Here is a 72,089-nt window from a genome sequence, read left to right as displayed (position 1 = left end):
TGTTGACCTCCCGCATCTACCCCAATCCAACTGCCCAAAAGAAACATCCCACACAGATCTGGGATTCAGAGCATTCTGAACTCAGTGACCCTCTAATAACCACTGCTCCTCCGTTTCTGCATGACCTTGAAAAACCTGAGGTGCTGGTACTAGTTAATAAACCCTCAGTGGATTACTGTTTTCTTTGCTGTTTGTGTTCTACTGTACACAACTTAACAGAGGGATCTGCATCAAATATGCATTGACTATTTACAGATGTGTGTTTTTTTAAACATCAGTATAGTTGCTGTACTGTTTTTATTGTTTTTGTACCTTTTGCCTATATGAAGCAGGAAGGGAGAGTTAAAAAGGATGAAAATAAATTATGTTCAATGTGTTAGTCATTATCTTGTATACCATTTCATAAAATACTTTAGCCAAATAAGTCAGGTACTAGAAAAGCAAAGACTGCTCATCTCTGAAGGCCCACCTAAAGTTCTAAGTGATATTTTTAGGATCATATTGTGGTTGCAATAACCATATAATTTCTAAAACTGGAAATACATTCACATTAGCAGAGTTGCTAAAGCAATTCCAAAATAAACAACTAAGTCATTATTGCTTCTTTTAACTTTCCAGAACTGATTCTTAAAGCTTATGAAGAGCCATGGTGTACCAATTCCCCACTCAATCAGATGATGTTTATGGAGAGTGTAAAAATTTTATGAATTCTATGCAAATTTGTAAATAATTGTTGTGGATAACCTTTGTGGGTTTTCAGATGAGAGAGAATAAGAAATGGCCAGTAAGTGGCTTGAACAACTAATATTTTCTCTTGCTGATTTATATTTTCATGAAAGACTTGAATCACAAGGCTTTGTTGTTGCTGTTCTTCTTGTATGTTAGCAAAGCAGGTAATGTTTAACTAAGCCCTCTGCAGCCTTTATTCCCACGGAGTGCTAAATCCATGTTACATACAAAATGGGACTGCTACCAAAACTGTCATTCAAGTGCCACATTCCTTCCCTCCCTAGTATAGGATGTTTGCCCCTTAGGGATGTTTTCTCAATTGGAACAGAGGAGTCGGGCATCTGAATCTCATCACATCAAATAATTCCCCTATTCCCCTATTATTCCCCTATTTAAAATTCATATTGGCACCTAAACATCACCCTATTGTTTCCAGTAATGAACTTGGATTAATATTCAAATGTACAAAACAGTCAACTAACTTTAGACAACACAGTAAGGAATATTTCCACATCTCTGTGTATCTATTTTAATGCACACTTTCCCAACACAGCCAGGTTAGAATATGGTTATTTCATACAGTACAATTGCCACTGCTTTCTGCTAAACAGCACAGGGGAGTTTTATAATGTGCACTTCAGTAGCCTGAAAACATGAGAAAGCAGATGTCAAGTAAACCTTTGACTTTTGAGATCTGGAAAGCCAATATTTTATTAGTTTTCTTTTGTTTTTGCAGCTTAGGTGATGCATGAATAATTAGAACACTCTTTGTACCCACAGAAATAAAGCAGGGATGTTTTAAAAATATGATTCTCTTGAACCATAGAATTAGCAGCCTCACATGCAAACCACCACAAGATCTGTGGTGAAGGATGTAACTACTGGCAGCAGTGGTGCTTGACAACTATTCCACTGCAGGTTCAGAAATCATCTTAAACGCAGTGGTCCACCTCATGCAACATCAAGGTGACCACACCTTGGCTGTGGGGCTGTGTGTGTGTGTAAATTCTTTCTTGCTCATATTTGTAAGTCTACAGTATCTTAGACAATACACATTTGGGAATTAAATGTTGCAGGTACAAAGGACAATATTATGTATTTATAATCTGTAATCATCTAATCAACTTCTTTGTCTATGTTTATGATATGAAATGTTTTGTAAGTGGTTCCTACAACCAAACAGTGTGATCCAGTAAACAGTGTTATATTTAGGTCAAAACACCAGAGTTCAAAACCACAATAAAATATCTGTTTGGAAATGCTACACAATCTATAAATGCTTTGATTGATATTGATGGACTAAATAAATAAAACAATCCCGATAATGGGCCTCAGCAAAACCACTTCCTGTCTATCTCACCTACTACACCAAGTTTCTGTAACTAGGAAACATGATATTCCTAAGAACAGAACCTTGGGTTTCTTTTGCTTCCATTCTGTGTGCATCTTTGCCTTATCCAAAGTAGAACTTTAACAGATTGCACATACTGGGAGACATGGAACGCCCAGTGTAGAGACAACTTCCTTACTTTCCCCACTGGAAAAGATGCACAAGTTCTAATGTATTCAAGATGGAGGTCTGGTCTGTTAGTTCTATTACCTCCTGAAAATTGCCTCCATTCATGTGGTCTTCCCATCAACAATGATACCAAATGCTGAGGAACGAAGAAATGGATATTATTGTTTTACATTAGGGTGGCTAGAGATTCAGTCAACAAACAGAAGCCATTTTAAGGCAGTTCTGAACATCATAAAAATAGCATGTAAACTACCCTGGAGAAATGGAAAAACATTGAAGCAGATTGCAAGATGATAGCTTTCCTTCACAACCAAAGCTGTTATAATAAAATTTGTCATTTTCTAAATTTTGCACCATTATTCACCCCTTCTTTTAGAAATAAGAAAAATCCAACAATTTAAGTCAGTATCAAAAATATCCTGTTTAAGTCCTTGGTTCCAAATACACTGTCTTAGAAAACCAGGTCTCCTGAAATCAATTGGACTTACTGCTAAATTAATGTGATTAGGGATAAAAAAAGAAAATTAAGCTTCTTCCTTGCTAATTCTATTATATATGCACCTCCACTTCACTGTCTACTGATTATGGGTAAAGGATAAACAATTTTTGTTTGTAGTAATAGTGAGGGACATTCCACTACACTCTCTTGATGGGCTCCACTGCAGCAATTTACAAATCTACATTACTGTCAGTGCAGAATGCAGGAGTACAATATGGTACATCAAGCTTACAAATAATGAACTAGCTCTGTGCAGCCTCTGATAAAACCAGACAGAGTATAATTATTTGTTTTTCCTTTCAGAGTACAGTTCGCTGCTTCTCTCGCTGTATCATGTCTACGAAAAGGAACAATGACCTTAGCAGAAGGCCCATTAGCAGTGTTTGTCCTACACCCCAATCTAAACGTACAGAGAGATACATACCTTCAAACTGCTGTTTCTTTTTCAGGGATACAATACACTGATTTGACACATATAAGTATATATATATTCCTAGCCCATGGAAGCTCTTCACAGATTTCTTAATGCTTTGAGTGGGAAACAATGGGAATGGAACAGAAATTACAAGTACAGTGCAGGTGGTATATTTTTACCTCCTGATCTCATGTGTTGTTCCCATTCATTTTCAATAGCGCTCCAAAAGGAGAACTTCCTAGGGGATTGCAATGTATTTAATTTGCTTTCATCATGAATTTAGAAGCAAAAACCACTTGCAGAAAATTTATGAGAGACTATCAAGTGGATAGTATTCTCTTCCTACAGTTCTTCCAAAGATAATTGATTACTTTAGGTTGCAATGTCTGTCTTTTGGAGGAGGTACTTTTATTACATTCTGATTTTTTAAAAGATCTGGTTTTAGGTTGAAGTACACTTTAAAAAAAAACCTTTTAAATTAGCCTATACACCAAGGATTGTCTGATTCACTTGTGAATCTTGCACAGAAAAATGGACACATTCTTGTAATTCTGTACTGATCAGCATGTGTACACAGGCTTGATAATTCTTCCAGTATAAAGTTCTGTTAAATGTCCAGAGTTTTTGAAAAGCAGAAAACATCCATATCTTTCCTAGTTAAAAACAGCATATGAAGAACACAATCCTAGGCAAATTTAGAAAGAAAAAAGTCCTACATCTCCTAGCATTTCCCTACCTATTTTAAATCTATGCTGGTTTGATTTGCCTAGCAATTTTGGAAGCAAGGGAGTACTGCTGAGTTGATGATGACCTGGCTCCTTTCTTAGCTCTCAGGTGGCTTACTAAGCATTTAGTGCTCACTAACCAGCTCCACACTTGCCATCTAAATGTAACAGCAAAATATTCAGAACACAACGATTGTTTGTATGATTAGAGCTGCTCCTTAGCACCGTGAGACAAGACTGCATCAGAATTTATTTTAATTTCACATTTATAGGCCATTGAATAGCCCTCTAAGGACTTTCTAGAAGCTAATAACATTAAAAACAGGCCAACAGTACAATTAGAAGTACAGGGGGAAGGAGCAGGGAAAGCCTGTTGGTAGCAGAGTGAGCTTTTACTATCAGGTGTTAAAGTCAGGTTTAAAAATATCTTTGAAAGAAGACAGTTTCACCTGGTGCCTAAATGAAAGTAGTGATGGCACCAGGCAAACACAGAGAAGACCCTTCCTCTAATTTCTGTCCCTTGAAGGATGGCCCTTTCAGAAGGACTTTATTCCCAGATCTCAATGGTCAGGTAGGAGTATATGGCAGGAGCATATGGGAAAAGATGGTCCCTCAAGTTACCGAATCCAGAACAAGCACTTTAAATTAGGCCTGGGCTTCAACTGGCAACCAGTGTAATTTTTATTTATTTATTTTAAACTTTTATATCCCATTCTATACATAGAAGTCTCAGGATGGTCCAACAGCAAAAGCACAACATTACATCTTTAAATAAAAACCCAATTAAAATAGAAATTAGGTCTTTAAAAATGGGAAAATAAAGAGGGGTTATACAGAATAGGTGCTATGTGGGCATGTGAACTGATACATGACACCAGATGCACAGCCCTATTTTGGACCAGTTGAAGTCTCTGGACAGTCTTCAAAGGCAGCCCTTTGTAGAGTGCATTACAGTAATCCAGTTGGGATTTTACCAGCACATGAGTAAGCATGATCAGGCTATGTCTATCTAGAAAAGGCCGTAGTTGTTGACTTTGCAGCACTGGAAAAAAAAAACTCCTAGCCACTGAGTCCACTTGAGACTCCAATGAGTTTCCAATGACTGAAAGTTTCAGGTTCAGGAATGCTCCCAATTTGTGGGCTCTGTCCTTTAGGGGAAGCGCAAGTTCATTCAAGACAAGATAGTGACTATCTTATCTGTCAGACAGATCATAAACCAACAACACTTCTATCTTGCCTGGACTGTGTTTCAGTTTATTGGCCCTCATCCAGTCCATTAGTGAACTCAAGACACTGGTTCAGCAGGGAGATCTCCTCAAATTCCTTTTCCAATGGAATTTTGCAGAAGAACATCTTGGGCCTTTTGTGTGTGTGTGTGCCAGTTTGGTGATAGCTCATCCCAAGATGGCTTCTAGGAGATTTTTAATGTTCAGGAACCCGGACAAGTTGGTAACCATGGTTTTGTTCAGTGATGGCATTTGACTTACAAATGAGCTCAGCCAGGTCATTTGCACTGAAATAACTGCATCAGGTAACCTGGACTTTTGCTTCAGCACAGACTTGCAACTGATTGCAAAAAGTGTGTGTGGGGGGGAGGGGGTCTTTTGGACCTGGTATGGTACAGTCAGTTAAGGTCTGGCTGAGTGGGCCATTTCAGGCCAGCCATAACACAAGAACAGTGTTGGGGGAAACAATTTGATTTGTCCACTGGTAAGCTACAGGGGAAAGTGCTTGCTGACAGCTTAAATTTCACAATGTATTATCATGTAAAATAAAGCTTTCTGCATTTTTTGTAGACTTCTGTTAGTAAGTTTTTGTTTTGCTTTTTGGTTTGAGTCTCAGTTGTACCTCCCCTCTTTTTCATGAAGTTCAGGCTACACAAGCTATTTATACCATGCTCTGCCCACATCATACAAAAAGCAGTTGTTTCAGAAATGGAAATATAAAGGAACACCTTGTTGAGGCAAACCCAAATTAATCTGTTCTAGTATACTGTTCCCAAAAGAAGCCAGTCCGGCGAATGATGATGCTGTCCCACCTCAGTTTTTCATCAGCCTAGAGTTTCAGTTTAGCTATTATGCCTAATGGTTGTTGACCATGCATTTCTTTCCTCCTTTTTTCAATAGCTATACTTCCTGTTTAGGTCAGCTGACTCCATACATTCATATGCTTACCAAGGCGCACAGGCAAAATAGTAATTGTGAACAAGAGGAAGACGTAGCCAACAACTGGGAAACTGGGAAGTCACAGGCCATAGTGGGTTCATACAGCAACACCCATCATGGGTTGTTAACCGTGCTAGGTTGTCATATTGTGTGAAACCAGATCAATTCCTTCAGTTTTCAACTAGCTTTGACTTCTCTCACCCTTTTCCTCCTCCTCCTCCTCTTCTTCTTCTTCTTCTTTGACAGCCATTAAATGCTTTTTCAAAGTGCCCCAGTGATACCTTGAAGAGGCTTTAAATGACTGACTGACCAATTTCTTTTAATAGCTGACACAATGTGTGCTAATAGGTTCATCCTCTCTTTCAAAAATAGCCCCACTTGTGCAACTTTAGAAGTTTGCAGCTGTGTGAGTGTGGAAATTTGAAGCCTCAGCTGGGGCAGCTGCAGATGATGCTTAAATAAACTAGGTAATACAGAGAATGTGTATAAAGAGAGGTCGCTAACTAAAGGCTTACAATCTAAGGTCTGAGTTTCACAAACAGCAAACCCTGTTTTATGGGCTTAAGCCCAAACTGTCAGAGCAAATGTGGAGCTAGAACCCTTCCTCTTGTTATCTAGATTTCCATGTGGATGACCTTTAAAAACAGAGGCAAAATCAGTGCCCGCCTTAGTCTGAAATGGCGGTGTAGACCAGGCCACATATTTACAGTCTATTCCTCTGTTTGTGAGCAGTTAACAACCAGACTTATCAGTGTGAGAGGGTAGAGAGAACAAAGAGGTAGATATTTAGAGCACTGCTTCAAAAAAGTGGGCAATCATTCTTATAAACTGATGAAAAGTTTCCTTCTTGGAGTGTATATTAATAAGGATGAACAAGAAAGTTCAAAAGAAAAAACAGAGGGGAGCAACAAGGAAAAAACTATCTATTTCAACTGTTGAATTAAGAACAAGAGAAGGGTCCTTGACTAATATCCAATGTCTGATGAAAAGGTCTTACATCCCTGCTTATTAATTTGAGCCTGGTTTCTAGTGTATGTGTGTACTGTCCTCTGCAAAACGTTACATTTCCGCTTCACTTCCCTTTTGATAAAACTGCTAGTACTTGCTCTATGCATATTAAAATGCCCTCAATTTGGACTGAAGTGCAAAAGCAATTCCTCTTATTCCAGATTAAACCCATTGATTCCAATAAGATTATTCAGAATAAGCAGGCTTCACTTTCTGGCTTCAGTAACAATATTCTCAGGTAAATAATTTGAGGTGTATGGCCTACCACTATCCATATTTCATAAATGACTTCAGGTGAAATCCTGACCTTGTTAGACTCAGTAAAAACTTTATGACTGCACATTTTTTTCTTTTGATATGTAGAACAGAATGCTATTCAAATCCTTAACAAGATTTTGTTAAAAATGAAATGCCAAGCAGTTTTTCCCTTGGCCCAAAAATTTCTAAATATTTTTACCTCAGAACACTTCCCCTTTCACACCAATATCTTCAGAAACAACCACAATAAAACATGTCTCTATGCTTTAAAAATAGTCTTTTTTTTAAACCTCTTTATTTTTCTCCCCCTTCCCATTCTCTCTCATGCCACCCATTTGCCCCCACTCTTTCTAGTAGCATTTTTCCTCTGCTAGAAAAGGTCATGACATTTCAAGGTGTTCACGTCCTTGAGAACTATTATGAAACCTGAGAACACTTGAAATAATGAGTTGTGCCTGTCCTGTCAATGAACTCTGCCATGAATAAAAACAATGATAGCAAAAGCAAGACCAAGAACATTTGCCCATTGTCTGTCACAGTCCTGTGGTTATTGGACTTTCAAAAATTGTTATGATGCATTTTGCAAAGGGCAGGAAAACATGATGACACACCTGCTCTTGTAATTTTTAAACCTCTTCATGTGTGTTTTCATCTATGTGGTACAAAGTGATTCAAACTATAGGTAGAAAAATCCTTCTAGGTTTCCTTAAAAAGAAAAGTATCACATTGTTCTTTGTTTATCTGTTGTTTTTTAGACCTTTTATGCCAACTTTAACAACACAGATTTTTGGTGTTTTGTTTTTTTGCAAAGGTGGTTAGAGCTTATTTCTGAACATGATTTGTAAGCACACCTAATACACTTCCTCTTTGACACCAGGTGAGAATTAGTTTAAATGTGCCATACTGTTGTGGACCTGAAAAAGTTTGAATCCCCGATTTAACTTTCTCTGCAATAGCACGTGTAGATGGGAATGCCACATTGCAGCTTTTATTGGTAGCTAGAAAGCCCCTTCAAATGCTGTTGGAAATGTGAGGGTTCCACTAAGAAAATGGAGTAAGTTTATGAACCAATTTGGTAAGATGGTGCAGGTCAGGCTTATAAATATCCATTCGTTTTGTCACTTATGGTGAGTACTAATCATATCTAGATGGCCAGGCTTACTCAGACTTGAGGGTAAGTTAGTATTTTCGTTCAGGCTATCTACAGATACCAAAAATAACTAACTTAGGTAGGTGTGGCCAGATAGGATATTAAAACTTATATAGGGCTGTTCCTTTGGGAAACATTTGCAGGCCTGCAGTTGGCCCAAGAAGAGATTGGTAAACTATCTTAATAAAAAGACTTGGGAAAGTAGGAGTGTCTCTATTATCTTTTTATCAGAAGGAACCTGCTGCTGTCCCTTGCAGATCTTTCTTTTATGTACAAGTAGCTTTATGTGGTTGTGTAACTGAGAATAGATAGATAGATCTCAACGGTACTTGTCAATTTTTGGACTTGTAGGACTGAAAAGCGAGACATCTGTGATGAGATGGTATAGAAAAGTTTTGAATAAATAAATAAAAGCTGGGATTTACTTGGTAAGAATATCCATGACAGTGATGGGCTTACCTAGCTGATGCCTGTGGATGATGCAGTGGAGGCAGACAGAAATTACTGCTGTTTAGTTGAATCAGATATATCATTCAAATGATATCTAGATCACTTTGGAAACAGCAGGACAGGTAAATTGAGTATTTGGCTTAGATCATACCTTTCAGAAAGGAAAAATAATAATAATTTATTATTGGTTCCCCTCTTTCACGTACTGCAGCATCAGGAGAAGCACTGAGCCAAGTATAGAATCACCAGTGCTGGGAAGCAATATTCCCTACTAAATGCAACTCCCACTAAATTTAACAGTGCAATGTTTTTTGCAATCACAACAGCTACCAAGCCAATAAATCATTTTTCGATAACTTGTCTGTGTGTAAAATTAATGAAGAATGCTGCAGGGAAGAGAACTGAAGCATCCCATGGTATAAATGGGGCAAGAAAGGCTTATGGTCTGTGACTGATTCTTCAGGCTGTCAGCTTCAGAATACTTCTGTATTTCCATGTTAAAAAGCTAAAGTGGAGGGGCAGTCATTGGTACATTTTGGGGAGACAAAGCCAATCAAGTGAAAGATTTTTTTAAAAAATTCTAGAGGAAAAACCTTAAGGACTCTCTCCAGAACTAGTATAACGCAGTAGTTATGTCCGTGAACTACAAACAGCATGTGACTAGAGAAGGAATATATCTAAGTAACGGAGCCTATGCTTACACATAGCTGGCCTTTTGCACATTTCAGTTCCTGCCAACTCTAGTTTAAAAGATCAGGGAGACAGTGATGTGAAAGTTCTTTGCTAGAGATCTTAGACACCAGCAAGCTGGAAAAGTATACAATGCTGAACTAGCCAGATATTCAACCATTTGACCTGGTATAAGCGCTGAAATACCAGGGTCCAATTTTAGTTCAACAAATGTTATTGAGCAAAACATTATCTTCACATCTCAAATACAATTAACATTATTTTGTATGTGGAAGGCAGAATATGAAGCTGCTTTGGGGGTGAGAAGAGGCAATGAGCTTTTGCAGAACCACTTGAAGGGCAATTTCTCTTAGCTGTAGAAGTGTTCTGATGGAAGCTTATTGGTATGCGTATTTTAAGAATGATTATGTGAAGAAATTGCACTGTGTCCACATGATATCATTGTTATGGTCTACTCCAGCCTTCCTCCTTTCACTGTCTGAAGAGGCACTATAAGCAATAGTGACAAGAATGTAGCTATCCCTAAAGGGCTGAATTATATCTTTTTTACAGCTTATTGTAGAACTCCTATAAGTACTTTGCACTATGATAGTTAAAAGGGGGGGGGGCTCAAAGGCATTCAAATATATTTTTACTTCCACTTTTCTTGCCTGTTCCCAATTTAATTTTTAGGTCTTGATGAATGACAGTTTCACACCTCATGCAGCAAAAAATCTGCATTTGCCACCAACTATATATTCAACAGGGGGCTGAAGTCATTTCTAAGTTTCCAATAAGTGTACCGGTCTGATACATATATTCTTAAATATGTTTTACACTTTATAATTTTTTTAATACTGCTAAAAACACAAAGTTTGATAAGGCTATTATATGTCTATTATATCAGTGCTTATATATATCCCAGCTACAACAGACAGAATATAAATATTCAAAAGAAGTTGATAGTATACAAGGCAATCCAAAAGTGGAAATACCATTTTAATAAGGTTGTGCTTTATCCCTGCAAGGTCTGCAAATTAATTTCATGAAGTAATTAAACAAGGCCAGATGAACAGCACAGACCCCTTATCCAGCCATTCATAGTTTGTGTATTAAAAATATGAGAAATTAACTTGTAACTTCTGGAGGAAACTGGATCTCAAATTTGAGGAGAGAGATTCTGAACAGACTAAAACAAAGAAGGATAACTGCAACATCCTAGGCATGTCTACTCAGAAATAAATCCCACTGAAATACAGTGGAGCTTACTTCTAGGTAAATATCCATAGGATTGATAGAATAGCAACCTAAAAAATGAACAGCATACAGGAGTGTTCTGGAATCTAATGATAAAAATTTTAAAGGCAGACCTGTAGAAATGTTAACTGAGATGAAGTGTTGGACATGCACTGAAAAGAAGTACAAGAACTGATGTAAGTCTAATATTGGTGTCAGGAGAGATGAGGAAATGAAATTCAGCAACAGTGTCAGGACACAGTATGAGCTTTACTTGGCCATAAACCACACTGTAGCTTTCACATATCGATAAATGTACTATATACATGAAGCAAATTTACACAAGACGGTAGACAAAGATTTACACATTTTTTGTTGAAAAATAAGCCTGGATTCTTGAGTGAATCAACCATAAGAAGGGAGAAGCAGACTAGAAACACTACATTACCTTGACACTGAGTCAATTTCTTAAAATATTTGTCTTCCTAGCTGTACTTTCTCTTTATCTTGCCTTTCTTGCTTCCATTGGTGTAGCATTGCTTTTGTATTGTTTCAGTTATTCCAAAATGATTCCTAAAGCAAGAAGACATGTTGCTGTATTAAAATGCAGCAAGCTTCAGCATAAAAGACAAATATGTCCTTTACCAGCTTTATATAAAAGCAAGTAAATACAACAGAAAGATATAAACTAGTAAATTGGGTTTACTTCCCAAAATGCATTAGATCAAAAAGGAGAAATGCATGTCATTTGGAAACTTACCATATTTCTATGCAAAACTTTGTTATAGTGGCTTTAAATTGTTAGTTGAGCTTTCTTACTTGGCATCTGCCCTAGTAAAGCATAGCCTGTAGGCAAGACAGGTGAATGCAAGCCCAGCAAGCAGCCTTAGGCAGAACACGAGGACATGAGGACAAACGCAGGATTTGGTTAAGAACAGGTTCCTAAAAACAAACAAACACACACACACACACACACACACACACACACACACACACACACACACACGAGCACTTTTAGGACCCTGGACAGAGCCCAGGAAGCACGCAACTTGTAACAAGGGCCTGTTTTTGCTCTCTGGGGTTTACTACACCACTTACAGTGCAATCAAAAGTCCCCAATCTGTCGGCATCTTTCTGCTAGCCATGGCTTTGCACGATTCTCCCCCCAGTCTAAACATTCATAGGATTTTTCTGTGTAAACATGCAGGAGGAGAGAGGGCAGTTCCTCTTCCCTACAGGCAATTTACACACACAGCAGAAGTATATAAATAGCCTGCTGGGAGATCTGCCTCATTACTCTCCAAGTCTTTAAGCATGTACAGGATTACTTCCTTTGAGTTCCCTGTCATATCTGAAAAAAATCTTACAAGAAGCAGCCTTTTGGAGGCAAGTATGCTGGCCCCTCAACAGAATTGAATTTATGGGTGGTGGTGGGAAAGATCACATTTTTAATGTTCCTCTATAAGAAAGAAATCCTGTAAGGTTTTTTAAAACCCCAAACAGAGAGGAAGGGAAGCCTGCGTAAAACAGTTCTAATGGAGGAGGTTTTATGTATTTATTATTGAAAAGGGCTTTTACACGGGGAACTGCGTAAACAATTAGAAGCAAAACAAAGGCAGTCATGTCAGCCACTTCAAATTGGATCCATAATTATGTATTATACTCATATCCCATCTTTTTCCCTACAAGGAATCAAGGCAGTTACACAAACCTCCTCCTGGTTATTTTACCCTCACCAGAACCCTGAATGGTAGTCTGAGAGTCAACGACTAGCCCCAAATCACCTAGTAAGTGGGAAGTAGAACCCGGATGTCCCTCAAGCACTCTTAATTACTACACCACAATTCCATATGTCCAGTTATCTTTATGAGGCCAACTCAGGGTTCACCAAAAAAAAGTGCATGCCCCCCTGCAACTCTAAGAGCTAATGCCCCTTCCGTCAACTCATTCTGCTGAAGCATGTAGATCAGCCTGGAGAGTTGCCAGTCAGCACAAATCAGATGAAGGCAGCCAGCTCTTTCCCAGTCTCCACAAAGATGCACTCGCTTTTGGAGAGGACCTCACAGGCCGCCCGCTGCTTCCACCACGTGCGGCTCAAAAGACCGCTTGGCAAAATGGCCACTCTCCCCTTGCACAAGCCGTTGCGCGGCTATTATCGCGTGGGTGTCGGAGATCCTTCTTCCGAGCCACCGGCAAAGGGCACACATGGCGGTGCCGCGACGGCAGAGGGCGGGAAAGCCTCCGGCCGAGTGGGAGTGACGTAGCCTCCCTGAGTCAGGCTGCCGCCCCCGCCTCCCTCATGTCCGGGAGATTTAAAAGCGCGCGAGCAGCCCTGGCCGGCGACCTCCAAGCGCGGGCAGGTCGGCGGGGAAAGCGCGCGCGCGAACGCTGAGCGAAAGAAACGCCGCCGCGCAAAAGGGCCATGCCGAGGGCAAGCGCTAGACAGAGGCAACAGAGCAAGCCTGCTGCTTGGCACCCGGAGAATAGCCGCGGCGGCATCTGGCAGCCCTGCCTGAGGAAGCTGCAGCCTGGATCGGGAGCCCCCTGGAGTTTGCTCCTTTTTCTCCTCGCCTTGTGGGTGAGCGCGTGCAAAGGTCAGTGCGTGCTGCGGGGCTCCGTTGCCCCCTCGTGGGCTCCCCTTCCGCCTCCGCGCGTGCTTTACCTACCCGAGCACTCGCTTCTGCAAAGCCCGCTCGCTCCTGAGGGCTGCAGATTCTCCGTTCTCTATTACTTTCCTTGCCTTGTCCTCTCTGTAAGTCTGGGAAACTTAAAATGCTGGTGTCATTCACTGAATTTCTCAAATTTCTAGCTTCCTTCCCGCAAAACGTACAGGCATCTCCTGGTCTCTGCGTTGCTTTCTTTTTAAAAGGAGGGAACTCCAGTTTCCAATGTTTCCAGATTTATGTATTAGGGGCTATTAGCAAGCAGACGTTTTCACTGGCTTGTTGCAACTTGCTCCGCTGGACAGACAAGGGTGCTTTTAACGACCGCAGGATTTGCAGGCATCCCCGTGCATAACTTTGCCTACCGTGGCGATGCTAATCAGGTGAAGGGTGCAAAACTTTTATAGTTGAAAAAAAGTGTGGTTGATTCAGCTTGATATTTAAGCCTGTTTTCTACGTAGCTGACACATTCTTATGCGAACATTTCTTGACTGAAATTTTCTTACAGTTATGCAATATGAGTTTTGTTGAAGTCAAAAAGCTTGCCTAATTGGATACCAACCAAATTTGTCTTGCAAAAGAGAGCCTGTTTTCCACGTTGTGTTGCCTATTTTGTATTTTTAAAATTCATGTCTTGAATTTTGAAATGAGCTAAGTCAGGTTACCTGTAGGCTAAGTCAAATGTGGCAGGTGCTGTCTACTAATTTAGTGTTAAGCAAATGCAGAACAAGCTTTTAAATCCTGCTTCATTCCAGTTTTCTTCCATCCACCAAATACCACCTCAGATACAGCAGTTTTATTCCCTACCAAAAGATAGTTGGAGGTGGGCTGAATATCTCTAAAACACTGAATGGAGTGTAGAAAACTCATGTGTTTATAATTATATGAAATATTTTATCCTATTTTTCAAACAACATTGGTTCTCAAAGTGGCTTACATTAATCCAGTATTCAGTACAGTGTGAGTGGCGGGCACTGAAGAAAAATAAAAAAGAAATCCATGGTGCCTGCGATTTTAGTTTAAATAATGTAAGAAAGTTACTATGATGTGGTATCACTCCTATAACTACAAATTTGTTGTTACACAGGTAGAAAGTGGCTTGTACCAAGCAGATTTATTACTGCTGTTTACTACTACTGACATTTTAATTTAAATTTTAAATGAAAACCTCTAATTTAAATGGACAGAGTCAGTCATCCCAGAGAAAATGGACTTGTGTTTCCTTGGTGCAGCTCAACTCTATGATCCTAGCAAGGGTTAAAGAAGGACAAAGATGTTCTGTACCAAACAGACTTACAGATACTGCTGCTGGTGTTGAGGTTCAAGTGGATTTGTGTTCATTAAAGTTAGCAACGGAAAATATTTCATTGAGCTTTGAAAAATAGTATGGTAATATTGATAAAATTGATATATAACAGCTGTTTATATATCATATTGATCTGAATGATATTTCAGTTGGCTGTGTGTGCCTATGACAGTACTAATTCATGAAAAGTACAATCATATGGAAGCCTTATATTTAGCATAGGATAACTCCATTACTTGTTACATTCTCCAAAAATCAATATCCGTACTTAAAACTACAATATCTGAATAAACTCGGTGAAGGAGCAAAAAAGTAATTGCAGTGTAATATTTGTAAACAAATACAGTCAGTAAGAGTTACTACCATACACAGTATAAATTGCTTGTCAACAAAATCTAAATATGTTTTTATGTTTGTGTTAGGACTAGAGTGAACACTGCAAGGTTAAATGCAACTAAGACTCTAAGCCTATACTACTTACCTGGGGAAAAGCCCCTTGACTTCAGTATATATTGGCTTCATATATATATAGCCCCCTGGCTATATATATTTGTTTATATATAAACAATATTGTGTGTATATATATTGTATATATTGTATATATTTTATATATTAGCCTGATATTATGGAAAAGTGTTAAAACACTTTATTCTTTTATAGCCAGAGAGCTGTTGTACTTAGAAAACAATTTCAGAATGCATAGTTCTTGGATTTATATTCCTAGATAGCAAGTGGGCAGAACCTGTGGCTTTTAAGATGTTGTCAATTCTGTGTTTTCCTGGTAATACTGTCTTTTTTTTTTTTTTTTTTTACCCCAACTTTTTTTTCCTGACTTTTTTTTTTTTTTTTTTTTTTTTTTTTTTTTGCCCCATTTTTTTTTTCATATTTTTTTTTTTTTTTTTTTTTTGCCTAATATGGCTCCAAACCTGGTTGGAAAAAAACTGCCCAGATTGTGTGTGTGGGGAGGGTGACATAGCAGGGAGAACTAGCTATGGAGGACTTGATACTGCCTTTCTCCTACCTCTAATTCTATTCCATAGGTATCCCCATGCCTGGCATTTTAATTATCCCAGCAACAGAGCTTTGGAAACATTTAACTGAGGCAATGTACTGGTTGCATAACTAAACTGCCCACTTTGGCTTATTTACTCCACAGTGGATTGCAGCAAGCTCAGAGAGCCATTTAGAATATTAAGACTGTGGCTTGTCATGTCATCTGAACCCAGGGACCATGGATTATGTGATTATCAAACAACCTTCACAGAACCCTAAATAGGTTGTGTTTTTCCTTTGTTGTGTAACTGGGTTCATACAACACCATAAGCAATGGTGGTTATAAGCCAGGGGTAATTTGTCATGCTGCCTGAACCCAGCTTTTGCACAGTTAACAAGCCAAGCTGCTTGGGTTCAGCCAATATGACAAGCCACTTCTGGATTATAAACCAACATGGCTTATTGTGGTGCCTGAACCCAAGCATTGGGTGGGTTTGCACAATTGTGGAAGAACAGTATGACACTGGCATATTTTCCTACCCTGTACATGCTAGTCATATGCCAGAAAATTGCCATAATCATCCTTGATGAGTACACTTTGTCATATTGTCCAAACTTAGTGGAGATGGGAGAAGTTTACAAACTGCCTCACAGCTCTAGAACAAGCCACATTTAAATGCAGCCATGCCCACTTTTCCTATACTTTTAGAAAATTTCCTTACTAGATTTCCCCCACCCGACTTCTGTATCGAATTCTCATATCAGAGGTACTATATATTTACTATTCTTTCCCCCCTTAAGTTTAGTTAATTATATACTGCTGCACCCAACCAAAAAGGAATACCAAAGCAATTTACCAAAAAGGCAGGCCAGCTTCACAGTTTGAAAGCGATATTAGGTAAGGTTGAAGTCTGGCATACATTGTGTTTAGGGGGAAACTGGACGATAATATATTAAGGTTCTTGCATTCTTTATGTAGCTGTAAAGCTGACCATAAGGGCCATGAAATAAAAATTGTTGCACCAAGTGTCATTTGTTCTATCTGTGAATGGTGTTGTTTGGACAATAAACAGTTCTGTTTTGCCATTTCCATTCACAAGGGAAATACAGTCTGTGATTCAAATAAGCAAAAAATTAGCTATCCCTTCTGTTAGCTAGCTAACAAAAATTTCTGCTTTGAAATTATGTGCCAAAGTGTGTGTGTGTTGGAGGGGGGATACTAATTACTTAGTTTTAGACATACAGTGTTTCTGATCATAAAAATAGTTCTGAGCGTTAGAATAGTTGGTAATACTTGAATACATGTAATTCAGAAAAGGATAAGATAAAGCACTGACCTATTTAGAAGAAAAAATATCTACCACCAAATACATCTAGCTAAAGCTTAGTTCTGAGGCAAAAATATTGGACTGATTAATGCAGTCAAGCAGAATATAACCATGATAAGAATAGAGGTTAAAATATTAGTGCAACTTCTAAGCAGGAGGACTACAAAGCAGCAGAGTTAGGAATGTTTAAGCTCCATTGATTTCAGGGAACTGAGGCTATAATCCTGCACAAGCTTATCTGGGAGTAAGTCTAACTCAACTCATTGGGGCTTACTTCTGAATAGGTATGTACAGGATAGCAGTGTGTGGTACACATACTGATTGTGAGTCATTTTAACGTTCTTTGCATAACTCCACTGAAATGAATATGTACTTGTGCAAGAAAACTCGTATGGTAGATGTACTACCATAAATTTATGCTGGGTGGGCTCTGAGGTCTCCAGTAGACTGCAGTGGGAGACCTATATTATATTCTGCTTCTGCTGCTTTTGGCGCTAATGTGCTAACAGTGTTTTATTGTTTGCTATATTCATTTATTCTCACTGACCTGATCAGAAAGACACATCTCTGTATAATGAATAATATAGTATGGCTATAAAAACAAGGAATTCCTTTTTATTTCCAGGTGCACCGATGGCATCCCATGTTCTACAAGGAGAACAAATTCTGCAGTTGTGGAATGAGGTAGCGAGCAATATCCCCATGTTGTGTGCTTTTTAGTTATAACATTGGTGTGACAGTGCCATGTATATATATGGAGGGGGGAGGGGTGCAGGGCCAGGATGTAGACAGTCAAACAGAGGCACCAGGACCAGGGCAACCGAACTTCAGGTAAGACAGAATCTGAAAATCAAGGTTTAATGACAAGTTCAGGTTGTAGTAACCAATCAGGACCAGATCAGGAACCAGATATACATATCAGGCAGAACAAGGACATCATCAGGAAGAAGCTCAGGGTCAAGAACCAGGAAGTCACACAGAGGTGCAGGTATCTTGGACAGGATAACAGAGCTGGATACATGCAAAGCATCATGCAGGTACTTGAAGCGGGGTACATAGCAAGGCAAGATACAGGGGACAACAGGAACCAAATACAGCAAAGACCAGGCATGATGCAGGAGCTGAAACACAGTAGGAAAACTTGCATTGCTGAGGCAACACAAGAAAGGGTACACAGCAAGGTAGGATATAGGTCATGCATAAGGCAGGCACAACATCAAAGCAACATGGCAAGGCACATACAATATTTATTTATTTAAAACTTCTGTATGCCGTCCTTTATGCATGGCATCTCAGGATGGCTTACAATCATTAAAACAACCACAATAAAACAGCAATAAATAATTAACCAAAAATACAAATTAAATAAGTTAAATAAAAGTGACTGTTAAACATTAAAATTTAAATTAGTTTTTAAAATAACAGTTAAATAAAAAGGCTTTTTTAACCTGGCGTCGAAAAGAATATAAACTTAGCTCCAGACAAACCTCTCTGGGAAGCGCATTCCATACAAAGCAAGATGTAAGCATACATATTGTATGCATAGAATACACAGCAAGATGTAGGATATACAGCAGGAACTATCAGGCAAGGTGCAAACATTGCAGCTACTGAGGGACATGCATTGCTGAAGCCACATAGCAAGGGTCAGAACATGGGGCAAGGGTCAGGATACAAACCTCAAGGCAGGATACAGGTTAGGCAAGAAGCAATCAGAACCACAATCAACATTGCAGGGCAGGAACCAGCAGGAAAGGTGCAAGCACTGCAGCTAACAAAGAACCTGTGTTGCTGAGGCTGGTTCTGAAGGGAAGAGCTGAAATAGCTCTTCTCCCAGGATTCCCAGCTGGCACTCAACAGTAGACGGAGCTCCAGTAGGGCCTGGGAGCAATCCTGCAAGTGGGGTGGTTGCTGCTTTGGTTCTGGCCTGATCATGGCAGTGCATAAAATAGGATTCATAATTAAAGATTTTAGAATATAAAGAGTTTATTTGGCACTCTCCATATGGACCATAAGTCATTACTAACAACCCAGGAAACTTGTATTTATGTTTATGTTATTTATGTAGAACTTTTCCAGTTTGTCAATATATCTATTCACATATTTGAAAATAGGTGGGCAGTAGCCATTAAATGATCAAAAGTGAAGGAGCAAACAAAAAGAAGTCAAAATAAGTTGTTTTTCTGTATTAAAGAATAAATCAGGGGATGCCATTTGTAGAGACAGAGCCTATTACCCTTATGTGTTGATAAACCTTTTAAGAGCAGCTTAGCCTCACCATGTTGTGAAAGCAAGTTTACAGTGTTTCAAGAGTGCTAATAAAAATAAGGACATGAATAGGCAACAGTTACAGGAACTAGAGCTAGAAATTTAGAGAGTATGGGTGAAATGCCTTCATGCTAGCAAGAGCAGGAACAGATGAACCACCTAAGGCCTTAGGATAAAGTTACACCGCAGAAGAAAAATTTTCTCTCCATTCATGAATAGTAAAGACACTTGTGGCAGTTTAAATGTTAACAAATGTATCATAGAATAACCCGTGGGTCCCCATTATAGTACTAACCAGTATGTGAATGGGTCTTCAATGTGATGCCTGCAAGAATCTGATTTTTATTTTTTTTCTATATATATGATTTTGTATGAAATGCTTATGACTTTCTAGCAATCATGCATAGGTTTCAACAAAAGTGGACTAAATATCCAAATAAATGTCAATTTAAAGTTGGCATATATGGCATTCCATATACTGAATGCATTGTAAGGTTCTCCATCCAATGCATTACAGGAATTGAGTTTTATTCTTCTGAATCTGTAATATTAGTCTTTTATCTCTTAACTTATCTTTTAATTTCTACAAAGCAGGTTAATTTCTATAAAGCAGATAAATAATTTAAAACAGCATATACATGAGTGACTATCAAAAGGTGTCCTAGTACAAAATTTATCTGTGTAATAACCTATTCCCAAAAAGAAGCAGCTACTAGTCATTGCCTAAACATTTGGTTTAGCTACATAGCACAGCAGGGAATTGGTGAAATTAGAAATCTCTTATTAAAGAGACATTGTGGTGTCCAGCAGACACAAAACAAATGTGTCTCTTCGGTGGAATAAAATGCAGCCTAAGAGTCACAGGCATGACAGGTAGACATCAAAGAATTAATCTGCTGGTGTTGCATACAGCAGTTTCTCAAATTCCCAAAAATGCCCATGGGTCCAACAAGATCGAACACTGCTTGTATACAACTTTTTAATAGTTCAGGACCAAAATTCACATGTGTATTAAGTGACTTCTTAAGTTAACAGGTGTGTGTGATAGAGAGAGTGTGTAGGTGGGTATAGAGAGTACAAAATTAGCTGTGAGCTCAGAGGGATATGAAATGCAAGACTTGGTGATAAGTACTTAAAGCAGGGTGCAGAACCTCAAGCCAAAATTACGATTATGAACAAGTTGCCCTCCTGAGAAAACGGAAATTGGTCTTTAAGTCAAATTTGTATGTAAGTTGGATCATGTGTGGTCGGTTCTCCGCATTCACAGTGGTTAGGGACACAGGACCCCCATGAAGTAGAAAAACTATGAATATCTTTAGCCCCCACCTCCCCACCAGGGCCACTTTTTTGCAGCAAGGAAATGCCGGAAAGATTCCCCTTTCCAGACAGGTGGGGCAGAAGGACCTGCTTTGGGGGCTGCCCTCTCTACCCTGTCACTTCATCTCTCTCTATGGTGATGCTTTGGAAGCCCTTCCTTGTTCCCCTTCTGTTTCCTTTCTATGGTGATGACAATTTCCTGCAATAATTTTAAAAAATTAATAGGCTTTGTGGCAGTTCATTCATAGGTATGGGTTGTTCCTAACTTGGATGTCATAACTTGGGGACTGCCTGTACTTGAATGTGGCCCTGTGAAAGCTTCTCTGAAATAGAATTGGACTTAGCACTCATATTAAAATTCTCTCTCTCTGTGTTCAACTATAGATACTATTCGCAAAATAGTATTGGTATATCTTCTTGTTACATGCTGTCAGTGCTTTTTTTGTCATAGAGCGCACCAGAACGGAGTTCTGGCACCTTTTTTCCACCAATTTTCCAAGTTTTAAAAGTAACTTTTGAAAATTTGATGTTTGGTCCACGTGGATTTGAATCACCCTGTTGAGCATAGCAGGTCGGCGGCAAAATCATTAAAACGGTGCATGCGGGCTGCTTGTGTGTTGAGTCCGATGTGTGCGTAGTTCGTCCGCGCTGGTTGTGATGGCGCTGCTCGGCTTGTGGCACTGCTCGGCTTGTGATTGGTTGTGTGGTTGCGTGCTGAGCGCTTACTGCAGGCGGTGACCGTTAATGTTCCGTTACACAACTGACGTGTGTGGATGTGTGTACAGTGATTGACTACGTGCGAAAGGTAAATAATTTCATGAGTTCCGGCATCTTTTTTCTTACAAAAAAAGCACTGCATGCTGTTGTAATGGTTTGATGCAACTTTATTCTACCTTCCAGATGAAAGCATACGTCCATTGGACAAGGTTCTGTTTGAGTAACTCACTTTCAGTACAGGAAAGGGAGAAAGGATTATCACCAGGCAAAAAACTTCCAACCCTGTCCAGAATGCAAGAGCCAAACTAAACATTCTTCATTATTTCAGTGCAATTTACTTCACACTGGGCCTATGGCCCTTTGGGGAAGTTCTTTAAAGCATTTACTCTTTCCATTATTATCCTGAAATTCCACACACAGCCTCGAGCTGGTTAGAAAATGAACATTCATCCCCTTTAGAATCAACAGAGATGCTTTTCTTTTTCTATTAAAAAAACTTAACAATCCTCTCCACACAGGAATGGTGAAATGTCAGAACAAAAACAGGACCAGGAAAACCTTAAATTCCCCTTCACAGAATGCCATGATCTTGATCCACATCAGGGCATATCTGCTAATACTGAAATAAACAAACCAGTTATACTTAGATCTGTCATGTGTGATTTGAAGAACATTTAGTTTGGTCCTGAAATTCTAACAGAGTAGTGGGGAAACTTTGGCCCCCTGAAAGGTTGGATTCTAAATCCTAAAATCCCTGACCAAACCAGATATGGTTGATGGGAACTGAAGTAGAACAGCACCTGGGGAGCCACATGTTCCTCTCTCTGGTAAGCAAACCTATGCAGTCATTGTCTTAGTAGGGAAGATTAAAAGACACAGGTGTGGAGGAAAGGGAGTGGGCCATAAGGCCCCCAAAACAATAGTTTCCATATGGGATTGGAAAAATCCCTTTTAGGATCTGATGGTGAGTTTACTGATGAGTGTTATCTAGCACTTTTATAGCAAGTGTCTTGACATTACTTACACAGACAGTAACATGGTAATGAAAAAGCATCAGTCATTATGAACAGCTTACAGCTATTCCAACAAGATGTTACATGTCATGCGGGAAAAACATTATGGCTTCCAGAATGCTTCTAGGAAATTATTCACTTATACTATACAAACCCTACATTATCTGTGCTGGACATCAGTTTGTTTTCAAGTTCAATTTATAGAATTGGCCTTAACCTGTAAGCCAGATTATTTAAGAACTGGTATATGTGAAGAATTTTCTACATTCATATGAACCTACCTGGAGTTTAAGGTCAGTGCCAGAGACTCAGCTCTCTGATCTATCAGGAAAGGTCAGGTTAGTGACTACCTGCGACACAACCGTCACAATGGTGACTCTAGATTTGCTAGATTTGTGTTGGTGCTACCTAGTCTTCATTTGTTATAATAAATGTAATAATAATAATAATTTGCTAAAATGATTGAGTCAGCCCTGAGTTGTTTCTGCATGTACCTTACAAAATATGCTGCAGGAAGGGGTTAGTGTTCTTGGCCCTTAAAACTGTCATCTTAGCATTAACATGTTATGTGAAAAAAGCATATAAACTTAACTTTCTTTTATATTTTCAATTCAACCCTTTGCTATTTCTGCTCTCTTTTCAATATTTACAGATAGATGATGTGTGTTCTACTTACCTGACCAGGGATACACCATCTCAGGTAATTCCATGGAAAGAAATTCAGATATAGTCAAAATTGTTGAAAAAAGTGTTATCAGTTCAATAATCATATGTGTTTCCTTGCCTTTAAGTCATCTAATGTGCTAGAAGATCTTTGCTTTATGGTTCTGGAACTTCTACAGAAAGCCCAGGTAACAGCATTATTCATGAAACTTGCTTGCCAACATACCATGACCAGTGCAATGCATACAGTAACTGTCTACAGGACTGTAAAGACACACTTCTCAGCTTTGTCGTTTTCTGACAGGAATTGATCCAGGACCATGCACAGACTGTCATGTTTACACAGTTAGCAAAATTATTGCTATGGTCTGACAAATAGTACAGATGTAGACAATCTTTCGTTCTTGCTTTGGGAGAATTCTGTATCAAACTGCTAAATCATTGATCAGAACTGGTAACGTCTAATCTGTACATATTTTGTAGTTGGGAATCAATATATTGCCCCATGTTTAAGTTCACTAATTCTTCTGTTGAATAAAAGTAGCAGGACAGTGGAAACCTGAGCCAATTTCCTGAGAAATTGTCTGAGAAACTAAGTAAATTTAGTTTACTATGGTTTCTGAAGCTGGCTCATTTAACAATAGTTAAATTGTTAACAATAGTTTCCATTTCAGACAAAAGAAGAAGCTGTGTTTAACTAGAAGCAAAAGTTTTGAAACATCTTCCTTTGGCTGCTTGTGGGAAGAGAAAGGGCTATCCCATAAAGCTGATTGGCAGGAGATTCCAGACAGATAAAAGGAAACACTGCTTAACACAGCATATAGTTAATGTATGGAAAGCACTTCCACAATAGGTAGTGATGGCCACCAATTTACATTGTTTTAAAAGGGGATTGGACAAATTCATGGAGGAGAAGACTATTAGTGGCTACTAGTCCTGATAGCTATATCTTGAAGAGACTGGGCCCCTAGAATACAGCATTTCAAGGTTGTTACCTTTGAATCTGAACTGGAAGAAAATTTGGTTTTTGAATTCTCTGCTGAAATGCCAGGATTATCTTGCCGTGATATAAGCCAAGTGATTGAGAACCAGACCACCTCTGGTTCTAGGGAAGAACTGTTGAATAGGTAGAACCAGAAAGGGATTGATAAAACAATCAGTTCCGTGGTTCAGCATCAGGGCAAAAAAGCAGACCAATTGTATAGCATCTGGCATTCCTGCAGTCTGGCCCAAACACCTTGTGACTGGGAAGGATCAAGGGATTTAGCTTGGAATCAACTTCTTCACTGAGCAGTCTCTTCCTAATTAGATGGTTTCCTTACATGATAAATGTCTTTTGCTAACAACCTCTGCAGTTCTTGTTTTGTATTACAAAGTCAGCCTGGTTGGCCCACTTTAACATAGTAAGAACTGTAGTTAGAAGCTTCTTGTCTTGATCTGCTTTTTAGGTAGGATACTGTGCTCATAATAGCATGATTAAAATTAAAGTATTGCCTAGCAATCTGGAAATTATTTGCAAAACACCTCAACTATATTGTTCGGCTATGCAAATAAGTTGCCACATTCTGAGTCTCAAATCAACAATTGCAAACATATTAAAAACAGTAACAGTAAGTACATTACTACATTATTTCACTCTACCACTCAGAAATCCTTGCCAATTATTTCCGCAGGAGATAGATGAAAAGGACAACACCAAAAGAGTAAGTTCTAGTCTGTCTTTTTTTATTATGTTATACCTGTCTAGAAAATCCTAACACATTAATCTCTCTTAAAGTAAAATCCACTTTTAATTTCTTTGAACCGTTCTTATTTCATTATTCTAAGACCCATGACACAGGCAACTCTAACATTCTGGTAAATTGAACTGCCCCTTTTCCTCTGCGTAAACACTTGCTTATATCTAAAAACAACATATTGTCATTGTTCTTTGGACTTACATAATCCTTCCTGGTAGGAATAATAATTAATCAATTTGTTATTTAAATATAACTCATCAGTATAAGTCTGACTAAAAAAGCCAGATGACACTGAAGTCTGACAAAGACAAAAGTACACCATTCAGGAAAATTTTTCTTAAGGAAAAAATGGGTGAAGATCATCTCTGCTCTTGACTAAAGTCACATCTGGGAAAACCTTAGTGTTTTAAAGTAACTCTGAGGCTGAATAGCCATCTAAATTAGTGCTTTTCTCTAAAATGTGATATGCACCTTTATATTATAAATGTAAGGTACACATGTTGATAAAGTTCTACTTTGAGTTTCATCATATAGAATAAATCCAATATCCTATGCATAAACCTACAGGAAAAATAAGTGTTCTAATCAGGTCCTTTTTTTACAGTACAGCAAAACATCATTATTTGTCATCATACATACACATATACATCTGTGTCATTTATCATACGTCTAATGTTGGTGCTATTTTTATTAGGTTACATTTACTGTAATTTCATGTAACTTACAGTGTTCCATGTGTCCCCATTGTTGTTTAAGTTGCGGGTAATGGAATAAATATATTAAAATGTTATAAAGCTAGAAAGAAATACTACCTTGCAGCTAAAACAATCTAACATGTATGACATTGCCAAGCACCTTAACAGTTGTTTTGTGGCTTGAGAAATAAGGTTCCCATAGAAGTTTATGTTCTGTGATGTCCATCATATTATAGGACCAACATGCTTATGCAAGGAAATGGGGAAAGGGGCACTAAATAGCCAGGCATTGGATTTCTTGTACCATTCCAATAAATCATTCTACATAAATCAATTTATATTGGTTAGGCACTTTCTTTGTTGTAAGACTATTGAACAATGGGATTTGTTTCAGGTTTTAATATTTTGCCTTGAGCCCAACTGGCACAATGAAGACAATTCTTTTATAATACCTTTTGCAAATAACATTGATGCTGCATGTGCATATTTGATGCCTGAAATGTTTTGTGCCATTTTAACAAGAATATAAATAAAAATAAGAAGTTAAAACTTTATTCTTTAAGTATAGTGCAATTCAGTTATACTAAAAGCCTTGAGTACCTCTCGGTGGGACACTCTAGAATTCTGCTTATGCATTGGAGTGCTTGTGAAGTTGCCTCTCCTGGCTAGCAATTTAGGTTTTGGGGCAGCAAAGGTTTAACCCTGAGGTAACCTGAGCAGGAACAGAATGGATGCAAAAAAGACTAAAGAATGAGGAAGAACAGGAGCTAAGAACTGAGATATCTAGGTATGGGATTTATCAATTGTGACCAGAAACCACCACCTGCTTGTTAGCAGTACAGAGCCATGAAAAGCTGCCCTGACAGTGCATTTCCCAGCATTAAATAATCCAGGCTCTAGTTGCTAGTCAAGTATATTGGCATCCCAGTGAGGCTTCAGCCTGTGTGTTTCTCTTACGGTATGTATCCGGTACTATGGACATCTCCTTCATGGTATTAGGTAAATCATGGTGTCATGAGTGAATTCAAAAGGGTGCTGCTCCTTGATCAGTGAAAGGTGGGGCATGATCTTCCCTTTGACAGAGCAATGCCTGGATACAAATAATTATGTTCTTGATTCTTCCTAATCTGGAATTCTCCTTCTCTGGAGATCCCAAGATTTTCCACAATAATTCAGATTGTTCTTTTATACTGTGCTTATATGGAAGATTCTTATGGCAGTGAGTGAGCACTTACCTACCGCTAGCTTATCCAGTTAGTGCATCTCCTTTTGAAGCTGTTCCATGTGTGTACCCATTTCAAACTAGCAAACAAACACAGGCATGAGAATTTTTGACACTATGAGAGTTCAGGTGTTTGCATCTAACCTGCAACAGCAAAATGCCCCATCAGATTCCCTTCATTCTTTGCTTTGCATGCTGTGTTTATGAGTCATTTCTGCAGTAAGAGGTTTTTGTTTTGTTTTCACATCCCGAGGCCAGGATTTCATTGTTATTCATGTGTCTGTATTCATGTCCTCTTAGTCATCTGTCCTGCATCCTTTGCTGCAACTCATTCCCCAACTGCATGAGAGGAGACTGAAGAGAAACAAAGTGGACGTATGTAACTTTATAATTGTGCTCATTTGCATTCAATTGATGTGTGTTATTTTTTTCTTTAAAAAAAAAAACCCCAAAAAAACAAAAATCCTTTATCCTTGATCATTTTACTGGGTTGGATCATGCTTTGCTGTGCAATCCTATGCTTGATTACTAAGAAGCACTCCCACTATGGTCAATGGAGCTTCCTCTTTGGCAAGCATGTTAAGGATTGCAGCTTTTAGTTCACTGCAATCAACAGGAGTTAAGTTAGTTATGACTAACTTGTGCTATTTTGCTTCAGAATTTTTATGTGTACATTGATATGGCATTTTTGAGGATGCATAAAAGTGAACATAAATCCAATGTGTGCATAAGTAAGTGTATTATCCTTCCATTCAAATAGTTAAGTATGATGTTGTGCGATTCTCATTGAAATTCATTACATTAACAATACTGTCTGGAGGCCTGTTCCTGCTAGCTACTGTATCAGCACAATAGCTTATAGGATGAGACTTATGATCAATTAGGATGCAAGTAGCCCTGTTGCACCCATGATTGAGCCATGTCAATGTGCATGAATGCCAAAGGCTGTAATAGGCAGGTGCTACCAGTGTGAACTAACAGTGGTAAGGGGAGGCCAACCTCCTTCTTGACTAATGTGCAATTTGTAAGTAATCAGCATTCTATCAGTCACAGCAGCCTGTCCCTTGAAAAAACTAAAACATGAACACAGGCCTTTCTACCCATTTTACCTTTTATTTCATATTTCCTCTTCATATTTACAATGAGAGAGAGAGAGAAATTAGGAACTGCTTCAGAGTCAAGGTTCAACTGAAAGCTCTCCTTTTGTTCTTGAAGCCCTTGCCTGATTCCAAATAGACTTAATCCAAAGAAAGCTGTATTTAGTTCAGCAACTAGGCTTTCTTCCTAGTTGGTGCCCTTAGTTTTGCAGCCAGCAGTATCCCTCCAGTCTTGTGTGTTACATGCTCTTACACACAAGATGGTGCCAGGAGAACAGCCAGCCTTAACATGAGTCTTAATTGGCAAATCTTAGAATACCATTACAAAGAAATAAATAATCAAGTTAGGGCATATTCCTACATGTACTAGATAGAGGCCAAATTTCCATGTCACCACAAGCAAGGGCATGTGTTGCCATGATTGGTGGTGAATTAGCACATTTTCCCCTGCAAGCAGTTATTAGTTGGTCTGCATCCTTTGTTTTGTGCACCCCAGAAGCCTCTGTAAAAATCCCCGTTATTTCTATATTGTTCCCCATCTTCCGCAGCTGCTTTACCCTGGCTGGTCTGCTGAGGTACTCCTGTTTATTCTCCAACTCTTTAATGCTTCCCAGCAAGTCCAGCTTCCAAATGATTTTTTAAAAAAAGCACTTTTGCTGCAATTTCCCCCCACTCCCCCCATTGATTTATTCACTTTCTTACTGTTTTAGAAAATAAACAGGGTGCTGGGGGCAGAATTCATTAAACGGTAACAAAGTAAGTGGTGGAGTACGTGTTGCTAGGAAGCCACAGTTAGTAGAAATGAGATGCCTGGAGCAGCTCCTTCTGTCTCTGTTCTTTCCATGGAGCTTTTTGATACATTTCCACCACAAATGGAGAAATGAAATTTCCAGGTATGGAAGTCATGAAAGTCAGAAGCAGAAACCATACAACAAAGCATTGTTTCTTGTCATGATTGTGGGACCTGAAACAAACTGGGTGTAGATGTAGACAAACCCAGCAGTGGTTTCTCTCCTTGACCAGCCAATTCCAGAAGGTGCTGCTGAGGGGTTATTGCTCTGCACATGGCAGTTGTGCCATGGGATACCACAGGGTTCCATTTTAACCCCTATGCTGTTTAACATCTACCTGAAACGGCTGGGGGAGATAATCTGGAGATAGGAGCTGAGCTACCATCCATATGCAGATGATACTCAGCCCTAGCTTTCTTTTTCATCAAACCCAGGTGAGGCAGTGGCTGCTCTGAATCAGGGTCTGAGCATGGTAATATATTGGATGAGGCCAACAAACTGAGACTTGATCCAGACCAGACTGAGGTGCTGTTGGTGGTGGTTCATCTGTCCAACTGAGTGATATTCAACCTGTTCTGGATGGGCTGCACTCCCCGTAAAGGACTAGGGTCATAGTTTGGGGGAACTGTCCTGCTCATTAGTTTGTTGCTTGATTGTTATCCAGGCTATCATTTGTGCCTTAGGCTTTTTTATTTGGCAGAGGGAGCTATTTTTCATCCCCCCCTTTTTTGGTTTATGTAATATAGCATGATAGAGCACCATTAGTAGTTATCTGATCAATTAATACTGTAATCCTGTACATGGTTACTCAGAAGTAAACCCTATTCTCTTCAATGACACTTTCTCCCAGGTAAGAGAGTATTGGATTGTAGCCTTTATCAGATTTTTATATATTATATTGTTTTGTCAGATTCTCTCAAATTCTTGCAGTAATTGGATATATTTATTCCAGTTACCCGATTTCCTTGAAGCAAAATATTAACTTGAAAGGTACTCTGACACAGTTTCACAGGCTCCAATGGGAACAATCAATAACATACTATAGGGCATAAGCTAGATAGGGAAGGTTTTTTAAAGGTCTTTCTTTCACCACGGAATGGTACTGCTAAATCTATGCTAAATTGTTTGTCCAAGTCAAAAGCTGCATAAAATAACTACATTGTTCATATATTCCAATTAATATTTTGTGAAGAAAAGTTCAACAACTGAAAATTGAAATTCATTCCATTTTTAAAGGTGAAGGAACCAGAGTATGATTTTAAATCAGGAGGCAAAACATGGTTTTAGTTCTCTTCACAAAAGAAGCTGATTTAAATAACAGAATTATATAAAGTTTCTCATTTTGTAGTACAGTACATGTATTTATTGAACAAGAATGCTTACCAATTTTTGCTATAACAAAGAATTTTAATTGCTCTTAATCTTTTTGTTAATCTCTTTTCACTGTAATATTTGTGCTCTGCTTTTCCTTCCTAAAGGGAATATATAAGAAATGATAACACAGTGAACTATAATCAGTTAAAATTAGGCAGAGGCACACAGAGCATAGCCTCAGAAGATGACCTGATGTGATTCAGGTCGTATGAAAGAAGGCATCTAGGTCCCAAGCCCTTTAGGACTTGAAAGATTAAATCCAGCAGCTTAAGTTGAACCTAGAAACAAAGATGTAAGTAAATTGAAATAGCTGGAGTAACACATTCCAGTTAACCAAATCCAAATGCCACTCTAATGGTTGGCATTCTGTACCATTCAGATTTCTGAGTATTTTATGAATCATGACATTTCAATAAATAATAGGATAATAAAATACATAGTATATACTTTAGTAAAAAAACACTCTTACAGCCCCAGTCCCAGAATCCAATATACAAAAATATTGCAACACATTATTAAAAGAAAGAAATCCAGTCCAGAGCCAGCAGGATCATATTATTCCACTCTCAAAGCAGGTAGAACATTTCATTGGTTCTCAAATGGAAGCCAAAGGGCCTAATGTTAGTTCCCAGAAGTGCCCAATGAGCACTACTGATATCAATTGCAAGGTAAAGAGTAACCAGCCTGTCAGAACCAAAAAGAGTTTCATTATATGAGAGGAGCAGAGCCAAAGAGGGTGGTGCTTTGATTACCATACCAGCACATGATGATGCACATGATAAGACAGGATACTGAAAAAGACCACGGCACTCAAAGCCCTGATGACAAACTAAACTTCTCTTTGCTGTTTAAAATGAAGGCAGAAGAAAAGAGAAATGGGCCAAGCTTGCTACAATCCCAAACATTGTCTCTTGGATGGTAACAGCTGTGATTTGTAGCCCATGCTGAGAAGGTGTTGAGGACAGAGTTCCAAATTGGAAAGGGCTGGCCACTCCTCGGGCTTAGTTTTGCAGACAGTTCTTTGCAAAAGTCAGCTGGTCTTGATGCAAAAGAGCCTTAAAACACCACTAGACTGTGCCATTTTCAACTGATGTTTAAGATGTTGCTCATTTGATTGAATTCCAGATGTGTTTTCTATGAATACCTTTTTTCCTTCTTCCTCTGTATCTGAGGTATCAGATTCAGTTCACTCTATCCTCTGTGGTATTAAAAAGATAATTAAAGATGAACCATCTAACACCTCATCACTTGCCTTTAAGGGCAAAATAAGAGAGATCAGAACAAAGAATTTCCATGTGACCCACTAATAAATAATTCAGAACTTCTTTTTTTCTTTAGAAAAGAAAAAGATTTTAAGGAAGTCTACATATATAACGCAATTGCAATCCGAGACTAATGAACATTAATTTGGAAGCAGTTAAGTAAAAAGTAGATAGCAGATAGCTTAGCAGAAAACATAAAGATATTACTTTGTCAAGGAGCTTCTTTACATGAAGCATTTTTTATTTGGGCTTCCTTTGTTTTCACTGTGGGAGGAAAAGTGTGCCTTTTGCACTATCCCCCCCTCACACCCACACCAGTATTGTATTTCTCTGCCTTTCTATATATTCTATACACCAAGCCCAAAGTGGTATTCTGGTATAGCTGCAGGGTGAATCTGATTTAAATCTCTAGTCAGTAAGACTAGATTTAAACCATGGTTTACTACATAATTTGCATGCATGCCTGTCTTATCTAGGTAGAGGAACTTCATTACAATTACAAACTGGGTCTCTCTTACAGCCTGCTACCATTATAGGTTTTTTTCCTTCAGGGAAAGAATATGATAAACCTCAGGCTATACACAAAAAAATTCAAAGACTTGTGGAGGATTCTGCTCAAAAGAGTTTGCTTTCATTTTTACTGCTTGCCTCTCCCTCTTCACATTTAGTTTCTTATGCAGATCTATTCCACTTCCAACAATCTTATATTCATTGAAGTTTTTTGCAACTTAGCACTTAAACAGAAAGGAATAACAGGATTAAGGTATTTTCCTCAATTCTCTATGTCCTTTTTATAACATTTTTGCTGCAAAGAAGAGGCATGTGATCTCTAAATTCAGTTTTGAGAATTGTAAAACCAAGCATCTGTGATATCTTCTAGATGGAAAAATTCCCCAATAATCATACAGAAGCCTCTGGAAGACCAGAGAATTCCATTGGATTAATGGAATTCATTTACCAAAAAATATAAACCCTTCATGAATATACAGCCAATGCTACATAATTATAAACTAATCCTTATTTCATGATGAATAACTTTGGACCATAATCTTAACAGAATACTATTTAAGAAAGAATAAATGATAGGAAAGGGAGTCTTGTCAGGCACCTACAGAGTTGTCAGCAGTGCTGTGGTACTTAAAAATGTGTTGTGGCTGACTCCTTATTTTGGGTGAAACCAGATGTTACATAGTGACCATATCTTTTTTGTTTGCTTGAAGTTACTAGCCACAGGGAAGCCAGTCTCCATTAAGACCAAAGCATGCAGAGAGAAGGAGTTTAATTCCGTTGCCAGCCAGGATTCTGATGATAATCCCACTTGAAAGCTATCAGCTTCACAGGAGTAGGGGCAGGAAGCGTAAATACATTTCTGTCTTGCCTTAGTTTCTCCACCCACCCTGCAGAGCTAATGGCTGCTGGGGGCACATTTTTGATAGGGGAAAGTGTCAGGACAAAATGAGCAAACGTTTTGCCATAATATGGATGCTAAAAGACTGACACCATAGGAACTTAAGTTTTGGACTTACGATGGAGTTCTCCATCTGATCAGGAATCGATGTTGTAACTCTAGCTTCCCACGCACACCTTAGAAATGCTAATGTCCTGTCCTGAATGCCCAGTCCTTTGAAGGTACACTCTTAGATATGCTAATTGTGTACCTGTCCTGAAGATTCAGTTCTTGGTATTGTGTTCAACCCTCCTCCAAACTATATGCGCTGTAACTGATAGGTTATAAAAGTATCTTGTACAGACTCTTGTACCAAGTATCTTGGTAGTTTCTTCAGGGACTACCTACACGCCGTATATATTTCCTGTACAGTGGTACCTTGGCTCACAAACACCTTGGCTCACGAACAGATCGGGTCACGAACAAAAATTACTGAAAATTTTTTACTTGGGTCGTGAACACTGCTTTGGGTGGCGACCAAGGTCTCAGCCATCTCCCTTCCCCACCCCCCGGTGAGGAGTTGGCCACAATCACAGTTCCATTCATGCAGGGAAGGCGTCCGTGATCAGAGGCATGCTGCTGCAGGAAAGACAGGACCAACAAAGCAGCGCTGTGGGGGAGATTGCCAAGAATTTGCTTGTCATTCGTGCAGCCTCGCGCCTCTGATCACGGACGCCTTCCCTGCACAAAAGCAACTGCGCTCTGTGATCAGAGCATGGCTGCACGAATGACAAGCGGATTCTCGGCAGTCTCCCCCGTGGCTCTGCTTTGCTGCACGCGGCTGCAGGAAAGACAGGACCAACACAGCAGAGCTGCGGGGGAGATGGCTGCGATTCTGCCTGTCTTTCCTGCAGGAGTGCACCTCTGATCAGGCACACCTTCCCTGCATGAACGGAACTGCGATCGAGGCCATCTCCCTACCCCCAGTGCACCGTTTGCGTCCATCTCTCCCTCCCCCAGTGCGCCCGCGATCATGTCCGTCTCTCTCCCCCAACCCCCAGCACGCTGGGATGACGGGCGCCTGCAGGGATGACAGGCACGATCTCGGTCGTGCTGGGGCGGGGGGGGGGGGGCACAATCTTTGTTGTTGTCACTTTGCTTCACATTTTTCTGATTTAAAAAATAGTTACAAAACGGATCAACCTTATTTACATCGAACCTTATGGGGAAATTTAACTTGGCTCATGACCAATTTGGTTCACGACCAGAGTCCTGGAATGAACCTATCAGGAGAAGTCTATACAAAGTTCTTTTTGTACATTTGATGTGTAAAGCCTGGGATCTTGTAAATGTGTGTACATTTGGCATTTTGAAAGGATGTAAATAACGGATGGGGTACTTTCTATTTTTGTAATGTTGCAATTTTTGGGCCTTTTTGTACCGTTGTAGTATGTTTTTATTTAAATAAAAAATTTCAACCTAAAAAAAAAAAAAAAATTTCAACCTGGAATGAATTAAATTCATGATCCAAGGTACCACTGTAGGTCTGAATGTTCTTTTGATTGTACACCCCTGGTGGACTCTTGAAGGGCATGTTTTTTCACTCTTGACAGAAGCAAGGTTAAACCTCTGAACTACCGTGCTTCTGATGTGGCCCTAATTGTCACTAGAGTTTACATAAAGCAAAATTCAAACCAAATTTTGAGGGAAATTCAACATGTTAATAAGAATAGAAAAATTATTTTTTTAAAAAATCAACTTTTATTTATACAGATGTTTTATATCTTTGTTATAGTTAGAGAATCCAAATGATACCAACCGCAACCAGGAAGTGAAAAATGTAGGTGACATGGTTCAAAGAATTATAGAAGAATTGATATGGCATAACTATAATGGTGTGTTTATTTGAACTTTTTTCTAGCTTTTGAATGGAGCAGAAGGTATTGAAAAACTAAGAATTATCTCCTTTCCATTACCATGGGATTCTTCTGTGAAGTTATGCAAAGTTGGGAAGAGTCTTATTTTAAACATAGCATATGAAAATGTTTTAAAAATAAAAGTATGGAAAATTATGTAAAAGAAGGGAGAGGGGCAAAAGCAGAGTGATAGAGCACATGCTTTGCACGCAGTTGATGTGAAAGGCAGGCCCCTAATGGAAACCCTGGAAAACCACTGTCAGTCTGTAGTAGACAACTTGACTAAATGGAGAAAGAGCTACCGAGGCAGTTCCATAAATTCCTTTCACTTGGTAACATTTGCTTTACCTTATGTGTATGTTGACTTGGCTTGAATTCCTATACAATTCCTATTCAGAGATTTCTGCCATTCTATCAAATCCATTGTGCTCTTTCATACTGGTAACTTTCCCACACTTCATGTCTGGCACTGGTAGCCCAGGGAAAAGGATGCATCTTGAAGTGTTATCTGTATTCATTTGTTCCTGATTATGCCTTTATTTCATACAGTTCTTTTACATGACTTTTATTACTGTAGGTAGGGTTAAGCTGAGAGCCAGGTTTTGTCCAAAGTTCTCACAGCTGAGCATGTATTTGAAAATGGATTCCATTGGTTGATATGTAATGTAAAATCAGTGCTGTTCATATTAACACTGTTAATATATGTTAAGAATAGGAAAAATTTAAATACACTAATTGCTTTAGTATTCATATTGTACTTTTTTAAAAAAGGTGCTTCCTACATATTGGTTGCTTGGTAGAAAATTGTTCAAAGCTTCATAAATCATAATTTTAAGAGGCAGAGTATGAGCATTATAGATGGGTACTCCATCACTCCTCCTCGCTTCCCATGGTGCACAAATTTCAGTGCAAAGAACCTGGCTTACCATAGGCCACAGCTCCAAAACAAGAAAATTGGGAACTGTAAATGAGGAAAATAAGCTATCCTGCATGTTGCATTCTAGCGAAACAGTCCATCAGGGTTTCATTACACTAGCATAGGTGTAACATGTAATTATGCAAACATAACATGGTGTTTCATTCATTCATTCATTCATTTCTATACAGCCCCATGATTATTATCTATGCTGTAAGTCATCCAGAGACGCAAGTAATTGGATGACATACACATTTTATATAAATAAATAAACTTTAAAACAGCTAAAAGCAGATAATAAAAACAGATAATGACAAGGAATAACAAAAAAGAGGGGAAAAAGAGAGAGACTCTGCACAACACCTAGTGATCCCCCTCCAGCCCCTGGGTGGCCAAGAAAACCTCAGAAAGGGGTTGTCCTAACCTGACACTGAAAAGATGACGGATTAGGCATCAGCCAGGCCACAGTGAGGAAGTTATTCCATAGGTGGGGGGTGGCACCAAAAAAGCCCTTCCACTTTTTGCCACCCTTCTCAGAGTTGGCACTTGGAGAAAGCCCCAGAGTTTGAGCATAGTGTCCGGGTAGATCACAAATTCTTTTTGTTAAGTAGCTTGCTGGCTTCTTAAGGCCTTCATGGATTCATGGTCAACCTGAGACTTGAATTTCACAGCTTATGCTTTTACCCAGAGTACCATGTCTCATATTTATTATCATTCCCATATATCTGAGTACGTACATAGTTGTGGAAACACTATAATAATCTGTTTTCCGTTATGTAATTCTTCAGAATATTGAGTTAAACATTATCCGTAATAGTATGTAATGTTAATGGATATTTAAGGAACATTGGGTTGCAATATATATGTGTGTATGTGTGTGTGTTCCCACTCAGGTGTATGTTGTTTGAATTCTATTCTCTTTTCAGGAAGAACTTCAAATACCTGGAGGAATTCAGAGTAGAGGATACTTTATCTTCAGAGTATGTACATTTTTGTTTGTTTCAAACTCACTGGTATATTACAAAATAAATGGTAGCTTATGTCAAGGCCTGGGAGAATGTTGCCTCAAGAATAGTCTTTAGCTTCTTTTAGAATGATAGTCATCAGTGTGGAACAGTAGCTAACCAAATGTATCATCTTTACAAGGCTACTTTGAATTTATAATACAAGCAGTAGATTTAAGATTTCTCATATGCAGCTACAAGCCAATTCAATCTGCCATCAAAGCCTGAGGGCAATTGTTGTCTTTCCTTGAAGTGTTTAACTTCATTTCATCTGTGGAAATGCCAGATTGGTGAAAAATGGAACCATGAACTTCCCCATTTTTTTTAGTACAGCTTGGATACAAATGTAGGTATAAGCAATTGGGCTGTTGGAAATGGCCTTTAAAAATAATGCTCACTATATATCTTACTTTTTTTTACAGCCACGCAATGGAAGGAGATCAGCTACTTTTCGTTAAAATGGTATTAATCTTAATTCTTTAAACTCAAAATGAATATCCAGAGCCTGTTTTATATTGTCACATATGCCAAAGTACCTTTTTTAACAAAAGGAAACCATAGAGCTGTAATGACAGGCAACTCTGTAAATGCATAAGAATTGATTAAACATGGAAGCAACATGCATATTTAAAAGGAAAATTATAGTAAGTATTCTGTTGGATAAGGGTTTCCATTATCACATGGATAAGGGCCAATTAATATTCTAGAACAAAGGAGAGATATAGGGTAACCCACTGCCATAAGACAGAAATCAACAGCCTTAGCTACAAAGTATTCCTGACACCCATGTTCTCTAGAGTGGAACATGGAAACTACTTAGCTGATCTGCAATCAGTAACCTACAATATTATGCTGATAGAAGGGGATGAGTAAGTGAAATTGAATGGGAACGTGTCCATATTGGCAAACTCATTGCTATAAAATCAGATAGCAATATTAGCATGGGTTAAAATATGGAAAGGATTACATTAAATTATAACATCACCACCACATCTTAACATCAAAGAATGCTCGACTGATGTTTCAGCCGTAGCATAGGACCCACAAGTGTGTCTCAGTTAGAAATTTGTTAATAGTTCACCATGTCATGGTACTTACTACTTGACTAATGCATCACGTTGAGATAGAAATGCTCCCTGCATTACTGCTCTGATGATTTCTTAGGAACGGACTATCAAATGTCATAAAAACTTTTGAATTATAGGTCAGATTGTACTAAGGCACCCTGAGGACAAGAGGGAATTTTACATTGTTCAGGGACTGAGATCATCAGTGATTTCTGTATCCTCAGGGTTCTTGGTTTTCCAGGCTCAAAAGATTTTACCCACAGCTTTTTGACTGCTGTTGGGTGGGCTGCAGCTATGATGGGAAAAATATCCTTAGGAAATTTCACAAGGTTATGGGATTATTTCTGTAACACTGCATTAGAACCAAACAATTACTTCCTGAATGAACTTTCAGTACTGAAAATGCATGTATCTTATATCAGTTTGTGACAATATTTAAGTCAGTAACAGAGTGATCCTGTGACCCCCTAGATAGCATCTAGAATCTAATGTTTATTTTCAGAATCACAGTTCTGACATCAGAGCTGGGATTCCAGACTTGGAACACCATCCTGCCCTCCTCACAGCTGGCATGGAGAGAACCACACCAGTAGCTTCTCTGACGTCACCCAAGGGATGGGAATGGGGCAGGAATGGGAGGAGATAAAACACAAGGTATCCTGATGGTACTTCAGCTTCCTTTCCTTCTGCTTCAAAGCACTTCAGTTAGCTGAAATCAGGCGTCTACTTTTTTTGCAGGGTGGTAGGAGCACAGTGGCAACCTTCATCTCAGCACTTCTACAACCTGCATTAGATGTCTGTAATCCTCCAAGTTTGCAGTGTTACAGGCATATTCATAGGATTGTACTCTTAATTGAAAAGAGAATAGTTGAAATAATGTTGTTACTCATTACATATTATGCTGTCATCTTTTTCTTTTCATCAGAATTGTTCAACTTTGGACTTAGAATCATCATAGCATTACAGACAAGATGAGCATCCTATATTCTGTGTAAAACTTTGTTTAAACATTTCATCCACAGTGTAAATTTCTTATAAGTTCAGTGCAAACCTGTGTATGTTTACTCACAAGTAAATCCCACTGAGTTTAATGGGGCTTGCTCCCGAATAAATGGGCACAGGATTGCAGGTCAAGGTGAAAATCTTTCTAGAAGTGTCTTGAAATAATCATGTTTCCTCATGTTAAGATCTTTTCAACAGTGTGTAATAAAACTCTAAATAAAACAATGCTTGTGTTAGTTGCATGCAAAATACCTTGCCAATTATAGTATTACTATGTATAGCTTTCTCCCCCCCCAACATTAATGTAAATAAAGGCACAGCAGAAAATTGTTTTTAATGATAATATTTCTGTTTTTAGTATCATACTTTTTCATGGTTTGTGTCTTAAGATTTGCAATTATGGTTTTAAGTATTTCTGTAATATAATTACTATGCTAATATCTAACATGGAATCAAATGGGACCATCTTGCTTATTGTGATATTTATGCAGTTGGAACAACACAGCAGTGGAACTGTAGTCAGTGGGATTTAGAAGTGTAAAACTTTATGAAGAGAAGAACAGGTTGACATGGTTACAGATCACATTTAGACAACACACCTAACAGTAATCATTTTGTTACGGAGCTAGCTAATTTTTTTCATTCCAGAGGGGTATCTGTGTGAGTTTATTCTAGGTAAAAACAGAGCCCTTGAAGACTAACAAATGTTTTAAGCCATACATTATCACCTGGGATTTAATATGTGCTAGGGATTTCCAGAGGGCAGGAATCAGTGCTAGAATGTAACTGTGGAATACATAAAATTACAATAAAGTGCCTTTGTCTCTTTCTTTCTGTCACTTTATCTCTCTCACCAATAAGCAACCACAAGATACAGTCATATATCATGGAACCGGGAAAGGCTTCCATGGTGCAGGAAGGACTTCTAGGTGCAGCACCATCTTTTATTTTAAACACGAAGTGCAACCTCACTTCAGAGTATACTCATCACAGACAAGGAAGAGGTTGCTATAACCATGATTGTAATATCAGCATGTAGAACTCCTGCCAGGGACTCTAACCTCAACTGGACTAAAGGTCTGTTTGTCTAACTGGGAGAGACAACAAACCAACAAGATGCAAAAAGCCAAAAACTGTACTGAAGCATGTACTCAACAATATAGAGCAGTCTGCTCCTCTATAAGAGACCAGCACCAGCCATTGACAATCCAAATGTTTTTATACCTTTAAGAGTGTTGACCAAATGGTCCTTGTCCTGGTGTGCATATGCCCCAAATTCAAGACTGGGGAAGGTTTTCTTTTAAAGGAGTGATTCTCAAGAATAACCAGTTACCAACAAATCATTACAGATGGTGCACCTGACCAGTCCTCAGTTGGCCCTTTCATACACTGATCATTAACGGGCTACACATAACACTTTCCAGCAGGTTACAGAAGTAAAAAGTTACAATGGCATGATCTTTTCCACTTGCATACCAATGCAGATGCTCCAAAGGAAGAGGGGGGATGGGGTACTATTACATAGAGGAGGAGGATGGGGTGGATAGTGTGAATTGTCCTTTGTTTGACCTGCTGTTATCCTTCAAGTGTCAACTAGCTTTTCCTGGACTGGTGCCTGGTTAGTGTCAAGTATATTTCAAGGATGCCCACCTGCTGATTTCTAGAAAAGGGGACTTTTCTCGGCCTGGCTTTGTGTCAGTGATTATATGATTATATCTCTGTAAGTTATACATACTGATTTGCACATCAAGAGCAAACTCGATTAATGATCATTTTGACATATCCCCATCTGTACCTGGCTTTTGTGCATTGTTAGCTAGAGAAAGCAGGCTTCATTCCACACTTACCCTAACAGCAGACAGTTAAGCAGCAAGTTAGATGCCAGTAATTGTCTTCTTTGTGCAGGTCCAATAGTTTTCATCCTACTAGAGCATTAGCTAAGGATGCTGTTTCAGCTGAACAATTTCTGTTGCACTAGTGTTAGATTCATACACAAAAAACTTAAATTCTACCTTTCGCTATTAGACAAAGTTTTCAACGTGACGGGTACTCTTCAGGTTCAGGCCTCAGCAAGGTTACAAAGAGTTCACAGGGAATGAGAAATTCTATATCACTCCTACCATTCTGTACTCATGTTTGTATTGCTTTCATACAATTATGCCAACTTTACCTTTCACATACTAGATTCACTTTGAATAGCTAAAAGAAAGATGGAAGTCTCAGGCCAGCAGCTGACATTTTGTAGTTATTTGAATGGCTCATCCCACACTGTTCCAGAAGAGCAATGTTCTGAAGCAGTTGGTTGACTGTTTCAACTCCTTGTCTGACCAACAGGGCAATTGTCTGGCCTCATCTTTCATGGGTATACAGAGCCAGGGGACAAGGGACTATTGCTGTACAACAAGCAAGCCAACATGCAGGTCAGACAACTGGGGTGGTATGGCATATGTGAAAAGAAGGTTAAGGGTATAGTCACACCTGTTTTTTCAGACAGCTGTTGTTTATTCAAATGATAATTTCAACTGTAAAGTACTTCTGTACTGCTACTTCGAGACCTATTCACTTTGCTGCAAGGTTGAGAGTGTCAGGGACTCTAACCCTGACTGGCCTAAAGGTTTGTTTGTCTAATGGCAAGAGACAACAAACCACCAACGAGATTTTAAAAAACCAAAAGTACTTTATTGAAGTATACAATACAGAGAAATCTCCTCCTCCTTCATAAGAGACCAACGCCAGCCATTTCCAATCCAAATACTTTATACCTTTAGGAGAAAAATCAGTTGCTGGTCATTTTGGCCTATTCCTTATTCATTCAATGAATTCGCTAGCAAAGCATTACACAACTAAGAATGTTTGTTCAGCTGAACAATTTCTGTTACACTAGTGTTATATTCATACACACAAAAACTGAATTTCTTTATAACTTGAGAAACTCTTAGCAAGGTTACCAAAAGTTTAAGAATAAGGAATGAGATTTTTTAAAAAATATATATATCATAATTACTTATATCTATCTGATATGTTAATGCAAAACGCAGACACTACCAACCCCAGTTTAAAAAAAGATATTGCGAGCATGAGCGATTTGCATTTTAATATCAAGCCAGCACCACCATGACCAGAGGGCTGAAGTAGACTTTTGTTCTGTTGTCCTGATGTTGAAACAGATTCACCTGGGAATAAGCACCATTTGATAGGGAATAATATATTTTAATCATAAAACTGGCATTTTTATCTGTGTACATGCCTGGCATCCCCTATGACTATGCAATTTTTGGAGTAGGGATGCTGCAATGAACAGCGCCAAGCCTTGATGACACATAACATCATCCTTGTTATATACCAATACTGAAATCAACATGACTCCTCATGTAGTCACAATAGTACCATCTACATGCAAGCTTGGAACACATGCTTTGCAGAAGTACAATCGCTGCTCCAGCAAAAACCTTCAAAAGAATAACTCCCACCCCAAGACAGTCCAACAAGGACTGAACCTCTTCACTGGGCATGGAATGCTGCTGTATTTCTGGAGTAAAACAGGGTACGGAGAGGAGTGGTCTGGAAATGGGCATGAATGGTGGGAGACCTGCAGAGGAACATTCCAACAGCAGGCCCTGCCTGTATTGAAAGTTGCCACTCTGTTCAGCTGCCCTATTCAGTCCATAACACATTTCATTCAATGGTGCTAATATGTCCCACCGGGGTGCTCTTCTGAATGCACACTCAACTGATGATTCTTTAACAATTTCTAAATTCTGGGATGTGAATTCCCAATTATGTGTTTTTCTTTAAAGGCTGCCTCAGCTTTAGTTATGGGAAGCCATAACTAGAATAATCTCAGAATAATCCTTTTTCAGCATTCAGGAGAAAAGGCATCTATCATTATTTGAAGAAACAAGGAGCAGGCTACTGCCTCTGATTTAATTTATCTATCCAGAGCTTCAACTAGCTGTATAATCTTTGCAATCTGCCTGGGATTTTGAATAAAGACAAGAAAAGCTCTTTTATAAAGCCCTCCTGGCTGAAATGATAATAGAGCAAAACAAGAGGTTTGTGGTTGCTATTAGTGTCCAAAATTTCTAATGAAAATATTTAAAAGAAATCAATCCTTTCAATTTTGTGTACAGTTAGCATATCTTTTCTACTCCCTAATAGTATGAAACCAGCAGGTCAGACTATTCTTTCAATCCATTTTCCCCAACTTGGTGCACTCTCATCAGTCCTAGCCAGCGTGGTCAATAGTAAAAAATGCTGGGAATTGGAGTTAAAAACATATAGAAGGTACCAAATCAGGATCAGATGCTTTCAACTAGGCCTTTCAATACATTTAATAATAACAATGCTGCTATAATGAATCACTGCCATAAGAACATATATTCAAATGGTGCCAACATATTACAGTGGTACCTCAGCTCACGAACGCCTCAGTTCATGACCAAATCAGGTTGCGAAAAAAAAATTCATAAAAATTTTGACTCAGGTCGTGAACTCCGCATTGGGTGGGGACTGCGATTATGGCCATCTCCCCCCCCCACCCCCTGAGTGGGGAGATGGCTGTGATTGTGCTGGGGGTGGGGGGGGGAGATGGCCAAGATCGCACACAAGCACAACTGCGATCTCGGCCATCTCCCCCCACAGCACGATCGCGCCTGTCTCCCCCTACCCCCGAGTGTGCCTGCGATCGCACCCGTCTCTCCCCCGCCCAGCGCACCCTTGAGCATGCCCATCTCCTTCCCCCCAGCGCGCCAGGATGACAGGCGCATGCAGGGATGACGGGGGAGGTGGGGAGATGGCTGCACTCGTGCTCGGGGTGAAGAGGGGAGATGGCCGCAATCTTTGCTGTTCTTTGTCACTTAGCTTCACATTTTTCTGATTAAAAAAATAGTTACAGAATGGATTAACCTTATTTACATTGAACCTTATGAGGAAATTTAACTTGGCTCACGACCAATTTAGGTCATGACCAGAGTCCTGCAATGGATTAAGTTCGTGAGCCAAGGTACTACTGTACCAACTTTATCCTTTCTCGGACTGCCTGGAAGGTCCTAGTAGCACACAGAATGTGCATGCACATCTACGACCAAAGTGTGTGACTAAGACTCCCACTCATACACTTTTGTTCATTGCCTGTTGCATTCCATAGATGACTTACACCCAAGCTCTCCCATGTACATGGTTGAAAACAGTGGAAATAGGAAGAAGAACTGAATGCACTGAGAATTTCTGAAGAGGATTTGAAACAGCTCTCCTAAGATTGTTAAGAGAGCAAAGCCCTGTGCTACCCTGAATATAGCAAAACACATTACAGCCATCTAGCCTGGATCTTGCAAGAGTAGATCATTGTAGCAAATCTGTCACTGTAGGATAAAAGAAGCAAGTGCCTAATCGGAAGAAGTGGCCAAGCAAGATGTGACTTTTATCTATTCACCTTGAATTTTGGTAGCATAATTCAGGTGAAGCCTTTTTCTCATCACTGATCTGGTTCACACAATATAACAACCCACCATTAACTAGCCATGGTAGTTTGCCACTGTGTCCAAACCTAGTAGGTTGCTGAAGGATGGCTTATTATTCAGGCACAACCTAACCTGAAACACATTTTATTCCAGGAGATGGTTGCCTCACAATCAGTTGTGTTATCTATATCTGGAGACTGATATAGTAGATCAAGGGAAACAGTGAGCAAACTGCTCAGCGAGAGCAAAATAGTTTCCAACTGTTGCTGAGTTTGCCTGTGATACCACCACTGGCACTCACTGCATCAATGCGCAAATGATTCCTGAGAGAAACTGTCACTGGTCCATTCTACCTTCTCTGATTGCAATCCTTTCCCAGTCACCACCACCATGTTTTCCCTTTCATTTTTCTTTTTTGCAATGTTCCCCGATGACAGCTCCCTCAAAGTGCCCAACCAGCACTTCTAAATTTATTTTAGGTACCAGAAATGTGTACAAATGAGTTTTGTATTTTGTACAGTGAATGCCACTTTCTAGTCAAAATCCAAAGTCTTGCCTGGTCAATGTCCTGGTAAGTGCTTCCTTTTAAACTGTATGAGGCAAAATCCATGGGCAAAACAAGCTGGCAATTAGATTAATTTGTTACTTTGCTTTTCACTTGGCAGTTGTCAAGCAGCAAGCTACCTGGGCAAAGGCAAAGCTGCAAGAGGATATTTGCTTGTGAAAGGGTTGGCAACTACAGTGGTACCTTGGCTCACAAACTTAATCCATTCCAGGACTCTGGTCGTGATCCAAATTGGTCGTGAGCCGTCAAATTTTCCCATAAGGGTCAATGTAAATAAGGTTAATCCGTTCTGTAACTATTTTTTTTTTTTTTACTCACAAAAATTTGAAGCAAAGTGACAAAGGATAACAAAGATCACAGCCATCCCCCCTGCAACAGAAATCATGCAGGGCAGGGAAGACTGGTGTGATTGCAGGCACACTGGGGGGGAGGCAGGTACGGGCGTGCTCGGGGGGGGGAGACTGGCACAATTGCGGGTGCAGGGGCGGGTGTGCTGGGGGGGAGACAGGTGCAGTTGTGGGCATGCTGGGGAAGAGGCGAGTGCAAGCATGGGCGTGCTGGGGGGGAGATGGGCACGATCGTGGGCACGCTTGGGCGGAAAACATGGGTGCGATCGTGGCCATCTCCCTGCCCAGCAGGATCACGGCCATCCCCCCACCCCCCCCAGCACGACTGCAATCGCGCCTGTGCAGGGAAGGCAGGCGCACTCGCGATCATCACCTGATGCGGAGTTTGCAACCTGTGGCAAAATTTTTATGAAATTTCTGTTTGCGACCCGATTTGGTCATGAACTGAGGCATTTGTGAGCTGACGTACCACTGTACATCTTCCTTCTGGTGTAATCCCTCTAGTTTTCTAGTATTTCCCTGGCTGTTCTCAGTGCCTCCACCTTTTTCACACTTGCCCCAGCCTCTAGGTACTTAAAGAATATAAGACTATAAACCCTCTTTTCACAAGAATTTCCTTTTGACGACTGACAAAAGAAAGGGGTTTTAAGTGAAATCTGCCAGAACACTTTTTATAGCCATGAAATCTGTCAGAACAACCCCGATTAGCCCTGTCAAAGACTCTACTTAAAGAACAACCCTTTGCAAAAAGGCATGCTTGTAGATACTAACTTTCCAGCATACCAAGAGACGTGTGGAATTGTGAAAAAGGTGGCAGGTGCAGATAACTGGGCAGGCAATAGTTAAAAACCAGAGGATCACAATGCTGAAGAGGAGGTCTGTGTGCTCAGGAGACGCCAGGCTGTCACTGGGAGATAGTTCAGAACAGTCTTCAAAAGGAAGAGAGAGTGGGGGTAGAGGGCAGTGATGGAAGTGACCAGTAAGAGATCATAACCAGAATGATGAGACCGGATGGGTTCAGCCAACAGGTTCCCTGGGATAGTGGCAGGAGGACTGCGACGGGAGTGGGGGACAACAAGGAGCTTGATCATCTGTTAGGCACATCATGGAACAACCCAGATGGTGTAATTTTTCACAATTGTGTAATTTAGGCACTTTTTATTTTTATTTATTTATTTTGCAAAAGTTGTTTCTTCTTGCCAAATAGAAGAAGCTGTTTTGTACCTGCTACCAAAGTACTAAAAACAGCAAAAATTTCAGATAGAAAATACGGGGTTTCAGAAAAGAGATTATGGGAAACTAACCTGGGACCTTTCTGCATGTAAAGCATGTATTCTAGTCACTCAACAGAAGTGTGAGTCCAAACTTGATTTTGTTCAAGTGGAAGGCGCTTCCACCATGTATTCTTCAGTTTTTGCTGCTTTCTGTTTCCTGTTGCTCTTGCCCATCTGATCACATTGTGTACCATCCCAGAAGGTCACCTTAAAAGAGGTCTTTCAGAGTCTCTGAGGAGAAGGAAGTGTCAGGAAAGCATGGTTGTGTCAGCAGAGCTTTAATCACATTTTTTGGATCCAAATAAAAGTATACTAGATTAGCAATATGTTTGGCTTCTATTTCAAAAGGACCCAAATGAAGATACAGAATGGAATGACATATTAAGAGATTTTGGGATCCTGCCTCCAAAAGAAGAGGTAAAGGATGAAATTGAAGAAATGGTTTTACGTTTACAGAAAGAAGCAGAAGGTAAATATAGTTGGAGTGCTATTAATTGTTCAAATCAACATCATTTTATTTCAGCAGCATACTAAGTACTGTAGTGGAACATAGAAGTGATGTTAGGTATCTCTGATAGGTTTTTAATATAATATAGAGGTTGATCTCCACATTCAAAAAAGGCACATGGTGATCTGGTTCGGACAATCGAATAACTCACTGTTTACCATGGTTTGCAAGCTGTCAGGAGTGTATCAGCATGCTAACTCCTGCCTGTTCAGTTGCCTCTGCTCTCCTAAACAGCAGAGGAACACCATGCTCCCAGGTTGGTTATTCTGAATTCAAATGTGGAACTCAGAGCTGCTGAGCTGCAGAGAAACAATCCATAGTTTAAATGCAAAATAAGATCTAGGCTTGGGTGTCATGGGGAACAATCTAGGAATAGGGTGTTCAAATTGCTTAGCAATCAAGCTGGCAAGTGATCAAGAAGCCAGCGTGTGCATACAAACAGCCAGTGCTTTTTTTGTAAAAAAAAAAAAAAGTGCTGGAATGCACATCCTGGGGTCACACTTTTACACTAAAAAAGATTTTCAAGTCACCAACTTTTTTTTGACATAAAGAACTTATTTACCTTTTGCACGTAGCCAGTCACTCTACACACACATAAACATAATGGTCGCTGCCGGCAGTCAGCACTCAGCGTGCGACCACACGACCAATCCCAAGCCGAGCAGCGCCCTCACAATCAGCACGGACACACAAGCAGCCCACATGCACTATTTTAATGATTTTTGCCGCCGACCAGCTATGCCCGACAGGGCAATTCACAATCACTTGGAACAATCCCTTGGGAAAAACCCATCAAAAAAAGCTGCTGGAACGCTGTTCTGGTGCGTTCTATGACAAAAAAAGCCCTGCAAACAACCCATGATTTGCTAAGCCTAGGTTGTCTGATCATTCATAATGGGTCATTGTAGCCTTTCTGGGACTGTACTGAGAGTGCAGAAAGGGAAATACACTGTTTAAAATCTACACACTAAACAATGCCCATAGAAAGCTGGTATGCCAGGTGGAAAGGTTCTATCCTAAGTAACCTTCTATTTTCTCTGAAGTTCTAGTTTTCAACAAGCAGGAAGTTTTTATCATGGCAGAAACATTCAAATGAGAGATCCTGATATTTTATTTAAAGGGGATGCAGAAATTCAGTAACAGAAAGCTGAGACGCCATGCTTTTCCTCAGTAAATTTGCTAACACTGCCATAATTAACTCACATCTGGAAATAACTTCTGCCGAGAGTTTATTGCACTTAATAGCCATGAACAGGTTTTCTGTAAGCATGGGGCTTCCATTTAGTCTCCATTTTCAGACACTCCTTGGGGAACTAGATTTTTTTAAAATTAATTTTATTTGTTTTGTGTATGGCATTTAGGTCCTGCCTTTCCATACATGCCCTCAGGATAACTTACAAGCAAATACAAAACATAAAAAATAAGCTAGACCTTAATGGGGGGCTCTGGAGATTACATGCATATGGTTGGGTATTTTCTTTGCAGTAACACACACACAAGCTCAGTGCTTTAAACTTCCCAGGGTAACTTTCTTCATTCTTGTTTTAGAATTAATCCTACAGGAAAGTGCTTTTTATATAGGTATCTATTTTCTGCAGTTCTATTCCATCCTTTCTCCAAGGTGCTGAGTGGCAAACAAAGTTCTCCTCCATTCTTTGATCATCACATCTTGAAAGGAATGTTGGGGTGAGATAACATGACTAGTCCAAGATTACCCAGCATGCTTTGTAGCTATGGACATTTAAAATAATCTCCCTTCTTCTTGCCAAACACTCTAACCACTATCCCTTGATTGTGCAAACCATGGAATCCTAGAAAATTTGAAAATTGTTTCCAGAAATCCTAGAAAACTGGTCAGTATTACCATCTCCATATTGCACATTGAAAGGCTGGTGGACATGGAGGACTCCAAGGGCTACAGATCAAAAGACACGGTGCAGCTCTTTCCTCTGATCATCAGTGGATTTTCTTGGGTAATAAGAAAGACAGAAGAGGTGCTAGCCAAGGGTGGGCTGAGTAGGCCTGGTTCCCACCTTAAATCTTCTCGGCACCCAGCTACTTTTTCATAAAGAACAGTTTACAATTTAATCTTTAAAAGTGAGCAAAGCAAATGAACATCCATCATCCATTGTTTTTGCCCTCACCTCCAGAACCTTTATGCTGGTTCCAGAACTGAGGAGGGTTAAAAAGTGAAGGGGACGATGCCCTGTGCAATTCTGCAGATGAGGCAGAATGATTGCAACAAAAGAGAGACACCTGCTTGGCAGCACCTGAAAGAGAACTGGACAAGGCCTGATGAGGCTTCCTGTTAAGTTCTTGGTTGGACTGAGATCTGAACTGGGGTTTTCCAGGCTCATCACTCCCAACTATTGCCACTGCCTCAGCACAAATTGCCAATTTGTCAGGGGAAATTGTCATGGGTCATTCCCTTTTCACAGGTGTTCAGGCATTTTCTTCTACACACTGGCCACTGTCCAGCCTAGACTGAGTCCTGTCTTGACCTCTCACTCTCTCATGGCAGGAATATAAAAATACTGATAACAGGTTAGGTATTGGGACAGTTTGAAAGAGTAGGAACTCAAGGATAAACTGAAGTCAAGCCCAGAGGAGGCATCTTAAGGGCAGGTGTGATTCCAAAACCAAAATCTAACAGAGTTCTAGGTGACCATAGCATGGGAAGTTAGTCAATGTGGGAAGCAAGTTCAAAAGCTGGGCAGAGTTGAAGTCCTGGGTGGTTCCAGCAAAATTTAATTCAGGACTGATATAGCTAGGTGAACCAGAGTCTACCCAGGCCCAGCTGGTAACTCGAGCATTCAAGGTCTCCCTCTACTTGTAGAGGCCTTTACTTCCAAGAAATCCATTGTTCCAAAACCTCCCTGGTTTTTTGTGCATTGGGGTGAAAACTTCACCCAGTGACCACTTTTGCCTGCAGCTTCTGGTGTTGATATTCTTAGGGGCTTGGAGGCAGTTCAGCTGCCATTCTGATTCTCCAGGTGGGGCATCCACCACATTTACGAAGGAGAGCAATTCCAGAGGTCCTTGCTGGTCTTCCTCTGCAGACAAACTTGGTGGGGCCTCTCCTAGAATGTGGTGGGTACTAAGTAATTGCTGGAACTGGGGTTCTACCTGTCCCATTCGTACTCCATACCAGTTGGTTTCATTTCTGAGGAAGATCTGTTGTGGACTGGACCCAGGCCAGCCATGACAGATGCACATCAATTATGTTTGCTATTAATGTTTAATTCTTTATTCAGTCATTTTCTTTTTTAGTGAAGCCATATGAAAAAATGACTATGAAACAACTGAAAGAAGCTGAAGATGTATTTGATGAGGAAGATATGAAAGCTGTTGAAATGTATCGGTAAGCCACGTTTCTTATTAACATATTTAAATCCAATATCCGGCAAGAAAGACAAAGATTCTAACCTGGTGATTAAATATAGAAAAAAGAAGTAGCCTTCATTCGTATCTGATTTCTCCCCCCATTAGTTAGTTCCACATTATTGGATCATTTAAAAGACTTAAGTTCATTTCAAAAGAACAATTTCCATTTCAAATTAAAGGATTTCTTTAATTAAAAGATTTCTTAAAGGATTTCTATAGATGAATAGTGCCACCTAGTGCTTTCATATTAAAAATGTCTTGTCCCCTGCCTGCTTCAGTTTGTTTCTGGACAGTGTGCTTGTAACATCTGCTCCATCCCGGTATTCTTCAAATTATTTTTTGGTACATTGTGCTATTTGGCAGCTTTCTTGCTTGGGCCACATATCTGATAAATTTATGCTGCCACTGTAACATGGCTCCAGGATTTATTTGTTTGCTTGCTTATTAAGACAGAAATCCCACTAATAACTCTTAATTGATTTAATATTTTATGACACAATCCTCTGCATGAGTACTCAGACATAACTCCACACTGAGTTCAACTGGGTTTATTCCCAGAAGAGTTTGCTTAGGATAGCAGGCCAAACTGATAAATTGTTTTAATTTGCTTATGTTCCACAAAAGTAGTATTTCTGATGAAAACCAATGTCTTTTATTATGTTTCAATTCTATACAATAAAGACATTGTCAAGATGCAGGTAATTACATTATGTAGATTCAGATATTCATGAAATATTTATACAATATTTCACATGAAGTAATTTAATGTCTGGTGTCTGTCTGTCTAAATCACCAATCATGGTAATATACGAGTATCAACAAATGTATATAACATCAAAGCTCCACCAGCAAAATAACACAATTCTATACATAACTTTTCAGAAGTAAGTGCCCTGAATTCAATAGGACATATTCCCAGAACTTGGGTATAGGATTCCAGCCAAAAGACCAGGGTCATACTGAACAACCCAGATAATGGGAATGGCAAGTTAAATATTTATTGTGTATGGGTTATCATTGAATCAGGCACTGTCATTGGATACAAACCCTGAACTATGATTTAACTCTGGTTTGTTAACCATAAACAACCCAAGAAGAGAACCCTGGATTGCTCATAGCCAACACCCTATAACAGGGTTTATACAGTGCACTCTTTTCATGTACTGATAATTCATAAATTATCTATGTAGAATAATTTGTACATTCATAAAACTATAATGTAGGCTTTACACAAAACACTAACACACACTCACTTGCCACATGTAACCCTGGCCAGCTTCTTTGATTTAAAATATGCAAATAAAAATGTTGTTGTTATTATTGTTGTTGTATCCCATCAAGTAGTCTTTAACCTATGGCCACCCTATGAATGAAAGCCCTCCAGATTGCCCTGTCCATGACAGCTCCATTCAGCTTTTCCAAGTTCAAGGCTGTGGTTTCCTTTATGGATTCAATTTGGCCCGTATCTGGTCTTCCCTTTTGCTTTCTGCCTTTGACTTTCCCTAACAGTTGTCTTTTCCAGTTAGTCTTGCTGTTTCCTGATGCATTCAAAGTATGACAGCCTGTTTTGTCAGTTTTTACTTCTAGGGGTAGCTCTGCTTTGATTTGATCTAGGACCCATTTGCTTGTCTTTCTGTTGGCCCAGGATATTTGCAAAACTCACCAACACCATGGCTGAAACACAATTTTCTTTCTGTCAGCTTTCTTCACTGTCCAGCTTTGACACTCATAGGTTGTGATTGAGAACACAATAGTCTCAATGATCTCGACCTTGGTCTCCAGTAGGATATCATTATACCAGATGATAACAGAAAAGTTAGTTCTGTTTATGTTTGAAATAGTAGGAATGTACTTATTATCAGCAAAACCCTGAAAATTCTGATCTGAAGGAACTTTCAAATACATAATTTCCAAATGTACATTTCACACATTCATGAAACGACTGCCCATATAAGCGGCTCTGTGATACATACTCGTATTTCCCATAACTAACAACAATTTTTTCAAAAACTTTCTTCAAACCTGTTAACAAAGGAGTGATTCAGTTATCATAACACACTTACACTCTATCTCCAAATGAATTCTTGTTGTTGTTGTTATTAAATAATACCCTAAGTTGTTGTTGTTTTTATTTAGGAAACAACGTTTAGAAGAATTAAAATCTCTACAAAAAAGACAAAGATATGGAGAACTCAGAGAAATCTCTGGTGAACAGTATGTAAAGGAAGTTACAAATGCACAAAAAGATGTGTCAGTTGTTATTCATCTGTACAGATCAAGGTAATAATGAGGATTTTATACAGAATAAAAACAAAATGCCAGCCAGACCAAAAAAAAAGTAATTCTGAGTCAGTCTTCCTAACCTGGTGCCTGCCCCATTGTTATTTTGGAGTACAACTCAGACTATTTGCCATGTTGGTCAGGGCTGACCAACTCCAAGATATATTGGAGTTGTGATCCGATATATCTCAAGAACATTATATTAAGAGAAGCTGCACTGAGTCACTGACTGAACGTTTGCATGTTCTTAATAATTTCTGATCAGTGTATTTTGAAACTGTTTATCTTGAAGCAAAACTATCCATCAGTACCAGATATCTCTACTTATTTCAGTAATAGAGACATCTGCCACTCAGGAATATTTATGAACATCCTCTATGCACCTCATGTGTTGATATGTTATTGGTAATTACAATGTTCTAGCATCTGCCAAAATTCAAAGATGTCTTTCCCTTCATTGGTAAATCCTATAGTCTGGGTTTATCCTAGATACAGTGCATATATGCAGTGAGAGACCAAGGCTCACACTATGGACGGAGTCGCACATGGCCCGGTATGTAGGTTGGACACAGCAAGGTACAGGAACAAGCGTCTGATGCAAGCACTTTCACCCTTATGCACAAAACATTCTATATGACCTGGGATCTCTTCACATAGGCTTTAAGGGATGTAATGCTTACATGGAGAGTTATCACAACTGTTTATGATACGATAAAATGTACCAAAGCCTGGAAATCACCAAACTATTAGTGATAAGGGGGCAGAGCCTACAAAAGGAGCCATGGCCCTCTGGGGAACCCCAAACGGCTGGAGTAGGGCTCCAGGTGGGTTTGGTTCCATCTGTGGTCTTGAGGTTGAACATCCCAATGTAAACCATGATGCACATTCCAAGTTCTATGCAAGGTAGGAAGCGTGTGAGGTCTGAAGGCTTATTCTGACTGGTTCTTGCTTCTTGTACAATCCTTATTTATTTATTTATTGAAACATTTTTATGCCGCCCCATTCGCCGAAGCCTCGGGGCGGCCTTCAAGTGCTGGATGCATGTTCGCTGCATGTTCTGTGGCATTAAGAATAAGGCTTGCTTTACAATGGATGATAGCTAAGACTAGTTGGTCTTGGAGTATGCCAGTGATGAATATGACAGAGCAGACAAAAGCCCTAGTCAAACCAAATATGTATTTCCCCAGTGTAGACTCTATGTTCAGACTGCAAACATGGGACGTGGGAAAAATGGAATTAAACAGCTTCATCAGAAGATAGAACGTTCTTATAGAACGACTGTGTGAGTGGCAGCACTTTACTTTAGTTAAGCATTTCTTTATATGCTTGCAATGGAATCATGCCAAGACAGCCGGTTTCGCATGGCTCCGTGTTATGTGTTGAGAGGCAGAGCATCTACCTTTTGTTCAAACCAGAGTTGATAAAGAGCAGGGTGTTCTGAAGCCTTCTTCAGGCAGAAAAGAGGAAGCATTGTGAAACAAGCCAGTTTATCAGCAAAAGCCATGGCCATATTATAAACTACCAGCTTTTGGCAGGCCAGGAATATAGGTGAAACTATTACGGGAACCTAAAAGTCACATAACCTTTTACGTGGAACTGGGATATAAGAAACACACTAGGTCCAGAAGATACTATTAACAGCTAAGAACTGTGGAGTTTGTTAAATCTGTATTCAGCAGACCGTCAGGTGTCCTTTGTTCTGTAGTCCACTTATTGACATAATCGTATTTTCACCAGAATTTTGCTCAACTTGCACTAATTCACATTAGTAAATTGAAAACCCCAAAAGCAAAAACTGGAATCTGTGCTACTTGAAATCCACAGGCCAGAGTCATAGAAATCCCACACCATTTCAATCCACTGTGGGTATCTCCAACATTCCTATCAGCAGCCCTGACTTTTGTTCAGAAGCAAGAATATTCTTGTGATATTTTTCTTATCAATATGGAATGGACTTCCATGGCACCATCTTATGTCATGGGTGTCACTATAGGAGGGAGTCCTCAATTCATTCACTGATGAATGCATAGCCTTATAAGAAATATGCCAAACTGATCAAGGAGTTTGGGCTGAAACCCAGCAATTGGGCTGAACCAAAAGTAACCTATTTCTGATGTGACACTATGACGATGGATTTATGAAGACAGTCTGATGGAGTATTTTCTAATATTCTAGTATTTTCTTGAAAATGATGAAAAATATTTTCTCTTTTGGGGATTTTTTCCAGCATTCCAATGTGTTTATTAATTAATAGACACCTCAGCTTACTGGCCACAAAGTTTCCTGAAACAAAGTTTGTGAAAGCCATTGCTGATAGCTGCATTGAAAATTACCATGACAATTGTTTACCTACTTTATTTGTGTATGAAAATGGAGAGATAAAAGGCAAGTTCATTGGAATTACAGAATGTGGAGGCGTACAGCTTACAGTAGAAGGTAACAGTCAAAACATTTTAGCAAACTCAGGCTTCTAGACAAAGATTGGACTGGATAATTCAAATCAATGTAAACAACAGTATCTCTCATCTATGCAATGTCTGTCCATACGACTTCCTCCTTACTGCTCCTCCCCCTCTCTCATTCCTCTCTAATTCTTCCTTTCCAGAGTTCCTCCTTTTGTCATTTTTGTGAACTGGTGCTTATTATACACTTCTTTAACCAGCCCTCTTTATCTAGGTCAGGCATAGACAACCTACTGCCCTCCAGATGTTTTGGAATACAGCTCCCATAAATTCTGATTACTGGCCATGCTGGCTGAGGCTTATTGGCCTCTAAAACATCTGGAGGGTATCAAATTACCTCCCCTTAACCACTAGCATTGTACTTCTTCTCGTTCCCTTTAAGATGTAGATGGTTAGCCCATCATCAAGAGCCATCAACAACTCTTAAGGTCAGAGCAGCTAAGCTAGTGGCAACTGAGACCCATTTCACTAGCTAGCCTCTCTATGACAGGTGTCTAGCCAAGCCAGCACTATTAAAATGCTGCCTTTAAACTGCTAGGTGCACTGATTTTACAGCAAAATTGAATGGCAATTTGTAAAAGAATCAGTGGAGACTGAAACACCGAATCGATGCCACATTAAACATTACTTTTATTGTAGCGTTTTCTGTTGAACAAGAAGGGCAGTGTGTTGGTCTCCAAAATTCCAAGAAATCTCATCAGCCGATTTTGTTCAAGTTTATTTGGTTTAATAGCCCATAAGTCATACACCATCATTTAAACTATGTTTAAAACTGAAAAGCACATTATGACACAAATTTGCCACGTATACAATAGTTTTTACAAAAACTGCTCAGAAGTAGTTTTAGTCTTGAAGCATCAGGAAGGATTGAATATTTTGTCAGCCATTGTAAGGGAAGAGATTCTCTGAACAAATCCAGAAGGGTTGTCACCCCTCCCAAGTAGAGCAGAAGTTTTCATATGAACATGAAATCAAGTAAAATTTGACACAGGGCAATGGCTTCTGGAGACAAGGAAGTCAGTATCTCCTAATGTATTTCATTGCCTTGCACATAGCAACTTCCCCTCAGTGATCTCTTTAGAAGTCCTCCTTACCATCCCCAGCTCTATGAGGACCAGCACATTTTGAATCTTAGAATGGTTATTGTCACCGTTGCATTCGCTTATATGTCATTATTCTGGAAAAAAATGTGATGAATTCCACAGCAGACATGAGTCCTCTTTTACGAGTGTAGTCTTCTGTTTGAAGGAATGCCAGCAGGCCAGCCTTCATTTGAACCTTTCCTATGTCTGAAGTGCTGTCCTCTTCTATTCCAGTTTAAAGATAAAGTCTGATAAGAACTGTTGCCAGTCACCTTTAGCACCTAGACAACACATTTACCTGGTCACAATATTCCATTTTACATCTGTGCATGTAAATAAGCATGTGCAAATATTGTGCCAAGTGCTATCTTCTTTTGTTTTGGTGATGGATTTCCTCTTTTGGGGTTATTCATAATTGGCCACCCTAAGAAGAATGAATGACTGAGATAACAGTGATACATAATCAATGGTTGTTATTTTAACAAAAAGATACAGCATAACTTGACAAGGAAAGGCAAGATGTGTTCAATGTATACTGCAAGTGAAGGAACAGATCAGACTGTCCTACCATTTGTAGCAAAGTCAACTAGTATCTATGTTAGAGAGATTCTACTGAACCAGACAAGACATCTAGGACTAGCTGAGCGCTGGAGAAGCTGAGACTAGTTGCAGGGGTGGGCAACCTTTTATTTTGGGTCGAGGGCTATATTCCCTTACAGGTAATCTGTTGAGAGGTATATGTCAGTGATGAGGAGAGCCAGACCAGTGGTCTTGGGGACAACCACAAACAAAAGTGGGTCAACCAGCCATTTCTCCCTTTCCTTCACCACACAGTAGGCTGCCAAGAAAGTTTGCTTTTGCCAGAGCTGTGCAGAGCTTTCAGCATTATGCCCAGGACAACATTCAGTTCTGTTGAGACCTAGGGCTCCAGGCTGCCCATGCCCGAGTTAGCATACGACTAGGATACTGCTAGCAAAGGCCTTCATGCGCAATTCATTAATAGGATCAGTGTAATGGCTAGCTTCCAAGGAAGAAATGTAGAGAATAAACAAATAAATGCAATTAGTTGCTTCTGCCAAATGGACTGCCTCTGTTGCTAATGATAGAAGAGCAGCTAAACAGTATGCATTACTTTTAAGGTTATTTTGAAAAGACAGCTGAGCAAGGGACTAGCACAGATAGTACAGAGCAGTTTTGTCTAAGCTGAATACGGTGGAGAGCTGAAATATGAACAAATATGAACTTGGCAACAGTTTTTAGAATGACCGCTTGTGAATTGCCAAAAAGAGGGCATGCATTACCAAAAGAGAAGACAAAAGGTTGACTATTTGCATAAAATATGCCTATGCTATACTATATATCTTGATACATATGTATAAATAATTATTATAGTTTATATATAAATAAAGTACAGCTCACTATGGCATGGATGACTGATCAGGCTTAGCTCAGTCCACTGTCCAGATACAGCTGACATGCAACTTCAAGGTCCAGCTCTTCCTTCTAATGGTTCTTTATATCAGACTTGAGTTGAAGGCTTCAAAAAGAGAACTTCTTCAAATTTTAGGAGAGTCCTCTGGCAGCACTTCAGAAAAAGGATTGTCCCCTATAAAGAGGGGCATGTGGCCCCTCTAATTACAGCAACAACCCTAAATTATTAATGGTCGGCTTATAAAGGACTGACACCAACTTGAGAGAAATAAGAATTATATCCAGGTAACCCAATACAGAAGTGGTTAAACTTTTTTTGCTTTCAGGGTCTTGGTATGCCGCAAGTATGCCAGTATGTGGTAGTTGGGATAAATTAAAACTATTCTGGAACAATTACACCAATATAATTATTTAATATACCTACCTGCCCCTAAGATCTGGTTCAGAGGTCCTTCTTTAGGAGCCCTTCTTGAAAGAGATCAGGAGAGTGGCTACCTGGAGAAGGGCCTTCTCTGTGGTGGCACCCTGGTTATGGAACATGCTCTCCAGAGAGGTGTGCCTGGCGCCAACATTTTTTCATTTCAGTGCTGAGCCAACCCCTTTTTATTCTCCTGATATTTTAAGTATTAATGTTTTAAAGTTGTGGTTTTACTTGTTCTACTTGATGTTGATGCTGTACTTTTATTTATTGTATCACCATCCTGGGACTTAGCGAAGGGCAGTATATAAAAGCTTTAAAATTAATCAAATAATTATTTGCAAGGGCTGCTTTGGAGGATATTTAAATAGGGGTGAGTCACCCACTGAAATGTAATAGTTCTCATCTCAAACATTTTCTCTAACCCATCAGTTCTGACCTAGAAACCCTATGCACACCACCTAGAGTTCCTTCATGTATCTATACATCACCACCTAGGTGATACATAGATACATGATATAAATAATTGTCAGATAAAAATGCTTCTATTAGTTAAGATGTTATTTCAGGTTTTTTTCTGAATACTCCTTGTTGTTTCAGAACTTGAATGGAAGTTGGCAGATGTCGGTGCTCTAAAAACTGATTTAGAAGAAAATCCCAAGAAAAATGTTGTGGATTTGATGACATCTTCACTTAGAAATGTCTCCATAAATGAGAAATAGGGAACTATTAGCAGGGCTTGCAAGAGGACTGATGCTGAGTAAGCAGGAACAGCACATAAAGGAAGTAGCTGAAAGCTTTGAATTTATATTTGGTCAAATTTCTGCTTCACCATTGCTCCTTAAAAATAAATAAGTCTGCTAAAATGCAATTGAGTAGATTTGCTGCATCGTCAGTGTTGTGAATATACATATTTCCTGCTGTGCTTCAGAGCTCTGTGTGCACTCTTAATAAATGCATGACGCACTTGCCAGAATAAATGTTGATGCTGTGCAGTCCTATGTATGCTCTCTTGGTACCTAGTGCAACTGCTTCCTCCAATTGCAGTCTTGCTCACTTGCAGAAAAACGCTCCCTTCCTAAAGGAAAGCTCCAGAGGAGCTGGAGCTTTCACAAAGAACAAATGGATTCATATGTCTTGGAAAAAACTATATAGTGAACCCTTTTCAGATCCTTGATCCTGTACCTTTTCCAAGATTTGCCTGAAAGCAGATTGGGTTACCAATTTATCAAATATTCTAGTACTGATACATGAATACTCGTACTTAATTCATAAGTTGTGCTTTGTGGGCTACACACATTGTCTTTTACTTTATTATGCTGTACTTAGTGCTTCATAACATAGGAGGAGATAGAGAGAATTATACATAGGGGAAGAAAACTGTTAAATATCACTGATATAAAGCAAGGCTAAATGCAGTCATAAGTTATCACCCTCTGTGCCCATTTTTTATAAAAGGACCTTTCTTCAATCTCTATAACTGTAACCAAAACAAGAGAAAATTACTGTCTCCTGAAATAATTCGTTGATGGCGCATTCTTGGGTGAGGCTCATTTCTTATTAATGCCTTAAGGCATTCTACATTGTGATTCAAACACACAATGACTACTAATAATGGGCAAATTTCATAAATGGTGCACCTCCGATGCACCTCCTCCTAAATTTTCATTCATCCTAGGCCAAAGCATATTTGAAGCAGTTTCATTATTCACTTCCCTTCTTGTTGTTGCCGCCACTGCCACAGCTATAGCTCTGAGGAGGGAGCAGAAGACTCTGCTGGTCCAACTTCATATTTGTGTCTGGCAATAACAAGTAGACACTATACATCATCGCATGTGCAGGCCACACACACAATCAGAAAAGGGCCACATAATGTGGTGATGCATGACATCTGCTGCACTCTGTGATTCCAAATTATTAAGATGCACATTTATATTATACCTGTGTAAAATCTCATGGGATGAAAATTTCATATCAACGGAATAGGACTTCATATTAAAGGGTAACTCTTGGCTGAACTCACACGCACAAATTTGTTATTCAAGGTAAGTTCACCCATCACTAATTGTAATCATCTCCATAGAAAGGGAGTAAATCTGATTTACCTGATAGAACTGGAAGATGTGCAATAACTATATGATACCAAGGTGCAGGGGAGTTGTAGGTTTTGCTCTTTTCTGTGGCTTACAATGCAAAATAAGTGCTGTAGAAAACATAGGAAGAAAACATTGGAAACATAGATAGAAAACATTGGAAACTGAAATCTAGCCAATCTTGCCGGCTGACCACCTTCTCACTGAGCTTGCCAATACTGGGAAGAGTAATTCTATGCTACAGTTTTTAAAGGTGGTTAATGAGTTATGATAAAGCAAATATATATTTCTGTAATTAAATATCATTTTTGTTGCCAACTGCTTCATAAGTACTCCACTCTACTAAAGTATCCAAGTGGAATAGGTAAATGTCCAGAGATGTTATTTTACCAATTCTGAAGGTTTACAACAGGGGGGCTACAGGAAAGGTTAAGATCTTTCCTCACTCATTAGCAATGCTAAACAGCTAATCCTCCAGTTTTAGTTGTGAGGATAATCACTTGATATCCATGATGCTGAAATCCAGCTAAAGCATTCCTGTTAAAGAATTTATTGTCCACCTAGGTGCCTGCTTTTTCTACAGAATCACCCATTGATCTCACACTCTAGAGCAGAGAAATGCCCATATAGTAATAACAACAATGTTATAGCAGCTTAGATACTGACAAATACTGTATATCAACCACAAGCTTTCCTGTATGTAATTTATCTCAATTTGGTACTTATACTGTGCAGCTGCCCAGTACTGATGCCTTTGCAAATTGAGGTCCTAATCAGGACCAATGTGGTAACATAATTCAATGGAATGGATGACCATGGATACATTCTGGGCAAATGGAACTTGGCAAGGAAGCATGTTGCACAGCGTAGTAAAGCCACACTAACAGCAACATATATTTACAACACCTGAAAGGAAAATCCCAAAAAATACACAGTTGAATCCTGGACCTATTAACTTTAACTGACCATGAAAAGGAACAATATCTCAAATTCCAATTGATGTGGGAAAATTTTCTCTAATTGTATGCAGTTATGTGATTTGCTGCAAAACAAGTGCCAGCAAGCAAAGAGATGTACTTGACACAACTCTTTTCTTATGTAACAATTCATTTATCCAATTTTTACTTAACAGTTTCACTCGTAGACATGAAAACTTTAATCTTTAAATAAAGGACAGCATTAAGAAAGGAAAGGAAAACCTAAAATGTTAGAAAAAAGGAAAGAGTTTACTGTTTGTATCATTTCGAAAAATTAGAAAAATCTAATAAACTGTTAATTCCCCTCAGCCCTCCCCACCACCAGGAATGAAGAAATCACCACCAATATTTCTGGGCATGCCGTACTGTGCATCCAACATCAGGGAAGTCACTTACCAAGGTATTAATTGAGTCATAGTTGATTATTATTGCCTTATATCACTGGCATTCTACAAAGAAAATAAAAGGCATATATCCCATCCCTGAATTTACAATCTCTACAAGTTTAAGATCCTTTACTAACTACAGAGCATTCAGGGATAAAATGATGGATATGGTTCTTCACCCTGAAAGAAAAATATCCAAGGAGGCCAGCTCAGGATATTGATAACAGCTTTGATGAATGTTTAGTGTTTTCCTTCCTTGTTCGCTACTGAAATCCATAAATAGCCCTAAGAAGGGTGAAGTGGTCATCACAATGGCAGCCATTGCTGGTAGTGTTCAGAAATACTCACAGGCACTCAACCTAGAACTCAGTTCTTTTAACCCAAGTAATCAAAATATTAGGCCACTGCCCCCCATCCATTCTTAGATTTTAGGGGATGATTTGTCAAAGACCTCAGGGCACAACCTCAGCACTACTACAGTGAGCATCCACCCCCTCAGCAGCTTCTTTCTGGATGCAGATAATTTTCAGGGTCCAGGGCATAGGCAGCTGGGATCAAGGCAGGACACCAGGACCCAGGTGACAAAGCACAAGACCGGGCTGAATCCAACAGAGGGGCCAGAGGAAAAGGTATCATCCAAGAATAGTCCAGAGCCCAGTTAGGGACCAGAAGCAGGGATGTGGTCCAGGAACAGTCCAGAAGTCAAATACCAGGAAGGCAAGGCCAAGGAAAGAACAGGAACACAAGGAGGTTTGGATAAGCACAGGTGCCAGGATGAGGTAAAGCTGGCTGGCCGGCTCCAGGATTAGGGCAAACAGACAGTCATTGTCAGCAACACAGGGCAGGAATCTAGGCAGCAAAAGTCCAGGAGACACAAAGCACCACAACAAATCAGGAAGACCCTCATTGCAGAAATCAAGAGTAGCGGGAAGAGCCTGTTCTTGTATAGCTCTTCCTTCCAGACTCCCAGCTGCTGCTGCTGCTGCTGCTGCTGCTTGGGGTCAGAAAACTCCAGTTGCGCCAGGGACCTAGTCTTGCACTCACTGCTGCAGCTATTTTGTTTCTGTCAGCAGATGGCGCCACGGAGCAGTTCAAATCCTGACACTAATATTTGTATACAGCAGCCTTCCCAACCTTTTTGGCACCAGGGACTGGTGCCGTGGATGACATTTTTTTTCCCCGAGCCAGGGGGGTGGGGGGTGGGGGGAGGTTTCAGGATGATTGAACTACATTACATTTATTGTGCATTTTATTTCTATTATTATTATATTGTAATATATAATGAAATAATTATACAACTCACCGCCTCAGCTCCACCTCAGATCATCAGGCATTAGATTCTCATAAGGAGCATGCAGCCTAGATCCCTCATATGCGCAGTTTACAGTAAAGTTCGTGCTTTCATATGACAAAGTGGAAAAAATGGATAGGCCTGCCTCACTCTCTTACCTCAATCCTATTGCTCTAAGGCCCAGTTGTTCCACCTTTTTTATTGGAGTGCTTGCCCCATGCCCAAGCCACAGTCCACATGTGCCATTGGATACTATTGATCGTAGGACAGCTCACATCATCATCTCACTGGAGAAACAAGGTGTCTGGCAGAGGAGCTTTAGCCCATTCAAAAGGGATTGGATTTGGTTGGTCAGAGCACTCTTGATGTCCTGCCTCCTCCTCTTGCGCCTCAGTGCCATGGCAGCCCATGAGCAGAAGGAGTAGGGGGATTGTGGAGGTTATGCCTATGCATGAATCTTTGCTCACTCACCTCCTGCTGTGTGGCCCGGTTCCTGACAGGCCATGGACGGGTACCAGTCCATAGGCCGGGGGTTGAGGAACCCCTGCTCTACAGGAATATTAGGTGGATGATTGGTGGATGATCACGGCCAAGAAGAGGGTTCTGCTCAGCTAATGGTTTTGTTAGAGATCCGAATTCCTTTTTAATTTTTTTCCTATTTAATGAATCCTTACTTTTTCACATGAGAAAAAATTCTGCCAAATATTCCCAGATGCAAGAATCTGCCCACCATATCTTGTATCGTGTGGTTTTGCAGAGCATGTAATTCACCTTTAAACAGGCAGATTTCATTGTGTAGGTGGTCATGAATGAAATCAATATGAAGTCTACTCACAGATGCAGCATATAATTTTACAGTCTGAAGCATTTACTTCACTGTTCCGTCATTCTGAGATAAAAGCCACTGCAACTGAAAATATTAAGATGGGAGAAGACTGCAGAAAGAGCTGGGATTATGGCTGTTGTTAGACCAAGTTGTGGAGATACACTGTAGTTCATACCGAAGAAAGGAATGTGGACCTGCACTTGCACATATTCACCTACAATTATATTTTGCCTTCTTCTTTTCTTCCAAGGACTTTGGAAGTATCTGGCTTCGGTAGACTATGCTTCAATAACTGCCAAGTAAGATTATTGTAATGTGCTCTACATGGAGCTGCCCTCGAAAACTCTTTGGAAGTTGCAGCTTGTGCAAAAAGCAGCAGCCTGATTGATAGCAGGAACCAAAAGCTTAAAACATCAGTTTAGGCCTACTTGCACTGGCTGCAAGACAATGATTCCAAAACAATTCAAGGTGCTGGTTTTAATTTATGAAGTTTTACATGGCTCATCTGATGGAGCACCTTTCCTGTGAATGCTACAATCAACATCTCTTCTGAGGGAGGCGGAGAAGATGGTAACAAAGAAGGGGGTCCCATCAGCAGTTGTCTCCGCCTAGCCATTTGTCAATTGCCCTTCCCACTGAGGTCTGCGTGCTGCCACCATTGGCATCTTTTCAGCTCCAGATCAAGACTTTACTCTCAGGCATTTCATTGCATATGATGTGGCATTTATGCCAGTTGTTTTATCAGGTCTAGGGTTTTGCTGAAACTCTTTTTAGCTTTTATAATTATTGTTTCAGGTTTTATCATCTCATATTTGGGTTCATAATTTTTGTAACCACCAAGAGAGCTTTGGCTATTGGGTGGTATAGAAAAGGAATGAATGAATGCATAGCACTACCCTCTGAGGAGAGACTGAGGGAACTGGGCATGTTCAGCCTTGAGAAGAGAAGATTGAGGGGGGACACAATATCCCTCTATAAGTACCTTAAAGGCTGTCACAAAGAGGAAGGTCAAGATCTCTTCTTGCTAATGCCAGAATGTAGGACACGGAATAATCAATTAAAGTTGTGGCAACCCAAGATTCATGCTGGGCATCAGGAAGAGCTTCCTCACACTCAGAGCAATACAACAGTGGAACCAGCTGCCTAGAGAGGTGGTGGGCTCTCCCACACTAGAGACATTCAAAAAGAAACTGGACAGCCATCTGAGTGGGATGGTGTAACATGGTATCCTGCAACAGCAGTGGATTGGACTCGATGGCCTTCATGGCCCCTTCCAACTCTTCTATTCCATGATTCTATGATAAAAATAACTTCCAGAAAGCCATACTACTTCGCCAATTACAGGCAAAAGTAATTTTCATTGTTTTTAGCACATGAAAAAGCCAAGCCTAAATATGAGAAGTACTGAAGCTGCATGTGGCTTACAGAATAATATGCATTACTGCTCAAAAACTAGTTTTACTGAGTTCAATTAAACTAACTCCCAGGTAAGTGAAGATGGGACTACAGCCACCGTTACAGTTAAGCTGGTATGGGTGTGACTAATCCCATGTATGGGAGATCATGGGGGAACACTATGAAAAAGCAAAATTTTAAAAATAATTAAAGAGGAAATGGGAATTCATGAAGATATTCCTCTTTTGTTGTTGTTGTTTTAAATGAGTCATGTTCCCCTGGGAACTAAGCTGTACATGTTATGGCAGAGTGTAGTGGCAACAAGCTCTAATTAAAATAACAGATGAGGATTAGCTTATGAGGTAACTCATTAACTGAAACAAATAAGACCTATCTAGACAACAGTAAGTCAAACTGACTAGCTAGAAGCCCAACTGAACCTAACATTTAAATTGTTTCCCCTCTAGCTCTCTACCCCATACTAGTGAAACTCTGCCACTTTAGTAACCATCAAAAGTGGCCCTGTCCTACTCTATTTGCTCAAAAAGTAAAAGAAACTCCTCACACTCCCCCTGGCAAAATAATCTTGTCTGAGGAAAACACTCTCGATAGCTATGCACTTATTTCATGCTCATTCCAGAAACAGTGGCCACTCCCCATGTCTTTGGAGTTTAAATTGATACGTTGGTAAGACTGCCTTCTCTAAGCAAGTGCAAGCCCGTATCCACATTCAGAGACACACATACCTAAGAGCTCTTGCAACGTCAGTCATAACAGACCTAGGGAAATTTATTCCAATGGGAACATGTATGCACACACAGAGGGCTATTCCAAAACAAAGGCGGTAATTTTATTGAACAGAAATTGAAGTACATATTATCCATGTATGGGGAAATAGATGGTTACAGTAATCACAGTCAGGCACTTATATAAGGTCCAATATGGATTTTGTAAGCTTGTCTAAGAGAAAAAATCCTAGGAATATTGAACAAGTAAAGCATGTGGATCCATGCATAGCATTTGATATGTGGGCGAGGTCACTCCGAACACCCACACTTACACAGCAACAAAACAAAGCAGGGTATATGGGTGGAGGCTAGAATTGTAGAGGGTCATATGTTCTCTACTGCCTGCCTTTGATCAAACACAGAAACGTCTCATTCAGCTTCCAGCCCTTTGCCCTCATGCTACTTTTGTTACACATATTTAGGTTTTATCTCAGTAGAGGAGGAGAACTGATGGCGATATTATACCTTATTCCTTCTTGAAACGATCATACATTTTCAGAACACACACTCTGCTCACCGATCAATGAGCAGGTATCTTTATTGCAACTACAGGATAAACGAAAGTATATTGCATACCCAAAATGGGAAGCATTAGAAAAGTGAATGAGAATGGTCACATTCAGACAACGTGACAACCCATCCTGCATATAAGCTACACAGTGTTGCTTGTTCATGGAAAATTCATGGTGTGCCCAACAGACAAGCAGGTGCCCCCCCCCAATTCTCCCATAGGTAACCCAGGGGAATACATGAGAAGGTCTCTCTTGTCTTCTCTTCCTAAAAGTGGCCATGACCCCTTGTGTAGTCACTGTGTCTTTCCCCACTTTTACTTTTTTTGGGGGGGGGGGTCACTTTTCATGATCTCCATTTCATGACAGCAAGTTCAAAGTGTGTAAGCAGGACATTGAGGCAGCTGATATTACCTGGTCATCCATTTTATTTTTAATTATTTGCACAATTGTTGAACAAATTTTTGTTTTTTAAATGTTGGCAGTTCTGAATTGTGCAAGTGTGCACCATTCATGGATACTGACAGCTTTAAAAACACAGGCTTACTTTTTTGACAGGGACATATACAGATTTAATGGCTGCATTATGTCCCTGTCCCAAAGAAACCGATTAGCCCTGTTAAAAACCTCATGTTAAAAGCTATACAGAAGAAATGGAATTGCTTGCATTTGTCAAAACTCCTGAGCACCTAGAATCTTGGGAAAGAGTAGAAAATGTGGAAGACATTGAGAGAACACTCAGGTTCCAAAACAAAATCAAAATAACTAAAGGATCTTGCTGACTCCTTTTCAAACAGCAAAAAATCCCCTTACTTGGTATTCCTCTACCTTTCCACTTGACAGCTCAGCATTTGACCACTGATCAATAAGAAGCAAAGCAACAAATTAACTTCTTTGTAGTACTTCTTTTTCAATGTCAATGCATGATGCCTCCTATACTTTAACAAGGTAAGGCTGAACATTTAAGATAGTCAGAGTTGTGCACTTGTGCAATTTCAAAATACTGACCAAAAGCCATGAGAAACAGTGGAACCATTTGCACAAATTCTGGGTGCATAAAACAACAACATGACTGGAGAACTAGTGACAACTCCTCCAAGTGTCTCCTGCAAAGACACTTTGAAAGGGCTGTCAGTGACTGCAGAGATTTCAAAAAAAGCAATCCTCAAAGAAGAAAGATAAGATGGAAAAAATGTTGTGGCAACTGCAGGAAGACCAACTCAATGATGGTTCCACCAAAGGGCCATTTGGACACTTACTGGAGTGGCTATCTTTAGTAATGGCTGGAGGGGATCTCAGCTAGAGTGACAAGGGTGGTTACTACTGTTGCTGAGTGACCCAGTCACTGAGTGACTTCACTGTACCCACAATGCGGTCAGTCACCTTGGGTTGGATGATGCAACAATGCATTGAGGGTACTACTCCTAGAAAAAGGGATGGGTTGGCAAGCTGATTCGTTGCTCAAAAAATTCAGGTTCACATGACGCAACAACTCTCAGTAGCTAGTTACACATGATGGGTTCCATGTACTGCAAACCCAATCAGTGTGTTTACCTTGGATAAACCCCTTCTCCTCTTCTATTTATTTATCTATTACTAGGGACTCTGATTTATCAAATCTCCAAGTCCTCATACTCCTTCCTAATCAAGCAGAAAGACAGTATACCTCTGAAAGCTGGTTCCCAAGAACTGGTTCCACAATCCAAGTTCTTGTTACAGTCTTTCATGGTGTATTAACTTTACTCAACCAATTTTCTGTACAGTAATGATTTTCTTCTCATTTAAGCTTAATAAATAATTCAAACAATAAATAATTGTTTGAAAATGCTTGTGTATGTGCAGATTGTTTGGGGTTTCACTCCCAAAGCCTATTTTTTTTAATGGATGTACATGTATCTAGAAGGAGCACATTCAGTAACAACCCCTCTTCTGATTTTTGAGGTGCTGACTTTCTGATTGAAATTAAAAGCAATTTCTAAAGTGTTGACTTTCTGATTTAAAAGTTACACCATTTATATACATGTCAGTCTTTATAATGAATTTTACAGACATTTAATAACAGAGCTTTCCTGCAAAGAGGTATGTCCATTCTGTACATTTGTTTATGTCTTTTATTAATTCATTCAATTGTGTGAAGCCAAAATTGTTTATGGTTAATTTGGTTAATAGGTTGCATAGTGATAATACCAGTTATATACAAATAACAGACATATGCAAACCATATCCGCAGCAGTGCTGGCAAATTCTACCAAGGGTAAATGGCAACCAACCATACATTTTCAAAATAGAAACAAGGTCTAATGTTTGAACAAGTTAGGTTACCAATTTCATTTCTTAGTCTGTATTGATCCTTCAGACAAATCATTAAAAAGGTGGGAGGTGAGCTTTTAGTTTCCTTTTTCCTAACTGTACAATAACCTTTTTAGATGCAGTAACCCAAAGTGTATACATCTGCAATACCAAATATGGTTCTACTGTATGTATGTTTGTATAAGGGCACTATGGTATCTGCAATTTTATTTTCAGTTTCTTCTCTAATTATATCTAATATGGAATTTATCTTTTTTGCAGCAGCCACACTGCACTCCCACATTTTAATTGTACAGTCCACCATAGCACCAAGATCTCTTTCATAGTCAGCTGCTGCTAGCTCAGATCCCACCAACCTTCATCTGTAGCTAAACTTGATACATTCAAAGTTCAGTAAGTATTGAATTACAGAAGTGGCTCACAGCTCTCAGTCTTATTCAAATGCAGCATCCTTCTGTTTCACCATTATGAATTAAATCCCATGGTTTTCAGATTGTTGCTACTATTTACCTTAGCAGGACTCTAGCACCTGTTTGTAACAGGTATAAGTTAAACTAGTTCGCAGTCTATCTCCACCAGAAATAGCTTCACCTATCAATTTATCTTGCCTTTACAGCTACAATAGTCCACAGATATTGAAGGATGGTAAGAAGAACTGAAGATGGCATTCCTACTTCTGGAGTACCTGAATCAGTATGTCTGCCCTCATTTGGTCTAAGTACTGGTGAACACAGCCACTGTGCCATTGTTCTTAACAGAATTAGGATATTTAAAAAGAAACCTTTCAAGAACCAGGTATGCATTTATTTAAGCGTTGCAAGATACACATTTCTCTTCTTGCTTGGCTTTATTATTTTGGCTTCAATTTGTGAATTTAAAATGCCAAAATCATCAGGTGATACGTTCTTCCTTGCTTAGGTGACCATTCAATGCATCTGACAAAATAGACTTAGCTAATTCACTACCCCTTAAAGGTTTTAGGAAACTTCTTCTTTTAAGTAGTAATACTGGGCAAAAAACAAAACCCACTATTCGGTACATAGGAGTACATAGTAGGAGTATTATTCTGGCTCCTACTAAGTATCAAGCTTCCAGAAGAGTAGCCTCGTCAGTCGTTGCACCAAGAGTCCTCGTAGCACCATCAAAAGCAACCCGCCCCCTAACAGATTGGTTTACCCAGATGGAACTCCCAGTACTTCGAGTGGGGTTGTGACCAGGCAGCCGGGCTTGCTGTGCTGTAGCAGCAGCAGCAGCAGCAATTCCGATTGATCTCCCAGCGCTAAACGACTGACCGACCCCGCAGTTCGAAATCCCTCACGATGACTCAACGCGCTCTCACGAGGCCAGGTATTCTCCTCTGCTCCCTCTGCAGCCGCGATGAAAGAAGAAACATCCAGCACAGAGCTCTCTCCACCCTTTCTTACGCCCGTCCCTCCCTTCTCACGCCCATCTTTCAAAGCCCCTCCCTCCCCAATGCACTCAGACGAGGTAATCTGAGGTCATGAAGAGAGAGCAAAAGCTGGTCTTCTTCAGACGCAGGCGCAACACACGCCGCCGAAATGCGCACGCGCTTAACAGGCTCCCCTTCCCTCCGGCGCTTGACGGGGAAAGGGAATCACCATCCGCGCAGCTCTGTGTATTGTAGTATGAAGCTTCTGCGCATGCTTAATAGTGAACAGGGAAACACAGGGGCCTTGCCGGCTCAGCAGTCGCTATCACTGCAGTTTGTCTCTTACCATAGGCGCACGCGCAGTCCGGAGAGGCTTCTCCGGGCTTGGCGGCGGAGACTGCTGCTGTTTTGCCGGTAAGCGCGAGGGAAGCGCATGCGCGATAGCTGAAGAGTCCCTAGGCCTGGTGGCGGCTGCCGTTGCTGCGTCTGCTGCTTGAGAAGCGGGGGCGAATGCTCTCGTGTGGTGGTGGGCGGCGGCTAGAGGCTGAGGAACAACGCGGGGGAGACTGAGGCATGCGAAGCACAGTAAGGGCACCCGCGCGCGCCCGGGGGCGGTTACTGCTGCCGGCATGAGGGTCTGGCGAAGTGGGGCGGGGGGGAGCTCCTCCTGGTTTGCTGGCTGCTGAGGTAAACTTTGGGAAGAGGTCGCGACGGCGGGTTGGCGCAGATCTATGATCTCAGCTCACCCCCTTCCCCCGTAAAAGGCCTCGTGTGACCCTCCGCTGGGCGCCAATCAGGCCCTGGAGGGGAGCCCTTTCCTTCCCTTCCCTTCCGGGCCACTCCCGCCTTCGCCGCTCAGGCAGCGTTGCGAAGCGGAGACGGGACAGCCTGGGCGTTTCATAACGGAGATCAAAGACAGTGAAGGCCTTCCGTTCCCGGCGCAATAGGTTGGCTGCTGCTGTGGCAGCGCCCATTCCGCTTCTCCGGTTGTGGCGTCCCCCGTTGACACAAGCACGCCAAGCGTGCGTGGTGTTGGATGGTGTATCCTGGATACTCGGTTGTTTTGTCCCTGTCAAAAGTAACTCGTGTGGTGTGGTGTGTTGAGATTTCCCTTCCCTGTCTGCCAAATCAGATCATGTGAAGATAGATTTCCCCCCCTTATTTATGGTAGCTGTTCAGCGTCCGTCAACCTTATTTGAATACTGATGATGCAGGCGGGGAGGGGGTTCCCTCGCCTTTCTGGAGCCGCTTGTTTATGACCGGATCTAGGGCATTGGATCAACTTGGAAGTGCACACATTCCTTCATTCATTTGCTGCGATCAGGACCCTTCCCTGCTTGCTTTTTAGCACAAAGGCTCAAACATTAATTTCTCAACTCACCTGCAAGGGTGTCTGTTTTACATGGTATGGAGGTCAGTAATATAATGTGAGCATTTGTTGCGGCTGGATGCTTCATTATATGACTTTTCATTCTGTTATAGAGATTTATAGGGTTTAGGGTTTCTAATTTGAAAACTTGAGCAAATTTAGGTTGAAAAAGTTTTGTTAAATTCATTGAGCTGTCTTACCATGTTTAGGTACAGATCAGTTTATTGTAAAAATCGGGGTGAATTCTTGCTCTGGTTGGTAACACATGCAAACACTCTTTGAATTAATAATTTCATATTCAGTCTCTTTTAAGTGTACCTAGTTGCTTTAAATGTGTATATAGTGATTCTGTTGTAGCTTTGGATCTTAAGTTATAGCTTTCAGTTATGGGTCGAAATGTCTTATTTGCAAAGAATAGGTTGGAACTTAAACCTTGAAGTTGACATTTTAATCAAAGATAGTATTTGCTCTTCCAACTTGCACCTGAAACTGCTTCAATCTAATACTTAGTCACATGGCTTGGTCACAATTGTTGTATAGTTTATGTGCCAATATTGCTACCCTGTATAATGCATTGCTTATATTTATTATGGGCATGACCCACTTTTCTGTCAGAAAGCCCAGATCAGCTTACATATACTTCCCAGTAGTCTTCTATCCAGGCACTGTTCAGGTCCACAGCAGCTTAGTTTCAGAAATGATAAAGCACCAAGTGCTCTATGATTAACTACTGGACTCCAAAGGTACCACAACCATTTAGTGAGTCTGATGTTGTCTGATGTTGTCATTCCTTTTCCTCATGCTGTGTTGTACTGTGAGACTCATTAACTTGCTTTTACTTTTGCTATCTGTAATATTTTGATCTTAGCTGTAAAGCTGGTTAACTATAACATGTATTAGCTGTTATTATGAGTCTGTATACGTATTTCATAATACTGCAATATTTACTTTGTAAATGTAATAAACATAGAAATGTAAAAGG

General features: G+C 39.9%; 2 protein-coding genes across 9 annotated transcripts in view; both read left to right on the top strand.

Moving 5' to 3' along the window:
• Positions 1-17,973: 17,973 nt before the first annotated feature.
• On the top strand, positions 17,974-58,495 carry LOC123017141 (phosducin-like protein 2). The gene is made up of 8 exons (XM_044418279.1): positions 17,974-18,294; positions 23,081-23,128; positions 23,220-23,279; positions 46,557-46,677; positions 49,987-50,077; positions 52,237-52,380; positions 54,608-54,816; positions 58,374-58,495. Exons 1-8 carry the CDS (start codon positions 17,974-17,976, stop codon positions 58,493-58,495), a joined length of 1,116 nt encoding a protein of 371 aa, XP_044274214.1.
• Positions 58,496-70,070: 11,575 nt separating this feature from the next.
• Positions 70,071-72,089, top strand: part of CLOCK (clock circadian regulator) — a 46,291-nt gene continuing 44,272 nt past the window's right edge. For 2 of the 8 annotated variants that reach the window (XR_006413507.1, XM_044417716.1), the window contains exon 1: positions 70,175-70,323. The gene's annotated coding sequence lies outside the window, so the exon portion shown is untranslated. Of the gene's footprint in view, positions 70,153-70,174; positions 70,324-70,390; positions 71,152-72,089 lie in introns of those variants that run through there. The other 6 variants (XM_044417720.1, XM_044417718.1, XM_044417721.1 and 3 more) reach the window with 5 other exon arrangements.

The sequence above is a fragment of the Varanus komodoensis genome, unplaced genomic scaffold (assembly GCF_004798865.1).
Source record: "Varanus komodoensis strain SLA01 unplaced genomic scaffold, ASM479886v1 scaffold9, whole genome shotgun sequence".
NCBI lineage: Eukaryota > Metazoa > Chordata > Lepidosauria > Squamata > Varanidae > Varanus > Varanus komodoensis.
Note: the sequence above shows the minus strand (reverse complement) of the source record. Positions and strands in the feature narration are given on the sequence as shown.

Excerpts from the sequence above, each read along its gene's own strand:
- LOC123017141 (XM_044418279.1), top strand. The coding sequence starts at position 17,974 with ATGACAAGTTCAGGTTGTAGTAACCAATCAGGACCAGATCAGGAACCA. Across the intron at positions 18,295-23,080 it reads AAGAAAGGGTACACAGCAAG|ATAGATGATGTGTGTTCTAC; the intron begins GTAGGATATAGG and ends CAATATTTACAG. Across the intron at positions 52,381-54,607 it reads ATTCATCTGTACAGATCAAG|CATTCCAATGTGTTTATTAA; the intron begins GTAATAATGAGG and ends GATTTTTTCCAG.